The sequence below is a fragment of the Silene latifolia genome, chromosome Y (genome assembly GCF_048544455.1).
Source record: "Silene latifolia isolate original U9 population chromosome Y, ASM4854445v1, whole genome shotgun sequence".
NCBI classification, from domain to species: Eukaryota; Viridiplantae; Streptophyta; class Magnoliopsida; order Caryophyllales; family Caryophyllaceae; genus Silene; species Silene latifolia.
The window spans coordinates 177,395,745-177,467,833 of record NC_133538.1 but is presented as its reverse complement, the minus strand read 5'-3'; the positions used below and the strand labels follow the sequence as shown (position 1 = coordinate 177,467,833).

The window sequence follows — 72,089 nt, the reverse complement described above, 5'->3', positions numbered from 1 at the left end:
TCATGGGGATGGCCTCCACCCACTTGGACACATAATCAACCGCCAAGAGGATGTAGAGATATACATAGGAATTAGGGAAGGGTCCCATGAAGTCTATTCCCCGCACGTCGAAAACCTCGAAATAAAGCATTGGTTGTTGGGGCATTTCATTTCGTCACGATATGTTGCCAAACCTTTGGCATCTATCATAAGTGTTGACGAAGATGTGAGCATCCTTGAACAACTTGGGCCAATAGAAACCGCACTCTAGAATTTTCCGTGCCGTTCTTTGAGGCCAAAAGTGACCCCCACAAGCATACTCGTGGCAATGCTTAAGGATGGATGGTATCTCCACATCTGGCACACAACGCCGAATGACTTGATCTTGGCACATCTTCCATAGGTATGAGTCATCTCATATGTAGAATCTAGCATCGGCCTTGATCTTATTTCTTTGACTTGATGAGAAAGAGGTTGGAAACTTCTTAGTTACCATGTATTTTACCAAATTGGCATACCATGGCTCCATCATCCTCAAACTATAAACAGACTCGTGAGGCAAACTCCCATCAACTACTCTCATTCGTTGCATTTGTTGATCATTAAGTTGAAGTCGGCTTAGGTGATCGGCCACCACATTTGCCAATCCCTTTCTCTCTCTTATCTCTATGTAAAACTCACTTAGGAGGAGAACCCACCTCATTAGTCTTGGTTTGGTATCCTTCTTTCTCACAAGTTGAGTGATGGACTTGTGATCGGTATAGACAATTACCTTGACTTCTAGCAAGTATGATCGAAATTTCTCTAGAGCATATACTACCGCCAAGAATTCCTTCTCGGTGGTAGTGTAATTTATTTGGGCATCATTGAGGAGGGGTGAGGCATATTGATTGACATATCAAGCTTTATCATCCTTTTGTCCCAATAGGTCTCCAATGGCAAAATCGCTTGCATCGGTCATGATGTCAAAAGGTCGATCCCACTTGGGTGCTTGAATGATTGGGGCCGAAACAAGTCTCACTTTCAATAAGTCAAATGCTTCCCTACAATGAGCATCAAACATAAACTCCACATCCTTGTGCAAAAGTTTGCACAAGAGGTTAGCGATTTTGGAGAAATCCTTAATAAATCTTCGATAAAAACCCGCGTGTCCCAAGAATGACCTCATGTCTCAAGTATTAGATGGATACGACAAGGTTTTTATCACGTCCACCTTAGCCGTATCCACCTCAATCCCTCGTCGCGACACTATATGTCCTAACACAATCCCGCTACTCACCATTAAGTGACACCTTTCAGAATTTAAAATGAGGTGAGAGTCTATGCACCGTGATAGGACCATAGCGAGGTGGTCTAAACACGAGTTAAATGAATCCCCATGGATGGTGAAGTCATCCATGAAGACTTCCAAAATACGCTCCACATAATCCGAAAAGATACTCATCATGCACCGTTGGAATGTGACGGGGGCATTGCACAATCCAAAGGGCATGCGGCGGTAAGCATAAGTACCAAATGCGCAAGTAAATATTGTTTTGGATTGATCCTCCGGGTGTATGGGGATTTGAAAATACCCGGAGTACCCATCCAAAAAACAATAGTACTCTTTCCCTCGTAACCTTTATAGCATTTGATCTAGAAAGGGTAGGGGGAAATGGTCCTTCAAAGTGACTTGGTTAAGGCGGCGATAATCGATATACACCGTCACCCCTCCTTTTTTAGGCACGACTTGAGTGGGACTTACCCATTGGGAATCACCAATGGGGTAGATGATTCCCATTTGAAGGAGCTTGATAACTTCTTCTTTGAACACCTCCATCATAGGTGGATTGAGTCGCCTTTGCGGTTGTTTTACGGGCTTGGCCTCCTTCTTCAACCGGATCTTGTGCATGCAAGTGCTTGGACTTATTCCCTTAATATCAGCAATGCAAAGGCTTCCTTATGCTTTTTCAACATGGTAACTAACCTCTCCTCTTGCTCTTCTTTGAGTTGGTTTGAAATGATTAATGGAAGGGTATTGTTTTCCCCCACGAAAATGTATTTGAGATGATTTGGAAGGGGTTTTGGTTCATGTTTGGGGGTTTTAAGATAGAGGGGAGTGGTCTTTCAAGGTTAGCTTCTAAGGGGAGAAACGGTGAAAGGGATTTATGTTCTTGAGATGCCAACATTTCAGCCGCAACCAGAGAAGAACGCAGGCTGTGTGCAGGGACGCATGCTGCATTGTGCGATGCATGCTGCGTTGTATAACGCAGGCTGCGTTTCAGGCTGCCTCGTGGACTTCCTTTTGCTCTTTTGACAATGATTCCCCATCTTCGAGCTCTTCTTCTTTGTCCAAGTCTTCCGAATATTCCTGCACATCATTAGACAACACTACCCGCAAACCTTCTTGCTCCAAATCGTTAGTGAGGGCAACCTCAAGAGGGTCCCTTTAACATAAATTATACACTTGTAAAATAATTGGTTCAATGATATCCAAGAAATAACATGAATGTGAATCGCTAGGTTATTTCATGGCATCATATATGTTGTAGGTGAGTTTCTTCCCATTAAATTCCATAGTGAGGTTTCCGTTAGACACATCAATCTTGGTTTTAGAGGTCTTCATAAAAGGCCTCCCTAAAAGGATCGGGATGGCCCTCGAGTCGGCTTTCATGTCAAGAACATAGAAGTCGGCTGGGAAGGTTAAGTGATCTACCTCTACCAACACATCCTCCACCATTCCCTTTGGGTATATGCTTGAGCGATCTGCAAGTTGGATCACTACATCGGTTTTATTCAATGGTTGAAGTCCTAAGGTCTCATATAAAGCATAGGGCATAACATTGATTGATGCACTAAGGTCCAACATAGCATGAGTGAAGCTCTTGTTCCCAATAGAGCATGGTATTGTGAACATTCCCGGGTCGCCACACTTTTTGGGAAGTGATTTTTTAAATATGGCGGAGACATGTTCACTTACTCGTACTCTTTGGGTTCCTCTCCTTGGGTTTCTCCTAGGTGTACAAAGTTCCTTGAGAAACTTTGCATACCTCGGAACACCTTTCAAAAGATTTAGCAAAGGGATGTTTACTTCACACTTTCTAAAAGTTTCATAGAGATCCTCATCTCTTTCGACCCTCTTAGAATGTGTGAGAGCATTAGGAAAAGGTACCTCCACAACATATTCTCTTTCGATCTCCTTAATTTGATCCTTAGTGTTGTTGCTTCCATTCTTTTCTTTGTCATTGCTAAATGGACTCCTCACTTCTTCATTAGCCTTTGAGGGTGTCTCTTTCTCTTTTTCAACCACAAGCTCTTCTTCAATTTGTTCTTCAATGTGAATGACCCTCTCATGTTACTTGGCCTTTCTCTTCTTCTTTGGGGGAGATTCTAGGGTTCTCCCTTTTCTCAATGTCATTGCACTTGCATTTTCTTTCGGAGGAAATGTTGTAGATGGAATGGAATTGAAGTTTCTTTGATTGTTCTTGGCCATTTCTTGTGCAATTTCGCCAAGTTGGATCTCAAGGTTCTTCACCCTAGCATCACTTGCAATCTTGTCCACATCCATCTTGTCAAACCTCTTGGTATTTTCGGCTTGCCCTTTCATGATCATCTTAAACATCTCATTTGTAGATAAATCTTCATTTCCTTGAGTGTAGGAACCTCCCCCTTGAAAATTTTTGTGGTTGCCTTGGTTACCTTGGTTACCAAATTGGAAAGATCCTCCTTTTCCTTGTTGATAGTTTTGATTTCTTTGGTAGTTGGAGTTGGAACCTTGTGCATTTTGATTCCTCAATTGGTTGAATTGCCCATTTTGAAAGCTCTTGGAAGTATCCCCTCCCCAACTAAGTTTTGGATTGTCCCTTGACCCAATGTTGTAAGTATTTGTGCTCGGATCATACTTATAATACCCTCCCCCATTGGGGTTCCTAGAGTTATATTGACCTTGCATTATGGCACTCACATTCTCCTTGCTTATTCCTTGCTCTTCCATGATGGGGCAAGTCTCCATTGGGTGGGGTCCTTGACAATAGTTGTACTCCAAGTTAGACCCTTGTGCTCCTCCTTGATTGCTTTCCACTAGTTGAGATACCATTGTTGTAAGCTCATCCACGGTTTTCTCAAGCTTGTTGTTGGAAAAGGAAGGTGTCTCAATGGAGTTAATGGTCCTGGACCCCCGGGTTCTTCCATAGTTCCTTGTGCTAGCGGCCAACCTTTCTATGATTTCATTTGCCTCCGCCACGGAATAGTTGTCAACCCCACCACCCGTAACGGCATTCACCATGATTTGATATTGTTGGGTAAGACCATCACAAAAGTTGACCAAAAGGTCATCACCACTAAGACCATGGTAGGGACATTGAGCAACCAATTTCTTGAATCTCTCTCAATACTCATATAGGCTCTCACTTGGATCTTGGTCCGGAGAAGTGAGGGCTTTCTTTGCATGGTTATGTCTTGATTCTGGGTAGTATTTCTCAAGAAAAGCCGCTTTCATGTCCTTCCAAGTACGGATTGTACCCGGTTGGAGGTAAAACAACCAATCTTTTGCCGCATCTTGTAGTGAAAATGGGAAGGCTCTCAACTTAAATTGATCCTCCGTCACACCATTGGGAATGGCCCCTTCACACATCATATGAAATTCGGAAACATGGCGATTTAGATCATCTCCCGCATGCCCATGGAACTTTGAAAGGTTGTGAATGAAATAGCCTTTTAATTCAAAGTTGGCATTAGCCCGGAGCTCCCTAATAGTTCTAGTATCATTCGTCATTGGAGGATATTCTACTTCAATGGGGTCTACCGAAAGTGGTTCAACGGGTTCTTATTCAACTTGAGGTTCCCGTTGACGTCTTCGATACCACGGGTTTGTAAACAACAAAGAGTATGCCCCGAATGAGTCTTCTTCAACGGGAGTGAATTCACCACCTTGTGGGGAACTACTCATAAACTTTGACACTACACAAAACAAATTAGAACTTCCAGTTTCCTCTAACAACAAAAAGAAGATAAAAGCAACTAAACATGTATATCACAACTCAAGCTTTTAGCTATGTTGCCCCTTCCCCGGCAACGGTGCCAAAAATTTGATTAGACAAATACTAGGTCGCTAAATACTAGAATTAAACTATCAAATTAACAATTTATAAAGCCAAACTATACTCTAGATTACTCTAATGGATAAAGCAATATAGTGCAAGTAAGGGTCGATCCCAAGAGAAGGTATTTTAAACTAAATACTTGAATTGTAAACTATTGAATACTAAGCAAGACTCTACTACTAATTTAGGCTCTAATGACATGTTTATAAACACATAATGGTTATTAACAATGACAAACAATAGATGAACATAGACCAAAAGGGGGGGGTTTTGAGTTGATTGGTAACATAAACACAAAGTAAATTTGCAATCTTTTTCTAACAAGCAATATAACAAACACTTGGTGAGCAAGAAAATTCAATATTAAAGAGGACTTGATGTAATCCTTCCTTAGTAACCAACAATGATAAAGTTTGACTCTTTTGTAACTCTCTTCTTATTATCCACCCAATACTCTCAAATCAAGATGTTAACATACACAAATTAAACAATCCATTTATATCCTTCAAGTTTAACCAACAATTCATTAAACCATGAGTGCAAATCAAACATGAGCATTAAGAGTTGTGCCAAGATAAGTGGCTAGGATCAATTCTCACAAGATTAAACCATACAAATGAGAAAAGACATGAAATTTCCTACTTATTGCATGAATCCTTTAAACCAAATCAACATGCAACAAGCTTGCTCCAATTAATTCTAGATAGATTAAACCATTTCTCTAGAATTTGCAATAGTTGGGTAAACAAGATGCAAGAGTGATCAATTCATACATTCATCTACTCAACATAAGAAATAAACACAAGGAAAGATCAATAGATAATTAACGAGAGATTAAAAGAGTCTTACAATACCAAAGTTGGAAACTTTGGATGAATTACCCAAGCAAAGAAGTATTTAGCCTTCCATAATCTTGTTACAACCCACAAAATGAAGAAAGATTAACATCCAATGTCAAAGATTACACCTTTCTTCCTAAAATATCAAGTTTTCTTAACACACAAGCTTTTTGAGATTATTACCTAACAAGATGATATTTAGGTCTCCAAATTATGAACTATATATAGGGCTGCACCCCCATCTAGGTTAAACACGGATTTTGCTTCTACCAAAATTATTAAGCACGGTAAATCAACTTCACAAAGCTGAGGGAGACGCAGGCTGCGTCATTGCCTCTCGCTCCAATTCTTCACTTCCTTTTGCGATTTATTCAATACTTAGCCTTCATGTTTCCTATCAAGGAATTTCGACACCGAAGTTGGTCAATTCAAGGCTGTCTCCGCGTGATTACTTTTCTACGAGTGTGGCTAGAGGCTCGCTCTTCGGATTTCGGGTTCTCCTCTCATACAAAGCTCCACACATGAGTCAAAATGCATTAGTCATGACAATCATTGGGATGGGAAGATTAACTCATTATTCCGACTGACAAGACCCTATATTCAAACAAACTTGGCCTAAGAAGGCCCTAGTGACTCGACACTTTTGACTCTATCAGTGAGTATCGAATAGAACGTAAAGGAGGGACGGTTAGAGATGCAATATTTGTGTGGGTTATGCTCGAAGTAGGGTTGATGGATGAGTATGTGCAAAAAACACCCTTGATTTCTTTGTGTCACCGTCCTGTAAAGGCAAAAAATAAACAAATACTTCTATTATTGAACAAATTAGAAGATGATGCAAGTTGTTCACGAAAAATGTGGTTATTTAACATTAAAGAAATAGAACTTGATCATAAACAATGCTTTGGAAAGCTCTAATCGATGCATAAACTTTCAGTAATCACATGAACTTAACAATCCTCTTTATTAAACCAACAACCACATAGCTGAATTGTCAGCCTGTGGTTGAAAGTTGACTATTCAAAGGACAATTTCTCTTTGCTAAATTTGAGGGCACACGTTTCTTACTTGATGTAATTACAAATCTACAATCTACAATACAAATTATATCAGTTTTTTTTTAAAGTTCATTGTTCAATTGCATACAAATTACATTAGCGTGACTATAATTACAAATTCAAGGTCTGTACGTAAACAAGATTTAATTTACATAAAATAAAATTGTTAGAGAATAATATAATTACAACATTACATTAAATTGTTACAAAATAATATAAAAATAATATACAATATTGATCTCAATCTCAATTACATAATATATTGTCCATATCGATGTCTTAACTGCATGTAAATCTAAATAAACATTAAATATATACATTAAATATTCATTTAGACTTTTTTAATATATTCAAAAAATAAATAATAACGAATATATTTAGATATTAATTTCCAATTTAAAAAAGGATTTCAAAAAGGATAAATAGTGAAATAAATACAAATACAGTCGGTCTTGAAATTGTAAAGTACTAACATAATATAATGCAAATGATTAATGTAGTTAACCATAATTTTTTTTTTTAAGAATACATTTCAGAAAATACATGCTAATCAAACTATGATAAACTATTATTTTAGTATGAAATATAAATTTCCTATATTAATTTCCAATATACATATACAATATACAATATACAATATACAATATAATATATAATATATAATAATATAATAACATAATAATAAAATAAATATCCCCTCAGATCTGGACGGAGAGCCAATCATCATCGAGGCACTACTTGGAGCAAAAAATACGGCAACAACTACAAGCTGACGACACACTATCAGATTGCAGCGATGATTGGCTACCAGATATTCTCTACTAATACGACAAGTACAACTTTATGGCCCGGAAGCAATATAATCAGTTTAAATAAATTTAGGCCCAATTCCATACCTGCAAAATATTCTAAGTTCATTTCAGGTTGGACTCAATCATCATAAATTAATTTAGTCCAAAAAACCAAATCTGCAAATTATTTTAAGTCCAATTCAGATTGGACTCACTGAACCCTAATTCCAAACCTCAATCACGTTTTAGGCAGTTATTATGGGAACACCACTCTCACATAACTGCTTCTATTAACTACCCGCCACCACTTTCTCTTTAACCAATTCTCTTCAACCAACATAAACATAAACAAAACATTTCATCTGGCAGAAACAACACAAAAACTGTAAACTTTGCAAAATAAAACTACAGAAGTAGCATGGCAACAATTATGGAACCAACAAATGTGAAGAAAATTGTAGCATATAAAAAGAACTATGAAATCACGGTTCGTGTTCTTAGAAAATGGATTAGGGAGTCCGATGAAAAGGATGCTAAAAAAAAGAATAATTTACGGAATGAAGTTCATTTTGATCGACAAGGAGGTAAATTTCAATATCATCAACAATATTTTCTTATTACAAAATAGAATTTTACTACCATAACAAAAGCTAACAAATTTATCTTTGTTTAGGGTGAGTTAATTTAAGCTACTGTAACAAGGACACTTGTGCGGATTTTCAATCAATTTATGCACGAAGGAAATATCTACAAAATTTCAAAGTTTGTGACGGAACAAAATCTAGGAAACGATTGAGCAACATTTCACAAATGCAGGATTGCAATGCAATTTACAACAAGAGTGTAAGAAGTTCATGGCCAAGAAATACCATCTCAAGCATTTTGATTCGTGAGCATCGAAGACATAATTCATGTGAATGTCGAAAACGTATACTACATAGGTGAATAAACTCACTACTTATTAATTTATGTCATCAAAAAATTAATCTACCAAGGATAACAAATGTTTATTTGCATGTGAAGATGTTATTGGTGTTATAACCCAAGTTCACGAGTTTGATGAAACGAAGGGATACAAGAAAATGTGGATCGACCTAATGGACGAACAGTAAGTTTTTTAGCACACTCTTATTATTATTGTTGTTGTTGTTGTTGTTGTTGTTGTTGTTGTTGTTGTTGTTGTTGTTGTTGTTGTTGTTGTTGTTGTTGTTGTTGTTGTTGTTGCTAATATTATTATAACCACCCCACCAATACTCAACATTACCAGAGCTACACCGCTGCAACTCCGACAAGTGACCCATCTCCGACCACTTCTTCGATGTCCACCACCACCATCCCCTTATCGGACCATCACCACCTACCCTATACCTAACATCTTCCTCTTAAATGACAAATCATGCACCAAATAATCCTGGAAAATCAAAATCCTAAACTCTAAAAATTCCCCTGAAATCCCCAATTCTTTTCGTCATTTTGAGCTACCATGGGTCCGCTCAGAAGCCCAGACGGAAACCTGATTTCTGAGCTTCTCAAACCACACGCACCACCTACTTTGACAGCCCAAAAACCCGACAACAGAGCTCAACAATTGCGTCTAATTTGAGTTGCTCACTAGCAGCCCTACTCTACTCCTTGCCTTTGACACGTCGTCCCAGCATCGACATGTCGCATACCCAGGCTTTGGTCCGACAAAACCCAATATCATACGATGTAACCCATGGTCTCATGGAAGAGCATAGAAACAAATCAATAAATTAATCAAATAATGAAATCACCTCAAGACTTGCACCACCCTCTTGTTGTAGCTGGTGATATGGTAGACGAAGGGAGACGAAGCAGAGGGAAGTGGGTAATGGGAATGGTGGAGAGAGTTAGATGGTCAAGGGTGGATAAGTGGTAGTCGAGGATTAGGGAAGGAATGAAGGATGAGTGAAGATAGTTGTTAGTGGTGGCTGATTGTAGAGGCACTACAAGAAAAAGGGACTTTAGAGAGCTCGCTAATGTGACTCATATTTGCGCACATTTAGTCCCCTACTTGAACCTATTTTGCATATTATTATAGCGTCTCATAGCTATTTTACCCGTCAAATGCTTCCTATTTTGCTTTTCTATTGCTTTGTGTTTGATTTGTAGGAAAGGAGACAATTAGGCGGAAAATTCCTGCCTCTTGAGCCTATTCGGAAGGACATTGACGATCTTGGTTGAACGGGTATTGAAGGAAGAGCAAGAACTAAAGACCAACATTGCAAAAATAAGAAGTGTGCGAAGGGAAGGTTTCTGAAGAGGAATCTGCAAGAAGCTAAGACGCTCGTTCAAGGAGCCCTGCATTCGAGCGTCCCAACCCCTTAGCCGTGCGTCCCTCCATGCAACAATCCAAGCGTCCTACCTCTTGGACGAGCGGATCGTGGCGTCCTAAGTAAAGATGCCCATCTCTCCGAAATACTTGCGATTCCCTGCTTAGAACTTAGAATTGTTAATTACTAGTTTAGCCTTAGTTAACCTAATGAGGCACTACTATAAATACCCCATTTTGATGATAATCAAAGGGGGCTTCCACATTAGAAAATCCTCTTAGAATAGATTAGAAGTAGATTAGATTAGACTACTCTTTAATCTTTCCACAAATCACATATTAATCTCTCCTTAATTATTGTTCAAGATTATTACTTTTGGGTAATTGAAGATTATTGGGTTATTATTGGAGGATTGACAATCCTTCATCAATCAATCAAGTTCTCTTCTTTTATTCTTTGCTTTATTATTTGGATCATCTTAAGTTTGGTATAATTTCTCTACTCTTTACTCTTTATTGTTTATTTCCTCATTCTCTTATCATGTTTATACTTGCTGTGATGATTGACACCATTAATGACATGTTTACCATGATAATAAATGAGTAGTTTCTTTAGCTAGGATTAGTGGGTAATTAAGGAAAACCAACATGGGATTTATCATGCTTAATTTAATATGTTTTCATAATTTATTTGCTTGCTTGTTGTGATCTCAACTTATGCACATGTTATGTTTGATGAAATGCTAAGCCTATGAATCCTTGTATTTATAACCATCTCTTATCTATTCAACTTAACTTGTAATATATAAACCAACTCGAGTCTTGTTAGACCATGCATAGAAGTGATTAGGGGGAAAGTAAGTCGACTTGTAGGTGTTGTACAATCTAATTGATTCGGCTCCGGGACCCAACCCTTCCTAAGAACCGTAAGACATAAACCAACTCGGTTCCTTTATAACATTAATTGCTTGCAACTTTGTGAACATGTTTGTATGGTCAACTCTCATGAATCCCCTATGACCCCATGATATCCTAGTACTTTTAATCATTTGTTTACATCCTTCCTTTTTTTGCTTGTTTTATTTTATTGCTTGCATTAGTCTAGAACACAACTACAAACCCAAATCAATTGTGACACTAGCATAAATTGAGATAGATAGACTTAGAACCCAAAGCACACCGTCCCATGGATCGACCTCGACCTACCACTAACTAGTTGTTTGTTGAGTAATATAAATGTGTTTGATTAGGAGACCCGGCGAAATCTACCCATCAAAATGGCGCCGTTGCCGGGGACGGTGCTATGTGATTAAGTTCTTACTTGTTTGTCTATTTTAATTTTGCTTTCACCTTGAGTAACTTGTTCCTCAAGGATTGTTCTTACCGTTTTTGTGTAGTTTCCTTGGTTGTAGTTGTTTCCTTGTCTTAGCTATGATGACTCAAGACTTTACATATGGAGTATGTGGTGGATATTTTGGGTATGATTATGGGTATGGGGAGTTTGAGGAGCAAGTCAACACAAACCTACCTTACTATTCATACAATGAAAACCTAACTACTACTCCAAATTTTCCCACCAAAATCACCACATCCAATATCTACAACAACCACCCACTCAATACCCACTTCATAATGACTTTCAATTGCCGCAATACAACCACTTTCACAACCACCCACAACAAGAAGATGAACTCATTCAAAATATGATTCTCCAAATGATGGGATATCAACAAAACTTCTTCAAACAAATGATAGAGGAGAGCCAAAAGAGGGACAATGTTCTTCAAGGCATTATTACCCAAGGTGAGGAATTGGAGATTCAAATTGCCCAAATAAAAGAATCCCAAGCAATCACTTTGCACCGCTCTTTGGACATTGATCATGAATGTGAATTTGAAGTAGTAACCTTTGACATGGAAAATGAGAAGAGGGAAGAGCCAATCTCCTTGAGCTCTTGTGAGTATGAAAGTGTGATATTTGATGAAGAAGACATGAGGTTGAGTAAGCCAAATACTCTTAGCCTTTGTGAGTATGAGGGTGTGTCTTTTGATGTGAACCTTGGGATGTTGGCGAAAGAGTTGAATGAAGCCCCCACTTATGATTCATATGAAGATAGCGATGATGACAAGACCATAAAAGAGGCTTATGAAGAATACGTATCTTACAAGGACCTTTGGAATAGGGGAGAGGAATGGACTTGTGATATCACCTTTCTTGAGGAGCCTGTCCTTGAGATATTTGAGATATCCTATCATGAAGATGAATGTCCCTTCCCTATTTCCCATGAAGACTACTTGGCACCTACCATGGAGCCAATGATTGTTGGAGATGATATGGTGGACCTTCTTCAAAAGGTCAAAGCATCATACAAAGGGTACTTGGTGGAAAAGCTCAAATAGAAACTTGCACATGAAGCTACTTGAAATTTGGCACCCACAATGTCAACTTCTAAGGAACTCGGTCACTAAATTAGTCGCTAATCTGCGACCAACTTAAGTAGTTGCTAATTAGCGACCAACTTAAAATAGTCGCTCATTAGAAACCACTTCATTTGGTTGCAATTTAGCAACTAATTATGCATTCAGTTGCAAAATTGGTTGCAAACCGTATTTTCAGTTTTAAAAAAAAAAATACGACCTCTCTACCCAAATTAGGTAGAAAGGTAAATCATAATTAACCATCCTTCATAATTAGCTCAAAGATTAGATTAGAAGACATATAATTAAGTTTACTTCATACAATAAATCATTATTATTCATTGTATGCAAATATTACAACTTATATTCTTGCCTAGAAAGGCAGAAATTTTGATCTAGAAAATAAGGAAATTAAAAAAAATCTTGGAATCAAAGTGCCCTCTCCAAGTCCTCAACACATACCTGCAATTCAAAAACACTCATTAGAGTCAACAATAAAACAAGAACAACCAAAAAAACAAGAACACATTGAATCAGTTAAATCAAGATCTACTAAGGTGAGTACAAAATTAGATTCATAAAAATTTAAGTACCCAGAAAATTAAAATCTGAAAAATAATGGAACCACATCATAAAAATTGACTAAGATCTCATATTCATTTAGCCAACAATAAAAAAAAAAACTATGAATCACAACATAAGAAATTTCAACAAGAACAAGACAAAGATACTAGATCTTACCCACTACATGAATTGGAACACCAAATCGAAACACTATATATATCATATATACGAGTATAACAAATTTAGGATGATAAAATTCAACACAAACAATGGATCTGGGAAATTACTAGCAAAATCAACAACAAAGTTTACTTACCCAAGAAAAAAAATCAAGATTTAAAAAATGTTGTTGGAACCATACAAATTGACTAAGATTTGAGATTTTAATTCCCCAACAACAATTTCATCTTACCATTTCAATGAAAAAAATAAATCTGCATATTAGAAAACACATACAAAAGGTTAAGGAAATTAGATCTTACCATTTCATTGAAAAAGAACAAATGGGGCGAGCTCTCTAAAGGTCGAGATGGTTTTATGAGAGATAAAAGAGACACGGTTGCAGGGGCTAGAAGGTTGAATATCAAAATAATTGTTGTAGAGATTTTTAATGAGTAAGGAGACGTGAGAGGAGAGTTTAGGTTGGTTAATGAAAGTGAAGTAAATTTGGGGAGAAAGACAGTTTTAAGAAATTGAGAGGAGGCAGATGAATGTTAAGAGAGTGAAAAACAAAAGCCTAATTCCTTTCTTTATAAAGTCGTGTGGAAGGAAATATTAGTTGGTCGCTAGTCGTATGTTTCTAGATGCTAAATTGCAACTCGGATAAATTCGGTTGCAAGTGTGCAACTAATATTAAATCGGTTGCTAATTTGCGTCTAATTCCTGCGACCAATTTCAAATTAGTTGCTAATTTGCAACCAATTGCTTTTTAGTTGCTTATTTGCAACCATTTTACTGTCGGTTTCTAACGTTGGTCGCAAAGTGGCCATTTTACTGTCGGTTGATACGTACTTAATGTAATGTTACCCCAACATTTCGTAATTTTCAAGTGTCCATAATTTGAAAGCAGCTAAATAACTGTATTCTGATGGTGTATATACTCCTAAGGGTGTGTTTGGATTGGAAAAGTGAAGATAAAGGGAGGGGAGGGGGAATGAGGGAAGACAAAGGGAGGGAAGGGAAGGGGAGGACAAATGAGGTGTGAGTGTTTGATACAATTTCCTTCCAAATCTTACCTATTGTGGAGAGATTTTGATTTGCCTTGAAGAACGGAAAATGGATCCCTCCAAATCCGCCCCTCCATTTCTGTACACCCTTATTTGCTATCCAAATAAGGGATTTTAAATCCCTTAATCTCTCTCTCTCTCTCTCTCTCTCCCTCCCTCCCTCCCTCCCTCCCTCCCCCTCTCTCTCTCTCTCTCTCTCTCTCTCTCTCTCTCTCTTTTTTCTCTCAAAATCTTTCAATTCAAACACACCATAAATGTTCAGGAATGGGGACAAAAAGAAGTACATATTGGATAATGACAAATTCTAAATAAAACAAAGGCAAAAAAAATTAAATGAACAACATCATCAAGAATCGTCATCATCATATTAAATGCAAGGATTGCTGAAGATTTGAGGGAGAAGCAAGAGAGAAACATGAGAGAGAAAGTTTCTCTCAAAAACCAGAAAATTTAGGGATATGAAAATCTCTTTTCTTATCTCCTTTCTAAGCTCTTCTTCGTTCTTTTCTTCAATCATGATTTCTCATGATCATCCTCTAGCTTCTTCGTGATTAGGTAGATCTTTAGTCTTATCTTTAATTCTTTAACAGAAAATTTTTCAGTCGTATTTCTTGATTTTCTCCTTCCTCCTAGTAGTCCTGCTAAATGGTGATTCAACCTAGATTCTCACATCTTGGAACCAAGCCAATTTTGGAGCAGCTTTGTGATAATGAAATCAACTAGCAAAGAACATTAATGCTGCAAAGACTAATGCACCAATTGCAGTACAATAAAGTTGTAGTTCACTAGTTATTTCGGATGCTCACCAAATCTGAAAAAACCCGGAGGTTATTTGTACTCCTCGGAAACCTCCGCCTACATCACCGTTCAATATTTCTTGGCCTATAATTGGCCAAACTACTTGGGCACTAGGTCCAATGTGATAATGACTAGACTTTAAATTGCTCTCCATTTTAGCCTAGGATAGCCTTTTCAGTCTTATGTATTAATTAAGGGAGGTTTACATCAAGGAATTAATAGCAATTTTTCAACAAAAATTTTTATAAATTGACAAAAGCATTTTTGATTTCTTCATATCAGAAATGTATTTTATGATGAATGTATATGGATGTTCGAAATCCTTTGGATTTCTTCTCAACAGGTTGGATCTTCTGTTCTCCTTGACTTTTGTGTAGAATTTGTAAGATTATTTCTAAGTTTATTTATTATTTAATGAGTTTATTTTTTAATTCTTTTATGGGATATTAAAGTGACATCCCTTTCCGAGGAGCGTCTCTTCTTTGTATCCTTGTATCTTTATGATTCCTTCCTGATAAATTGAAATTTTTCGAACTTTGTTTACCGTTCTTATCCTTGCGGATGTTATAGGTTGATTTATAATCATCCTAATTTCCTTACTTTATCAAAAAAAAAAAAAAAAAATAATACATGCAAGTATACAAGGACAACAACAAATATTTGTTGTGGAACTTTGTCATGTTGCAAGTTTATCATCGACTTGTTTTAAAATGTGCCACATGAAATAGATGTAAGTTAGTTTAGTTGATAAAGTTATGAAGATAAAACTCATAACTTTAGTTTAAACCCATTAATATTATATTCGCCCTTATGGCTCTCTTTACACATACACACAAAAAAAAAATAGTGTTGCGGAAAGATGAGCTTAATGACTAGAGTATAAAAATAGTGTTGCGGAAAGATAAGCTTAATGACTCGAGTTTTATGATTAAGTTTACTTGTATAAATAACATATATTTTCCCATACTTGGTGCTAAATATTCAACATTATAAAAAAGGGGTGAATGAGATTTGAACCTGACCGTAACCAAAGATAAGTTTTTCTGATGGTTGGAGTATCATAAATCACATATAAATAAAAGGGTTAATTGATGGAAATAATCCAAATTATAATCTTCTTTCTTAAAATAATCCAAATTATGATTTATTCCATAATAAACCCAACTTAAAGATACCATATTCTCAAAGTAGTCTAGGTGACTTACTATTGGTATATCAAGTCATTTTTTTTTTTTACTTTGTAAATAAAAGACCAAACACATATGATATATCTCCTCCACCATAATCATTCACTAATCACCAATCCAACTACCACTTCCCCACCGGATCTCAATCAACACAATACCTTCACCACCGACAAATACTCCAAAAATTGGCTCAATTGTATTACCGTACAGTAGAACCTCTACAATCAGCCACCACTAACAACTATCTTCACTCATCCTTCATTCCTTCCCTAATCCTCGACCACCACTTATCCACCCTTGACCATCTAACTCTCTCCACCGTTCCCACAACCCACTTCCCTCTGCTTTGTCTCCCTTCGTCTACCATATCACTAGCTACAACAAGAGGGAGGTACAAGTCTTGAGGTGATTTCATTATTTGATTAATTTATTAATTTGTTTCTATGATCTTCTATAAGATCATGCACTATGCCAAAAATATATATATATATATATATATATATATATATATATATATATATATATATATATATATATATTTAGGATCCGGTGAGAACGATCACTCGGTGAGAATGGTGGGAACGGATATATACCCCAAGTCTAACTAATTGACCCCGCTAAAAACTCCCTTATACAGTAGGTACCCACGCTTAACTGACTACTCCTTCCCCCAACTTTTCTCATCATCATTATCTCACATCCCACTCTTACTAGTACTGCGGTAGATGAATTCCGGCAACGCCGCCCAACAATACCACTGACCTGCATAAGCGACGACAGTCAAATACGCCGGAGAATTAGTCCATATCACTGACACCTCGTCTCCCCTTATCCTTTCTCTCTTATCGTCTTCAACCCCGTGCACGCATCGACGTACCACCAGCGAAAAGACAAGACATCAAATTGGATGTCATCATCACCCACGTCGAAAACTTGTCGGAGTCATATGGTAAGGTGGTTTGTAATAGACTAATAGTAGCGCGCAAATCTGAGGCAGTCTAATAAAAGAGTAGTATCTTTACATTTAGCGTTACCCAATTCATACACTCACACTTGAATATTTGATAACTCATGTACTATCTTTTAGTTACTTTTAATTTTTGATTCATTTATCTTTTTTGATTTTTGATTTTGTTCTGAATCAAATCAATATTGCAAGAGAGTGTACCTAGGAATCTAGGATAGGAAAAAATGTATTTAAATGGTTAAAAAGTGTACCTAGGATATGATAAAGATGTATCTAACACATATTTTTACCCTTTTAGTAGTTTTAAGTATATAAAAAAATGAAAAAAATACATCTATATATATTTCGACACAAATTCTCATTAGTGACGGACAAAATCCGTCATAAGTTTCTAAGGTGAGACAAAAGGGCAAATGGGAGGGGCAAATAAGAGATGATTGTAAGAGGTTACAAGATTTTGACCGTCACAAGCAAGACGAACTGATAATTCAATTGTAGATAAATTTTATAACAATGCAAATACATTTTTTTCTATATTAGGTGCACTTTTTTCTCAATTACCATTAATGTATTTGATAGTATAATTAGTGCATCTAATAATATTTTTAGTGTTTCTGCGAGCAAATACATCCCTAATTGCATAATTAATCACTCTATAACTCCTAATCATATTACCAAATACCAACCCGTTTTGTCTTGCGCCCTCCACGCATCCTCCCATTGACAAGAACAATACCATCATTTATTTGGAAATCTAATGTATATAGAACGGTAGCAACAAGCATACCATCAGCTTAGTTCTCTCCCACTCTTCATTCTTTTCCAAACAAATCATTTCAAGAAGGATAATTTTATTTATAATCCTATTGAAGTTTAATAATTGACCCACTTGAATTACAAGCTATTCTGCAACTTCATAATTAACCCAATTAAAATGTATTGCCGACGTAATGCGGGAAAAAATGGAAGAAAGATGCAAGTCGATTAAATTTCTAATCGTCGCCGGCAAAGTTGGTAACGGGCGGGGGCGTCGTCGGTGGTGACGACGACAACTGGGTGGTTGATTGGGGTTGTCTAGCGTGCCTCGTGATATCGTCATCGTCGTTCGAGGTGGTCTGTGGCGTTGACAGTGACTTTTGGGCTGGATGGTGATGTCGCCGACGTTGGTCGCGATGGTTGCCGGCGGCCTTTGGCTGTTGTCGTGGTTGCAGGCAGTGTTAGTTATGATTTTTTTTTTTTTTTTTTTTTGGTGAAGTGTTAGTTTTGATTGTGAGGAAGGAGATGAGATTTATGGGGTGAGTTGTGGGGGTGATCTCAGCAGTTTATTTTATTCTCATCCAATGGAGTAGGGTTGTTCTCACCGTTCTCACCGAATGATCGTTCTCACCGGATCTTGACTCTCTCTCTCTCTCTCTCTCTCTCTCTCTCTCTCTATATATATATATATATATATATATATATATATATATATATATATATATATATATATATATATATATATATATATATATATATATATATATATATATATATATATATATATATATATATATAGATTTAGGATCCAGGTGAGAAAGACCATTCGGTGCAAAAAGTGAGAACGATCATTATAGACTAAGATTAGAAGTAAAAGCCCAATGACAAAATTAAAAACAAAGCCCGATATCTTTGCCTCTTCATCCCTCAAACTAACAGTACCCACAAATTTCAACTCCAACATCCTCATCCACAACCTCAACCCGCCGTTTCCGGAGCATATCACCACCTCGCCGGAGCTCAACCCATCTCGCAGAAGAACACACACCGTTCCTCGACGGTCGAAATTAGTTTATGTTTAACATCGTCTCAATTCATTCAATCACTTCGTGACCGTCCACCACCCCGAACCTTGTGCAGCCACCGCCTTTTTCTTCGCCGACCATCAAGACGACGACGACGACCATGGATGGCGCTGATTAAGGCGGGGCGTCGAGCGATTGGTGTCTCAATTTGATTGCTTGGCTGATTTTATGATTTGTTCAATTAGGAAAGGTTGCTCGCCGGAGTTGTGCAAGCATCTGGCCCGGTCGTTATTTATGCGCTGGTGACGCACTGACGCCTGAAAGAACTTGAATTTGGCGTCTATCTGGTTTCTGTCGCTTTTCCTTATCTTTATAATTTAATCCAATACAAAGTTTGCGGGAATCACAACTAGTGTATATGGTTACTAAATTGATGTATCTAGTAGCTAATTTTGTGTATCTACTAACTAATTTTGTGTATCAACTGTAAGATACATTAAAATAATAGTTAGATACGTCAAATATTAGTGTAGATACATTAAAATAGTGGTTAGTTTCTTCAAATATTATACATTAAAATAGATGTGAAATCAACGAATATGAGGATTTCGGGTAGAGGCGGTGTGCCTGACTCGCCACCGGTGATGGAGTTCGAAAGTCACCATAGGAGTTTGTCAAATTTTAATCGGTGTTTGGCAAAGGAAATGGCAGTGAGAGTACACAATGAAATGGTTATGTCGTGAGGGTCCAAGGTATCGCCGGTGACATAGCCAGTTCGCCGGTGATGCCGGCGGGGTCAAGGTGGTGCCACCGGAAGTCAGTATGTCGGTCGCCGGTGTAATACTCCGTATTTATAGTCTTGGGGGTACTCTATCGAGTAGCCCTTACTCTGTCGAGTAAGGGTATGTTGCAGAATAAAATAGTTTCTGACTTGTTGGGCACTCGATCGAGTAGCTGGGGCACTCGATCGAGTAGGGGGGGTACTCGATCGAGTACCTTGGGTACTCGATCGAGTGTCCGGTTTACGGGGAGTTTTTCGCGGGTTTTGTTAATTATGCGATTAGGGTATTTAAACATAATCGTCGTTGTTTTAATTCACTTTTACCAAAACCTAAAACTTGTTTAAGAGAGAAAGCGATCGATCATCTTCCTAATCGCATCCTTAACAATTCCCGGAGTTCGGACGGTCGGTTCGTATCGTAGTTCGTGTCGTTGGATTCCTTGCGTCGAGGGTAAGCTTTTAATATAATTTATATAATGTTTTGCTAGGTTTGGTCAAACCCTAATTTAGGATTTGGGGTTTTGTGAATAGTAAGTAATTGGTAGTCTTTATGTGTTATATGTTAGGAGGAGAATTCGTAGAAGAGGCGTTTTGAGACAGTTGTAGATACCGTCTGCGTGTTGTGCTTTCCGGGTAGGATTTCCTACTCAGTATTAGTCCCATAATGGGATATTGGTGATGTCTTTGTAGTTAGTTGTTTGATATGATGATTGTGATTGTGATTGTAATTGTGATTGTGGTTGTGTTTGTTGATGGTTCTCGAGATGCGTTCTACCGAGTGGGGTCACTTGCGGGAGTGATCTCACGCCCTAGTTTCGCCCTTCGTGGAACCCGCCACGAAAGGGGATGTGCACATTAATGGACGGGGTTATCGCTCGTACGATGAGCGGGGCTTAGGTGGGAACGGCCGCGGTCCCCCATCGGTGGGTCCAGTGGACGGTCAAGTATTGAGATGATGGGAGTTGGTGGTGTGTGTGTGTGTGGCGGCAAAATTTGTTTGTTTGTCTTATTGTTGTTATCTATATTGATTGTGTGATTAGTCGACCCGGTGTTGTTTTGTAAAACTGCGGTGATCCATTCGGGGATGATGAGCGAGATATTGAACAGTATAGAGATGATATCTTTGGGATAGTGGGATGGCCACGACATGACGATAGAGTCTTCATTTGTAGTTTAGCATTTATTTACATTTCAGTTGAGAACAGATAGTTTGGAATAATGTATTGTACTTTCAATTTGGTTTCGAGGATTGTACTTATTCATTCAACTACTTATAATAAATGTTGTTTCTGTTTTGTCTATCTGATTATCATACCTCGGGCAACCGAGATGGTGATGTCTTCATACCTGAGTGGTCCTGGTAAGGCACTCGGAGTATGGGGGTGTTACAAATGGTATCGAGCGACGATCCCAAAACCCGTAACCAATGAACTTAATAAACATAGGGAGTCAATTAAAATGAACCCGGGGTAAAAGTTGTAGGAGCTAGTGCAAAGGCTTGGGAGACGTCCTAAAGTCGCGGGGTTCGCCCTACAACTTTGAACCGGTCACATGGGGGGGAATGTGTGTTGAGTCATGTGTGTGCTTAGTAACTTGCGTAATAATGTGATGGAGTGTGTGATTGTTGGATGTTGAAGGAGAAGTAGAGAATGTGAAAGAAAAGTAATATATATGTAGACGTGATGATGGAATAACATGTTGGATGTTTACAATGTGGCTTTAATGGCATGATGAATTGATCTTGTTGATAGTAGAGTAGATGCGTAGCATATTTAATTATAATATCATATGATTTTATAAAGTTAGCAATGTTAGTATGTGACGTAATATGCGGGTAGCTCTTACGTATTAGTGGTACTTGATCGAGTGAGGCTGACTCGATCGGGTAGGTTTTTGGCGATTTTGAGTCCAGAATCGAGTTTTGGGGCACTCGATCGAGTAACTAGGGGTACTCGATCGAGTAGAAATCACTCGATCGAGTAGCCTAGATACTCGATCGAGTGGGTTAGAGATCAGAAGGTCTGTTTGGTTCTGGAGTTTGGGTACTCGATCGAGTACATGGAGGCACTCGATCGAGTAGCCCGTTACTCGATCGAGTGGGTTTGGATACTCGATCGAGTAGGTCCTATGCAGCGCGTTTTCGTGTTTTGAGGTTTAGTACGCGTGTTTATGTTTATCCCTTTCTTATATAGCTTCAAGATGCCGCCAAAGAGAAATGCTTTGTATGCAAGAGCTGAGCTTATGACTACGGACGACATCGTCAAGATGTTAGAGCACCAGGACGCTCTTACTGAGACCCTGAAGAGAGTGAATGAGGACAAGGATAAGAGTAAGGAGAAGGAGGTTGACCATGCTAAAGTCACCCTCTATATTGCGAGGTTTAACCCGAAGGAGTACAAGGGAGTTGAGGAGCCTAACCATCTTGATAGTTGGCCGAGGGAGATGGAGAACATACCAGATTTAGTTCATTTTGTCCGATGAGATGAGAGTGGATCAGCCGCATTCTATCCGAGGGAGGCGGTGGCAAATGGTGGGATTCGGTGAAAGTGAGTGCCAAGGAGATATATACCAACCAGGGGTTACCTGCTATACCTTGGGAGGAGTTTCGTAGGTCGTGAGGAAGGAGTTCGTACCAGAACATGTGAGGAGTAAGTTGAGGGAGGAGTTCGATAAGTTTAAGATGACCGCCGAGATGTCCGTGGTCGAGTACTACGAGCGGTTCAATGAGAAATCCAGATATCGAGGATATGGGTTTGAGTGAGGAGAATCGGCTTTGAGGTTTGAGAGAGGGCTAACCACGAAAATTATGGATAAGTTACCCGTGGAAGTCCTTGCGATGTAAAGGAAGCATATGAGAGGGGCTGGGAGAGCCGAGAGACTAGTGGAGATGGCTCGGGAGAGGTCGGGTGGAGAGAAGAGGAAGTCGGAGAGCGAGGGTGGTGGCCAATCTAATTTCAAGAAAGGCAACCACAATCAATCTAAGGGATTTTCTTCCGGGTCCTGGGTTTAGTCTTTGGAACTTCCTTTGGGCGAGGTCGTGGGAGTGTGAGCAACATGGGAGTGACTGCTTTGGTTGTGGTGGCGTAGGCCACAAGAGACATGAGTGCACGAGCGCACGGGATCTTTTCGCAGACTCGCATGAGCTTTTGCGAGCAAATGCACCACGGTGGATCATGGCCAAACCGGGAGGTCGAGCTGCAGTGGAGGCAACGCAACGGCGGTAACTCTTATCGAAGACACCGATGAACAACAACAACAATCAAGGGTCGGGTGCTAAGCCGACCGCATCGCCTAGTCTTGTCCAGGAGGTGGGCGGGAAGACCGGTGGCAAGTTGTTCATGATGGACAAGAAGGAAGGAGGAGGATGCGCACGTTATCACCGGTACATTCCTTGTTAATGGTATTCCTACGTTTGTTTTATTTGATTCGGGGGCTTCTCAGTCGTTTGTGTCTTCGAGTCATGTAAAACAGTTGGATTTGAGAGTATATGAGTCTGTTAGGGAGCAAGTTTTCATACCTTCAGGTGAGTCTGTATCGTGTGGGAGGTTGTTTAGAGATGTATCTTTGATAGTTGGGCAAGTCGATTTCCCGGTAGACTTGCTAGAGTTTCCTTTTAATGGTTTTGAGATGATAGTTGGGATGGATTGGTTAGGAAAGTATAAGGCTAAGATAGACTGTCATCAAAAGAAAGTGTCCTTAAGAGGTCCAAAGGGTGTTAGTGTGTCTTACCGTGGGTTTCTAGTCAAACCCAAAGTTAAGTTGATTGCAGCTGTCACCTTGAAGTCGTATCTGAGGAAGGGATGTCCTTTGATCCTGTGCCATGTGAGAGATGACCGGATAGAGATTCCAGCGATTGATGAGATACCGGTGGTGGGAGAGTTTGCGAGATGTTTTTCCGGAGGAGATTAGGGGTTGCCACAGAAGAGGGAGATAGATTTCACCGTTGAGTTGAAGCCAGGGACGGGGCCAATCTCTAAGGCACCGTACCGTATGGGTCCTAAAGAGATGGAGGAGCTAAGAAAGCAGTTGGATGATTTGATAGAGAAGGGATACATTAGACCAAGTGTATCGCCTTGGGGAGCACCAGTTCTTTTCGTGAAGAAGAAGGATGGAACTTTGAGGTTGTGCATAGATTACAGGGGAGTCGAACCGTGTGACGATAAAGAACAAGTATCCTTTGCCAAGGATAGATGACCTGTTTGATCAGTTGAGTGGTGCAACAGTCTTTTCTAAGATTGATTTGAGGTCGAGGTACCATCAGGTGAAGATTAGAGATGTGGACATACCGAGGACAGCTTTCACGTCAAGGTATGGCCATTATGAGTATGTGGTGATGCCATTTGGGTTGTCTAATGCACCGGCAGTGTTTATGGATTTGATGAATAGGATCTTCAGACAGTTCTTGGATCAGTTTGTAGTAGTGTTTATCGATGACATCTTAGTCTACTCTAAGACTAAGGAGGAGCATGAGGAGCATCTGAGGATCGTGTTGCAGACTTTGAGAGATCATGAGTTATATGCTAAGCTGTCCAAGTATGAGTTCGGTTGGAGAAAGTTGCTTTTTCTGGGGCATGTAATCTCTAAAGATGGGGTAGTTGTGGATCCGACGAAGATTGAGGCGTGATGACAAAGTGGGAAGCACCAAAGAATGTTTTGAGGTGAGGAGTTTCTTGGGTTTAGCTGGATACTACGGACGGTTCGTGAAAGATTTCTCCAAGATAGCTAGACCGATGACAAAGATTGATGAGGAAAGAGAACAGGTTTCATTGGGATGAGAGTTGTGAGACGGCGTTCCAAACCTTAAAGGAGCGTTTGACCACAACTCCTGTCTTGGCATTGCCTGAAGGGAGCGAGAATTTCGAGGTCTATACAGATGCCTCGAAGAATGGGTTGGGATGTGTGTTGATGCAGAATGGTAAAGTAATTGCCTATGCTTCTAGGCAGTTGAAGCCTTATGAGGAGAACTACCCTACTCATGACCTGGAGTTGGGTGCAGTGGTGTTTGCTCTCAAGATTTGGAGGCACTACCTTTATGGAGCAATCTTTAAGGTATTTTCGGATCACAAGAGTCTCAAGTACATCTTCACGCAGAAGGAGTTGAACATGAGACAGAGGAGGTGGATGGAGCTGATTGGCGACTACGACATGGAAATCATCTACCATGAGGGGAAGGCCAATGTTGTTGTTGATGCTTTGAGTAGAAAGAGTGTACATTCCTTGTGTACGGCTCTATCTTTGATGAGGCCGAGGATGAGGTAGCGAGCTTTGGGATTCATATGATGCGAGAAAGGAGATGCTATGGGTGATATGACAAGACACATGAAGTTTTATGATGATATTCAAGGTAATGAGGCTTTGGATCCTAAGATAGTGGAGTGGAGAGTCGGAGTAGAGAAAGGGACAAAGTGTCCGGTTTTTATTCATACTGAGATGGTAGTTTGAGGTTTGATGGTAGGTGGTGTGTTCCTAATGATGAGGAGTTGAAAAAGACGATCATGACAGAGGCTCATTGCACACCATATTCAGTTCATCCAGGTGGAGACAAGCTTTACAAGGATTTGAAGAAAACGTTTTGGTGGCCTGGGATGAAGAAAGAGACAGCTGAGTTTGTGTCCCGTTGTTTGACATGCCAGAGAGTTAAAGGGGAACAAAGAAGACCACAAGGTAAGGTTCAGTCTTTGGAGGTGCCGGAGTGGAAGTGGGAATCCATTTCCATGGATTTCATTGTGGGTTTGCCGAAGAGTCAACAAGGTAACAATATGATTTGGGTGATAGTGGATCGTCGACCAAGTCACTCACTTTGTTCCAATGAAAGATACATGGACTAAGGCACAATGGGCTATGGCCTATCGAAAGAACGTACTTAAGTTACATGGAGTCCCTAAGGACATAGTGTCCGACAGAGATGCGAGGTTTATATCAAGGTTTTGGAAGGAGTTGCAGGAATCGTTGGGAACGGCTTTGAAGATGAGTACAAAGATTTCATCCCGCGACGGGCAGACCGAGAGAACAATCAAGACTCTTGAGGATATGTTGCGCGCTTGTGTGATGGATTTTGGTGGTAGCCGGGAGCGAGAGGTTGGACTTGATAGAGTTTTCTTACAACAACGGCTATCACACCGATTGGTATGGCACCGTTTGAGGCTTTGTATGGGAGGAGATGTAGGAGTCCGATCTGTTGGGGGACGACAAAGGATCTTGAGGCAAATGGTTTTAGGACCGGAGATGGTACACGAGATGGTGGAACAGATTAAGATGATCGTGGAACGGATGAGAGCGGCTCGGGATCGACGGAAAGAGTTATGCGGATCTACATCGTCGGGACATAGAGTTTCGGGTTGGGGACAAGGTTCTTCTGAAAGTGTCTCCTATGCGTGGGGTTATGAGATTTGGGAAGAAAGGCAAGCTAAGCCAGAAGTTTATAGGGCCTTATGAGATCTTAGAGCGAGTTGGGGAAGTGGCTTATCGTTTGGCTTTACCGGCTGCGTTGGAGAGAGTGCATAATGTGTTTCATGTATCGCAGCTGCGGAAGTATGTGAGTGACCCGTCACATGTGTTGGAGGCAGAGAGCTTAGAGCTGGATGAGTCTTTATCATATCTGGAGGTACCTAAGCAGATCCTAGACCGAAAGGTTAGAAAGACTAGGGGTGGTGAGACAGTTCTGCTTAAGATCCTTTGGTCTAACCACGAGTCTGAGGAAGCTACATGGGAGGCAGAGGATATCATGAAAGAGCGTTACCCCTTCCTTTTTGATCAGGTATGTGTGGTTACGGGGACGTAACCTTGTTTCTTTTAGGGGGGTAGGAGATGATCGCGAGAGTTTTTAAGAGTTCTATATACACCTTTTTATATGTTGTGTCGATAGGTTGTCGGGATGAGTTGGGTAAGTAGCGTGCTTTAGATTGAGTTTGTTTTGGTTGTTGAGTCGGGAATGTTTTGGAGTACCTTTGTTTTGGTAGTGGTTTGAACTTCGGGCACGAAGTTCCTTTTAAGGAGGGAAGACTGTAATACTCCGTATTTATAGTCTTGGGGGTACTCTATCGAGTAGCCCTTACTCTGTCGAGTAAGGGTATGTTGCAGAATAAAATAGTTTCGACTGTTGGGCACTCGATCGAGTAGTGGGGCACTCGATCGAGTAGAAGGGTACTCGATCGAGTACCTTGGGTACTCGATCGAGTGTCCGGTTTACGGGGAGTTTTTCGCGGGTTTTGTTAATTATGCGATTAGGGTATTTAAACATAATCGTCGTTGTTTTAATTCACTTTTACCAATGACGGTCAGTTCGTATCGTAGTTCGTGTCGTTGGATTCCTTGCGTCGAGGGTAAGCTTTTAATATAATTTATATAATGTTTTGCTAGGTTTGGTCAAACCCTAATTTAGGATTTGGGGGTTTTATGAATAGTAAGTAATTGGTAGCCTTTATGTGTTATATGTTAGGAGGAGAATTCGTAGAAGAGGCGTTTTGAGACATTTTGTAGATACCGTCTGCGTGTTGTGCTTTCCAGGTAGGATTTCCTACTCAGTATTAGTCCCATAATGGGATATTGGTGATGTGCTGTAGTTAGTTGTTTGATATGATGATTGTGATTGTGATTGTAATTGTGATTGTGGTTGTATTTGTTGATGGTTCTCGAGATGCGTTCTCGGCTGAGTGGGGTCACTTGCGGGAGTGATCTCACGCCCTAGTTTCGCCCTTCGTGGAACCCGCCACGAAAGGGGATGTGCACATTAATGGACAGGGTTATCGCTCGTACGATGAGCGGGGCTTAGGTGGGAACGGCTGCGGTCCCCCACTGGCAGGGCTGGTCCAGTGGACAGTCAGTATTGAGATGATGGGAGTTGGTGGTGTGTGTGTGTGGCAGTTCAGCTGTTTGTTTGTCTTATTGTTGTTATCTATATTGATTGTGTGATTAGTACTGACCCCGGTGTTGCTTTGTAAAACCTGCGGTGATCCATTCGGGGATGGTGAGCAGATATTGAACAGGTATAGAGATGATACTGGGATAGCTGGGATGGCCACGACATGACGATAGAGTCTTCCGCTGTAGTTTAGCATTTATTTACATTTCAGTTGAGAACAGATAGTTTGGAATAATGTATTGTACTTTCAGTTTGGTTTCGAGGATTGTACTTATTCATTCAACTACTTATAATAAATGTTGTTTCTGTTTTGTCTATTTGATTATCATACCTCGGGCAACCGAGATGGTGATGTCTTCATACCTGAGTGGTCCTGGTAAGGCACTCGGAGTATGGGGGTGTTACAGCCGGTGACAACCAGAGTATGTCGGTCGCCGGCAATGCAAACCCCTAAAATTCCCCATTGAACCCAGACCTGCATCAATATATCTGGTTTCTATAATAAGGTATCTCAAACCAGTTTTAGCGTACCTGATAATTAAATTTGTGTATTAGGCGGCGAGCCTGACGGAGTTACCAACATTTTCACAAGGCTGAGGACTAATTTCGGGGAAGGTAAGCCTATTATATTCCGACGACGATACAATGAGGTCGCTAGCTTTTTGCGAATATAGAATCAAATGTCAGGTTTTTTTCCGGCGAGGCATATCGGCAGGATGGAGGGAGTCGGATAATCGGGATATGGATTTTACGAATCTGAAATTTAGAGCTCGTGGTGTTTAATGGTTGCGCCGGCGTCTGGATATTCGTCAGTGTTCTGTCGGTGTTGATGGTGATCGGTGATGGCGTTGACAATTGATGGGGAAGATAAGATGGGATTGCAGAGGGGTGTGAAAATTGAATGTTAAAAGGAGATAGAGAAAAATAGCAGGAAGTTATATAGAAACTGTTAAATCAGTTTGTTCTCACTTTTTGCACCGAATGGTCGTTTGCACCGGATCTTGACTCTATAGGGGCGGGATCAGGTGCAACTAATGTACGGTGCGAACCGTACGAACTAACCAATTGAAGTCATTGTCAGGCGGGCTTTCTTATTTCTCTACCCAATATAAAACAATTCAACATAAACCCACCACAAACACTCTACCTCTATCGCCTCTCACACTTCCACCATCGGCGCCACTTCCACCGCCGGCCGATACCTCCACCATCGGCCGCCATTTCCACCGCCGCTTCTACCACCCACCCCAAGAACGGATTTCACTCTATACTGCTTTGACAATGGACAAGAAACAACAATAAAAATCCCAATAGCAAGCATGCTTCACAAAGTAACTTTTACTACTGGTAAGCGTATGATTGATGTTATGATACCCTGATTTTGCTATAACAACTTGCTTAATAGAGTGTTTCTCATCTCAAAAACAATTTTAATTCTTAACCGGGTTTATCGTAATTTATTGTTAATTTGTTTTCATTTGACACTACAGGGGTGATTTGTTGTTTGATCTGTGAAAATGAAGGGCTGTAAATTGGGATTTTGATTGTTGTTTCTTGTCCATTTGGATGTGATAAAGGCAGAGGTCTACATAGTGATACTTGAGGGGGAGCCTGTGGTAAGCTACCGAGATGGGGTTAATGGTTTCGAGGCCACTGCATCCGAGTTGACGAGAAGATTGATGTTACCAGGTGAGACTGCTTATTTTACTATTGGTAAGTGTATCTTAGTAACATTGTGATGATGAGTTAACTTTAACTCGGTGAATTAGTATAGGTTTGTTATGTTTCTCATGATGCCGAAAAAATGAACATTTGTCAAGCAATGGCGGAACAGGGGCGTCTTAACAATCGAACCCGGTGCGAAAAGAAAAATGAGGCCCTAAAATTTACACTCAAACTTTCTAGATATGAACATATTGTCAATTTTTCGTTTGCTTAACAAATAAAATTACATCATAAACTAAACCAAATTTTACTAACATTTTGTAGAGAAAACATCTTTACATACAACTATACAAGTATACAACACCACAGTACATTCAATCGACGGAAAAACAAAATTCCAACCACACAACATCATTAAAGGTAAAATTTTTATTCAAGTTTACGCCTAAATCTTCTTCTAAAACAAAAGGGTATTGTATAATTACACAAATCATTCATAAAAATACACAAAAACTTACAAAAATTTATCAGGATAGATACCAAAAGGTAATTACAACATTAAATTAATTAAAATCTCAAAAGAAATCAACACCTTGCTGCTAGGATATGGTAACCATACGCGACTCTTTTGACGAAGGAAGAAAGAGAGCAATTTCTACCTTGTATTCAGTTTATATATCCTTCTAAATTTTCCGATTTGAAATTGATGAATTGGGTTGCTTTCTTGAAAAAAGTATCAGTTAGATCTTTTCTTAGGCGGGTTGAAGTGATTGTAAATTTGTATGAAAAATCAAAGATATAAACCTGAGATTGGATGAACATTTAATTATTTTGGGAGTTTGGGTGTGGAAAATCTCAAAGGCCATATTGGAAAGGAGAAAATTAAGGAGTGATTACTGAACAATGAACATCGTCTTGTAAGTTGTAGCTTTAGATTTTTTTTTTTTTTTTTTTTTTTTACAATGAAGGATTATGAACTTGGGCCTAAATTTTGGAGGCCCGGTGCGGGCGCCCTGGGCTGCCCTGGGCCTTAGACGCCCCTGGCGGGAACGGGGCTGGTAAGTTGTGGGGTTAATTCAGGGATGGTGGTGCTAGCGGTAGGTGTGGTGGTGTTGGTCAGGTGGGTGGTCGTAGTTGATCTTTAGATCATGGATACACAAAATAGCAGTCCAGAAACATATGGTATTACTACTACATACACAATCGATTTGTGTATCTAGTAATAATAGCATGTGTATCTGGTAGTAATACCATGTGTATTTGTTGTATCTGACCCTTTTTAATACGACTTCAATGATTTATTTATAGTTGTGTGAATCAAGAGAAGATGTACACCGATGAAAGGATTACGAAGAACGTAATATTAATGTCTATGGTACTTTGTTTACAGGAACTCTTATAAATAGGGTAAATAATCCATATATACTATCCTAGAGCTTCCTATATAGGTGCTTTCTAAAATAATTCTTAATGATGCTGATGAATGGTGTGACTTTTTTGTTGCCACCATCACAATGGAATGATTATTGATATTTGAACTACACTGATGTCAAAGATTCGGAGTGCTCAAAAGAGGATCCTCCGGAATAAATCAGTGTCAAATAAGCATCTAGATCTTTTGAGGCAGTTATGTTTCCGAGTTGGATATCATCTTTGGTCACCGGAGTATTCAAGTGGTGGTGGATAGAGATTTATGATTTTGCAGTCGAATGTTGGTGCTGTTGCGGTGGTCTGAGACACTGCCTCTGACGCTGGGCTGCTCGACAATGGTCGAAGGAGTGTACGGGAGGTGCCGACTAGAGGAGTGCAGGGATGTGAGCTTGGAGATGGGGGGTATGCTGCTGCTGGTTCATTCTTGTTTTATTTGTTAATTATCTAATTATCTAATTTCTGATGTTACTAGCTCGGAAAATTGAAAAGAATGGTCGATATTTAGATGTAACTCAATTGTTGAACATGCACTCGTTGAATGTTTTATTGTCGCCATAGATTTCAGCTAGTATGTAAACCATTTTAGTAAGATACCGAAAATCATTTTCCTTGTGATACGTGATAAATGGTTGTGAATTTCTAATCGAGATGCCTGAACTTATTCATGTTTAACTTCTGATCTTTGAGAAAAATACTTGGTTATGTTTTTTAAATGGTTGTGAATTCCTATTCTAGATAAATTATACTAGAGTAAATACAAATTGTTGATTCTAGTGCAGAATCTTGGAGAGTATAGTAGAGGAAGTTGAAGATTTTGCAGTGGTACCAAGGCTGTTGAGATTGCATCAACTGCAAATCTAACAATCTGTGCATTAAACTGCCTAGACTAGCTGGTTTATGGACGCACAGGAAGAAGTTATGTATTATTCTCCGGACATCTCAAATTTCACGGAGTACACTATCTTAGATGTTTCACATCTTACAAAGATTGACCCTATAATTTCGCCAAATAGGGCGTGTCTTCTCAGTTGAGGGAGCTGCGGGAATTCTACAGTTAAAGTTGAAATAAGAAATGTATGTGTTTTTTTATTCAGTCTCTCTTGGAAATTCATCTATTCATGCATGATACAGAAAAAACAAGTAGCCCTTACATTTATTTATCGTATATTCTGAAGTTGAGGAAGACCACTTGGCTTCTAAATCTTCTCATGCAAGCTAAGAATAGTTGATCAACTTTACAATATTAAATTTATATTTCCTAACCATGTCCTTATTTGCATGTTAATAGATCAAGCTACAAAATGTGACAAGGTTATGCCAGACAAAGAGCATCGTTACAGTTAACGGCCAGTTTCCAGGACCTCGTATTGTAGCACGAGAGGGTAACCGACTGTTAATCAAAGTTGTCAATCATGTTCAAAACCATATCGGTATCCATTGGTATTGACTGCAACCTTCAAGTCTACAGCTAAAAAACTTCATATATTTTCTATGGAGTAATATCTATATTGAGTTCGAAATTTATATCATTCATAAATTAGCCAAAGTAGAATCGAGAAACAGGTTAAATACTGATTTATATAACGGAAAATTAAAGTGCACTCGAACTTTCATTTTTTCAAGACTAACTTTTTAAGTTTGTGCACGTGATATCCTTGAGATTTGATTTTCAAGCACAACGTGCCCTTTTTATCGTTCATAAATTTTTCAATTGGGCATAAATCATAAACCAGAAATCGGAATTGACTAATTTTTTTTTCAAATTAATGACCTCTTCGAGATCTACAGATTGATAAAACGAAAATGGTCATTCGAAAATTTAAAATCGAAGATATGGTTGATTTGAGATTTTCTATAAGAAAAAACCGTATAAAATGTCAGTCGACAATTATTTTTTCTCAAATCGTATATTATGGCGAAATATCATTTTAGAAAAAAAGATTTTGCCGAATCTGAATTCCGGTCTAGGAGTTATGCTCATTTGAATTTTTTTATAGCAACAAAAAGGGCATGTTGTGCATAAAAATCAAACATTGGGAGTATTATGTACACAAACTTAAAATATTGGGTACCATGTGCAAAATGGTAAAGTTTAGGGGTACCATGTGAATTTTCCGTTTATATAATTACATGAACATGCATGGTATCAGACAGCTTCGAAGTGGGTGGGCAGATGGACCGACATACATAACACAGTGCCCCATACAAACTGGAACAAGCCGAATCATCGTTCTAGTGACATGTAAAATGTCGTTAGTATTAGGAGTTTATGTTGCATTTTTCTCAAGAGGGTATGTATCTAGCAAGCTACGGATATTTATCTAGTATCTTAAAGGAATGTATCTAGTTAGATAAAGGTATGTATCTAGTAACTTAAAAGAGTGTATCTTACAAATAAAAGTGTATCTAACAAACAAAAGGTATTTATCTGTAAGACTGTAACTTAAAGGGGTGTATCTAGCTAAATAAAAATATGTATCTTGTAATTTAAGGAATGTATCTAGCAAGCTAAAAGATTGTATCTAACAACATAAATGAGTGTATCTAGCTAACTAAAGATATTTATTTAACAATTTAAAAGTGTGTATCTAGCTAAATCAATATCTATCTATTTATATTAATAAAGGAAGCTTTTTTCGAGCGATTATAGAGAGTCCAACTTTAGCGAATGACTTTCGAGCAATTTTTTTTAAATAGAATAGAAGTGATAATATTTGATTGTCTATACACGTTTGATATTCCATATAGGAATTTTGATAGAAGACAACTAAGCCATATATTTAAGATAAAAATATACATATTAAGATAAAAATTGGACTACCTATAATAATATGGAATGAACTCATACTTTTTGTATTTGATGACTATAAAAATTCTACCGGGAAAGAACTTCTATGCCATCTATATATACTCATTGAGAAAACAAGTTGTATTGGTATTTCTTTTTCCGTTCATAATCAATAATCAAAAAATACACATACTTTTTTTTTTCTTTTACGTTAATAGTTTCTTTTTAATAGTAGTAAATGATCCTACTTTGTATCTCATATTCATGTGTTATTTGTTATTAATGATAGTGATATTTAAATTGTTTTTGTTTGCGTTACAAATTAGTGTTGATTACCCTTTTTCCGTTACTTATGCTTAACTAACTAATATGCTAATATCACAAAGTATAATGGCTTTCTGTTTTTTTTTCTTGATGTTCAGGAGTAAAAGATATCAAATTATCAATTGATCGTAGCCGTATCTTATCATCCGATACTACTCATATGTTTCCATTCAATAATAAGGTACTAATAGGGTTACGAACAATTTACATCTACTATACCGTCTATACAGTTTACACACATATTAGATACTCTTTTGCCTCATTTATTTATTTATCGTTTATATTTATTTTTTATCAAGGTTATTTTAATTAAAGGTAAACGAATGATTGAAATGAAAGGAGAATAAAGTAGTATACTCCGTACTTTTGTTTTGATTCATGTTTCGAATAAGACAAATTTTGATTAAATTTTATTCTTCCTTGATTGTAGATGTTTGGTAGATCAACCGCTCAAACTCTTGGTATTCCATTGTTACACGGATTTCAACTCGAGTCGAGTGTGAGTCGGGTTGTGGAATTATATGAGGACATAACAGGTATTTCGGGTGGTGCAATTAATTTTAGAGGTGGGAGAGTAAAGTATTTTGAATAATATGTGATATTCTGATTTCTGAATAATGTTTTACTGTATGAAGATTAATATTAGTAAAGTAGGGTTTTGTTTTTTGTAGATTTTTTTTTTTTTTGTTAGGAGATAATTAGAGTTGAAAACTGTGAAAGTAAATTAGGTTTATAGCTTTTTTCGAGCGATTACAGAGTCTCCAACTTTTACGAAATACTAAAGCTATTTAATATAGTAAACATATACTACCTCCACTTTTTTATATATGACGTTTTGCATTTACGAGGTAAGCCTTTGATTTTAATATTTACAAAAATTTATTTGTTCAAAAAATATAAAAATTGTACCATTAAACTCCTTACGAAAAACTCTTTCATATGAGTATACATATCATAATATTTAGTCTTATATATTTAGTCTTATATTTTAAGAGATATTGAAGAGAGAAGGGAGTGTCTCGAAATGTGAGAAAGTCATATATAAAAAAATAGAGGGAGTATTAATTTAGATAAAGATCTATCTTTTTTGCCCAATTAGATAGAGTATTTGACTAGCAATCAGGTAGAGTATTTGATTAGCAATGAGAGACAAACCTAATAAGATATTTGTTAGCCTATAAATACAAAGGGAGTTCAAATAATTTGCTCAAATGCTATATATACAATATTTCAATGCACTTGGTTTGCCATTCAATTACCCTTTCATCGTTTCCACGTACTATATTGTTCTCTATGTTGCTTTTTTTTTTCCTCTGCACAATTACATACTATATTGTTCTTTTCTCATGCTTTATCTCATTGTTATCATATCTCCCTTATATTGTGCTTTTGTTTATTGCAACCTTTGTAAGATATTTAGAATTTCTATTGACAAAGTTTTTTTCTTTTTTCTTATTACAGGCCTTCGAGATCGACAATTATTCTTTGCTTAGCAATCAAAGTATCAACCGTCAATAACAAAGGAAATAGTTCTATGTAACAACAAATTCTTGTGCCCCAAAGTTGATAATCTCTAGACACATCCTTAAGAAACATTTGTTGCGGTTTAGTTTTTCAGGTGAAAGCTTGACGCCTAAGGTATTAGCAATCTTATTAGTGTGAAAAACGGGATTTATTATAAGCAATGCCGCTTTTGTGCATGGATTGCTTATTCGGACAACACGTATTTTTAAAGTTGTACTCCGTCTATCTCATTTTTATTGCCCTACTTTTCTTATTTGGGAAGGATTTAATAGATAAAACTACTACTCTACTTCTCTAATTAAGAACAATAGAGACGGCAATACAATTTTTTTTTTTTTGAGAAATAGAGACAATACAATTTTGATAGGGTGAATGGTAGTTAGAAATTTAGGGGTAATATTGGTAGCTTACTAATTTATCATATTAAATTACGAAAGGGGACAAATAAATATGGGATAAATTTTGGAGAAAAGAGACAATAAAAATGAAATGAAGGGAGTATAATATATAAATGTTAGTCGATTACAATCTCATATTTCTACAATGTGAATAAAAAAAAAAAGAACGCGAGTTAGCAGTAACTACTATAGAACGCGAGTTAGCATTAACTACTACAATCGTTTGATGACTCCATAGCAAATTGAGAAATAAACCAAGTCTATTAGAGGATGTTGAAAAATATAGATGTCTATTTGTATAAGAAATCCAGGACTCCCTTGCGGCCATCCCATTGAAATTGCTGATTGCATATTTGCATGACAATCACTCATTAACAAGTTGCATCCTTCCTAATTACTCGATCCAACTCTATAACCTTTTGTATATAAGTCCTGAATTTCATAGCCGTTTTCCAACATTTGTGTTTGTTTGCTTGTACTTCCAATTTATTTGATCAATTATTGTTAATTCTGCTTCTTTTCGGTTAGTTTATTATGAGTATTTTTTTTGTTTACGATCACAATTTTTCTTCAGCCCAAGTTAATCAGTTTCATATTATGTACAAATGCTGGCTAAGTTGCTTTTACTAATTAATTCCATTATTATATTAATAGGATTTAAGATGTTAATAATAACAAGTTAACGATTTTCAAATACTTGACCAATAAAATTATACATGAAATGTGGCTTTCATATCCATGTATCCTACTTAATCCATTCACACCTATTCTATTACATCTCTCACCTTTACCAATGATTTAATTGACGAAAAGTACTTTTCTTTTTGTTGGAGTACAAGAATCCTAATTAGTAAACTTTAGTAAGAACTTTGGAATTTATTTAACACAAACTTTAGTGTGTTAGTGATAACTTCAGTCAATTTAGAATTAAGTAATGTATATTTAACACAAACTTTAGTGTGTAGGTGATAATTTTAGTTTTGTTTTGAAGGAAATTTTTGTTCCGTCTAAGTTGATACTTCCCAGCCATATTTTGTGTGGGTAAAAAAAATCGTAAGAGTGGATGTTGAAGTATGTAGTTTGTACAAATCAAACGCTAATAGGATTGTATTTCATATTTTGAACATACAAAGGAACCAAGTTTTCGTGTAAGCCTGACTTTTGTTTAGTATATGTTTCCTACAAAAAGAACTAATAAGATGGATCTAAGGCTTTTGTGATGTCAATTCAATTCTACTAATTGAGTTATTTGTATACGTAAATCGTAATCCTATTCAAGGCTTCAAGCCAAGAAAATTAAACGGAATAGGTTAGTAATAAGACTACACATTGCATTTAAAAGCTTAAGTTGTTACTATCCTATTATATAACACGTACCTTGGTACTATTCCTTTATCATTTAACAAATAACTTTAGTGAAAAATAATTGTGTCCTTCGAGAGAACGGTACTCCTTATACTCAAAAGCAATTCACAAAATGGAATCAATATCAATACATATATATAAAGCATAAACTTTTCAAGCGATATTAAAGAGTCCAACTTTTTTAGAATTCCTAACCAGAGTAGATTTCGAAACTTTTCAAGCGATATTAGAGAGTCCAACTTTTTTAGAATTTCTAACAAGAGTAAATTTCGAAACAAATTTAATAAAATTATCCTAATAAAAGTAGATTTTCTAATATTTTAATAAAGCCAGCATCCTAATATAAGTAGATTAAATTTATTTTAATCAGTTTATTCTAATATAAGTAGGTGATACTCAAAATACACAATGTAACTAATTATATGGTATACTAATTATAATATAAACATTATTCATATACTATATCGAGTTAATTAGATTTTACTCCCTTTTGAAATTTACATTTTTAAAATTACTCCCTTTTGAAATTTTTTGCTAAAATTACTTCCAAGTTTCATTTTTTCTTAAAATTACTTCAAAACTCCAATTTAAGTGACCTATTTCCTCTATTTTTGAACTTATTCCGTTTATACCTTAGTCAATTTATACTTTGAAAGGTATAACTATGTAGACAAATGGAGGGAGAGTTAAAAAACAGACAAAATAAGTCACTTAAATTGAAGTTTTGAAACAATTTTAGGAAAAATGCAACATAAGTGAGTAATTTTGGCAAAAAAAATCAAAAGGGGGTAATTTTTAAAATGTGGATTTCAAAAGGTAGTAAAATATAATTAACTCTACTATATCTTAAATTTCATTTGTCATACTAACTGAAACCTAAAAATGTAGATTAAAAGGTAACTGAAAATTAAGAGGTAATAATTTAATTGGTTAAGCCAAAAAAATGTTTGGCAAACTAACTGAAATTTAGCTGTTTTTTTTGGTAAAATGATATAAAACGATATAATAAGTTCTCTATATTTCATATTATAAATTGAATGAATAAAAAAAACAGGTAACTAATTTCTTTGAAATAAAACCTAAATATGAGATTTTTCATGATCTCCCGGCCTTCCTCGTATCTAATTAATTACTTGTTGATGTTTTTTTTTTTTGCCAATATTTACTTATTTTTAACCCTATTATTAGTAGTTGATCTTAAGTTTCATTTTTAATTTTATAATCTCCATCTAGGTAGCACGGACACTTCTCCTAATCAGCCGTCCCGTGTCCGACACCGTGTCGTGTTCGTGTCGACCCACTTACATAAATGAGTCGCTAAATGTCAACCCAAACCCGTTAATTTCATGTCGGATTCTTGTCGTGTTTTTGTGTCGTTTCTTTGTTTGCCAGCTCTAATGTTGCGCCATAACAATAAACAAGAGTTAGGGACAGTTACTAAATCATGTTGAAATTTACCTGCCGAAACTTTTATGCTAAAAGCACCTAATAATTCATCGGTTATCATCTATACCAATCACGATTTTTTTTTCATCAATGACAACTTAGTAGGACTTTTTTATCAAATGAAGAATATATTTTTACAAATAATCCTAATGGAAGCCCCGTGCATCGCACGGGCTTTCCAACTAGTATTTTAATAGCTTGAGTGTAAGGAGTACCGTCCTCCCGGAGGATATAAGAATTTTTCTAACTTTATTTTTTAAGATTGCTTTAGTACAAGACATTTTATTCATTAAATAAAAATATAAAATGCATCGCATCGGTGATTGATCAAACAATTCTTAATGGATCAGTTTTATTTATCTTAACTAACTTCGAATATAGCTACTCCGTATATAGTTTTTGGTTATCGTAAATAAGTCATTGTCAGAGTTTAGCTAATAGACATCATTTTAGTACAATTAAAGTATTAAACATACATTATGAAAAAGCTCTACCAAACGGCCCGTGCATCGCATGAGCATTAAATCTAGTATATATATAAAAGAGGCTTTTTTCAGGCAATTCTAGAGACTCCAACTTTTTAAAAACACGATTTTTATTTTTAATAATAAATTCAGCTGAAGATAATTATTTTGAGCTAAGAAAATAAGAGATATAGTAAATTATAAAAAAGATTGAGTTTTATTTTTGAATGAGGCTTTTTTCAGGTAATTCTAGAGACTCCAACTTTTTAAAAACACGATTTTTATTTTTAATAATAAATTCAGCTGAAGATAATTATTTTGAGCTAAGAAAATAAGAGATATAGTAAATTATAAAAAAGATTGAGTTTTATTTTGGGTTATTTGTAAAATACCACCTAATATGTTCAAAATTTTACAAATAACCACCTAATATGTTATTTTTTACAAATAACCACTATAGTTTCAACTTAACTAACAAAATCAACACCTAAATTTAGTTACGTTGGCGATTTTACTTAAACCCGACCATTTCACGACTTTACGAATTAAACTTAAGTAAAACTTCCTAAACTACCCTTCATTATTAATCACACCCAACTCACACATACTTCCTTCACTTCACTCCCTCAACTCAAAATTCAATTAAAACATAAAATCCCCAAATTCAAGTGAAAAAGAACCCTAATTTATCCTCAAATCAATTAAAGCCACTCATACTTCTTCAATCACTACTTCTTCCCTGCTGCATTCACGCATACTCCTTTAGCCCCTTCTAGTTTTTCATTGCAAATCTTGTGGATAAATTAGGGTTTTATGTTTTTTTTTATTGGATCTAACATTTTTCTTCTTGAACATGCTCAAGTATCTCTCTCCAAATCTTGGTTTGCCCAGTTTGGAAAGACGAAATACAGTAACTAATTTGGAAGTAGCTGCCAATAACCCCTCTAATGATCAACGATGCTTCCAATTTCATTCATAATCCACAAATACATACAGTTGAGAACAAATAATAGACTAACAGGCATAAACCAACGCAAGCTTATAGGAACCAAATCAAGCTTTTGTTAAAAGTAAGTTGTAGTGTTGTACAAAATGAAATTGTTGAAAATCTATACTCAACGAAGAGATTTATAACAATGACTAATTATCCTACTTCACCTAAAATTTAGACCTAACTGCATGCAAAACACAATTACACGCATACTCCTTCAGTCACTTCTAGTTCATCTAGTTCTTCATTGCCAATATTTACCCTTCAATTAATTGGATTGAATCAAAATTAGGGTTCCATCTCACTTGAATTTGGGGGTTTTATGTTTAATTAAATTTTGAGTGAAGTGAAGTGTGTTTGAGTTGGGTGTGGATAATAATGAAGGGTAGTTTAGGAAATTTTATGTAAGTTTAAGTCGTAGAGTCGTAAAATGGTCGGGTTTAAGTAAAATCGTCAACGTAATTAAACTTAGGTGTTGATTTTGTTAGTTAAGTTGAAACTATGGTGGTTATTTGTAAAAAACAACATATTAGGTGGTTATTTGTAAAATTTTGAACATATTAGGTGGTATTTTACAAATAAACCTTTTATTTTTGAATTCTATAAGAGATATAGTAAATTTCCAAAAACGATTGAGTTTTATTTTTGAATCCTACTAAGTTAAATCTCCAAAGAGTCATATAACACATCGACAACTATAACTATAAAAGAATACAACTTTTACTAGCTCCCTCTTATCTACTGTGTCCGTGTGTATTGCGTCGTTTATTTGATCTGGTATTCTTCTTCAACTATTCTTTTTTTTTTATTCGTTTTCCATAATTTTATTCCCATTAATTCTTTGCCTTATTCTGCAAAATTGGAATGTAAGTTTAATTCATTGATCAAGGTAATAATTTGTTGGGTTTTAACTAATGAATGCCATGATCAGATAGATTTGATTATCATGATTAGATCAATTGATTTGTGTTGTTAATTGAGTGATGAGTACCATATTGAGTAAATTGAATTGGTTTTTTTTTTTCTGATTGGTGAATTATTGTTTACTAATTTAATTACAGCCCAGATTTTAATTCGAATGAAATAGTGTAGAATTAGTGTAGAACTGGTAGCAACAACAATGATGGTTCAACAAAAGAGTCAAACTCTTCATCGTCTTCATCATTATACTCGGAGATGCTTAATGACAATGGGATCGATAGAATGGTCTCACCGAACATTTCTGAAGATGATTGGTGGAATAATGGGAATTCTTCAACACCATCGGATTCATCAAACAACTATTCCATGGTGGTGGGCGATGTAGGGTTTGAATTGTAAAGAGTGGATCTGGGAAGTTCTTGCTAAATAGACCAGATTTAATTGTAAAGAAATGTTAACTGAGATTATATTTCAAAATATCTAGGTTAATCAACGATTAAATCTCATGTCTTACACAAAAAAATACTCGGTAGTGTGGTTTTGATGTTCAGGGTGGTAGCAAATGCCAATGCTAAGCTAAAGGCGACTTCGTTTCCAGTAGGATCATAAGCATTCGATCTATCAGGCCGGTAAAGTAAGAAATAATCCGTATCTATGCCCAGACAAGAGACCGGTGCCGAGGAAGTCCCATCAAGCGTTAATTTTCTTCTTTTTTGAGACAAAAAGCGTGAACTTATTGAGCTTATTACTAATGTTTTTCAACCATAAATTTTAAATAAATTAATTACGAACTCATTGTTTTCTTCCAATAGAGCACCAGAAATTAATACTTTGTAAATTGCCTTACTTTACTTTTTTAACTACCTAATAAAATTTTAAATTATAAATTAAAATTATGCAAATTCTATCCGATGGAGGTGATAAAGTTATTTGTAGAACTATCACCAAAACTTATGGAAATTTTATCCGATCAAGATGATAGAGTTATATTAGTATTATATATAAAAACTTTAAAAGTAAAAAGCTAAAATGATAAGAATTTTTAAAACAATTGTAGACCACTCAAACGAGTTGGATGGGTCGGCTGGTGAGGCGGTTCATACATGTTAAACTCGAATACGGGTCAGACTAAATATAGGTGGGCTTATACGGGTCACGGGTTGAGGTAGAATCAGAATACATGTCAAAATATAGATTGGTATGGTATATTTTATTTGTCAAAAGCAATCATATTCAATAATAATAATATTATAATTAATATTACTTACCATACTTATACTAAAGAATTTATAAAAATTATATTAATTTAATAAAATATATAAATTTGAATTTTCAATTATTTTTGTAATTTAAAATATTTAAAATAATAATTTCTAATTATTCTTCAAATATAACATATAACATACCCCGTATAATATATAAGTATTAATATTGTATTAGTCAATGCCTTCCTTTAACTCATTAATTATTTATTCTATGAAGAAAAACTTACATTTTCCAGATGCAAAAAAAAACTACATTTGTACAAGCTCATTTACAAACAAAACACTATTTAGTTACTCGTGCATGGCGATTATAACTTTTATATACACAAATCATAAAAAAAAATGTTAATTTATTTGTATATACTCATATTCTAAAAAAAATATTTCAATGTATTTGTATATACTGACATTCTCACGAGAAAACTAATGTTAAGAAAGTAAACATAACTTCTCAATTGCGAAGATACAATTAAAGACGAATCAATATTATAACCCGTACAACGTACGGGCACAAAATCTAGTAAAACTATATATCTAACAATTTAAAGGAGTATATCTAGCTAGCTAAAGGGTTGTATCTAGATAATTAATGAGATAAAACAAGGGTGACGACCAACAATTATGTTTAGGATGCTGTAAAACGTTAACCTTATGTTGTTCTTCTCCCATTTTAAAAATAAGAGCATAACATACTCTATACAATACATTATAGCTCTTATTTTAAAAAAAATAAAACAATAAAATGAAAGTGATTAATTTCACTTTGATATCTCTTATTTTAAAAAAATAAAACAATGACGCAAGTATATGTACCACACAATACATTATAGCTCTCTATTATTATATCCGTGATTAAACATATTGCATAGAACTAAAAATCGTACTACGACAAATTACTGGTATAGTCGTCTATCGATACTACATCCACAAAATTGAGAGTAGATACACAAAATCGAGTGCTAGATACAGAACTTCACCGTAGCAGATACACGAGTTTTGTATCCGGGGTACTTGACTACTCACTGCTCGTATATGTCCCTGGGCTCCTTACTTGTGTATCCAGCAATCAAAAGATCAACTACCACCACCCACCATCACCATCAGAGGCGTAGCTACCTAGTAGCATGGGATAGCAGCCGCTACCCCAAACCCCGTAAATTTGACTAAGAAGATGAAATTTTACTACTCCATATATCGTTGATATTTGTCAAAGGATAAATAAATAATACGTTTCTAAGGTAGCATTAGGATGTACATGGTCTAGTGGTAAAGTACAAGTAAATCCATCAAGAAATGCGGGTTCGACTCCTACAATAAGCAATTTTTTTCACTTGTTGAGTTGTATATTGCTTGTATATGGTACCCACATTATCTTTCAACCTAAATAATATGTCTGTTAATATCCTATTCTCTAATCCCCAACTCCATTCCCCTAAAAAAAAATTCTCAAATCATTAGATTATATAAATTTTTACGTATTAGTCTATTACATATTGTATCATTTTTTTTATTAGTTATGTTTGATGGTCATACGAATTATTCTCGCAAAACAAATGCTTGATGAAAGATCTTAACTACCTAGGCTTTTTGAGCCACCATCATTCCGTCAACAACAACCACGTCAATTATCGCAAAAACTTTTTTTTCTTTTTTTTTAAAATTGAAAGTGTAGTTCTTATTGACAATTAAAAAACGAATTGTTTATAAAAAAATTCTATGTTGTTATTGTGTTCACGGGTTCACGCTACTTTCGCTACCCCAAATTTTCAATCCTGACTCCGCCCCTGATCACCATTACCCCTGAACTAACCCCACAACCAAGCCCCATTTTACAATCAGCCCGACAGCCACTTGAACCAACATCAGAGACATCATCGGTAATATAACCAGTCACTTCAGACCGCGACGGGAACATCACCTGTCACCAACTCACCACCATACACCGCGACAAACATCTCCACGGCTATGACCACGCTGTCCGACACACCGCAAAACCACTCTGGCTTCCACCTCGGACTACCGCTACCATTAGTAACTCCAATCTCCGTGCATGGGTGATATTCATTGCTTTTGTTGTAGCAATTTGGTGACCTTGAACCCAATCTTGTTTTCACTTCGCCATGCATATTTTATTTAGAGTTCATTTAGTTAATTATCCCAGATGCACAAATTAATATCCCAGATACACATGGTTTTATTACCGGATACACATGTATCCGGTAGTAATAATGAAAATGAAAACCTGGAGATAGAGTCAATCACTTCTTCCTTCGTTGAGGTTTCGAGCACATGTACTTCAAAAGAATTAATCTCCACAACCATTCTTTTTGTTCCAAACATAAGTTTCACAGTCCTTCCTATCGCCAACAAGGATCACAGCTAAACCAAGAACGACACCAATGGCATCTTTCATTTTTGTAATCTCCAAGGCTATCTCCTCCCTAATCTGTTTTGCCACTGATTTACCGTTTATTACTTTGGTGATACTATTTGCTGCCAATTTAGCTGCAACAAAAACTTGTTACATTCATCAAATGAAGTTTTTCAGTAGTAACCAATGCCACGAGATTAGTACACAAGCAAGCATTCTTCAGAATAGTTATTATCAAATATATGAAACATAAACAAACAACCCAAATTTTGTAATATCAAAATCTCATACATTCAGAGATGGAGCTGGGGTAGCGAGGGCGTTCACCTCCGAACAATGGAAAATTTGAGACTTTTAGTCGAAATTATCGATTTTTATTTTAATTTTTATTCCACCGGTAAATTATTCCTCTAAAAATTTCTGCACCCTAACAACAAATCCTGGTTCCGATATTACACACATCAGAAGTCAAATTACAAGTACCATCTCATTCACCATTTTGGCAAAACCTAGAACAACTTTTATCAGATTAGGATACATATATGCAATATACTGAAGAGCTTCATATGAGTCATATACAATCAAATTAGGATTCAACTAAAAATTCATACTAAATCGTGTCATTATATAATTCAAGTTTAAAACCTTATAACAAAAACGGTCAAATACCTGATACATGCAGAGTTACCACATGCATCATCCTATACATGTTGATAGTTAACCGAGTGTATCTAGTAAGGTAAAAGAGCCTACTTGTCCATGGCATTAGCAATGTAAATCGTCCACAACTATATGATTGTTTTTTCGAAATTAATTGCACTTGCAGTGTAAATCGTACAAACTACCAAGATACCCCATATTGTTACCTAGGATACACATAGTATTACCACCGGATACACACGATATTACTACCACATACACAAATCGTTTGTGTGTCCGGTAGTAATAATATGTGTATCCGAGTTTCGTAGTTTGTGTATCCAACCCTCAACCATAAACCATGATAGTATCAAATATGGCGTGTCTAGTATGATAATTTTAGGTTGTTTATTCAAGTGTTGGGGCCAAGTTATGCGTTAATCTCGGGCATACCGGCTTACTCTATTTCTTTGTAGTTTGGGTCACAAAGGACTTAGTCTTGGATTGATCACCTTTTGAGGCAAAGGAAGCAACCATATCAAAGAGTCAAGGTGAAGATTTCATGTACTTTCAACCAAGATAAGAAGTCCGTCTCAAGCAAGCAATGACGAGTGAAGTTTGGAAAGTAAAGAAGCAAGCAAAACTTGGAAATTCATAGGGGAGTCCCGAGCTGGGGCGCAGCCTGCGCATCCTGCGCCACTTTCAGAGTGTCCTGCGCCAGTCTATTTTAAACACGGGCTTAGTTAAGTAAACCATGTTTTGGGATGATTTTTGGAGGATTTAACCTAGAAAGGAGTGCACCCCTATATATACTCCTCATTTTGAAGACCTAGTTATCATCTAATTATTTAATAATCTTTAGAGACTTTTAGTAGCAAGAACACTTTAATTTGGGTAAAAGTTGTAATCTTTTAGCTTTGGATGTTAATCTTTCCTCATTTCTTGGGTTTTTCTAAGAAGATGGAAGGCTAATCTTTCCTTTGCTTGATGTAATTTGATCAAAGTATCCAACTTTGGTATTGTAAGACTCTTAAACCTCTCTTAATTTATCTAATGCTCTTTTCTTGTGCTTAATTTCTTATGTTGAGTAATTGAATGTTCGGTTTGATCATCCTTGCATGTTATTTACTTGACTAGTGAAAATCCTAAAGAAATGGTTTAATTTAGTTGTGATTGTTGAAGCAAGTTTGTTGTTTGTTGATTTGGTTTAAAGGATTCATACAACAAATAGGAAAGTCTATGTCTTTTTCTCATTTGTATGGTTTAATCTTATGAGGAATTGATCCTAACTTCATCTTTTGGTTAAATTCTTAATGCTCATGCTTAGTCTCTTTTCATGGTTTAATGATTTGTTGCTTAAGTTTGAAGGGTATATGTAGATGGTTTAATTTACATGTATCAACATCTTGAGGTGATAGTATTGGGTAGATATTTGTAAGTGAGTAAAGAGAGTCAAACTTTATCATTGTTGGGTCACTAAGAGAGAATTACATCAAGTTTTTCCTTTTATATTGAATCTGGCATACTAGTTGTTTGTGGAATTGTCTCAATAGGAAGATCTCCAATCTTTACTCATATTTCCATGTTTGTTTCCCAAAACCAATCCTTTTTCATCTATGTTTCCTACTAGTTGACCTTTGTTAATACCCATTGTTTATGATTAGTGCCTTTTGTTAAGTTTAAATTGTCATTAGGATCTTAATTAGTAGTAGAGACCTACTTAGTAGCCAATAGTTTACAATTCAAGTTTTTAGTTGTTAACCCTTCTCTTGGGTTCGACCCCTTTACTTCCACTTTACTATTGTTTTAGTTTAAAGTTAGTAGAGTCAAAGTCTAGGGTATAAATTGTTAATTTGATAGGTTAATTCTAGTATTTTACGACACCTAGTTTTACCAAGTCAAATTTTGGCGCCGTTGCCGGGGACGGGCAACATAGCTAAATGCTTGATTGTTAATTGCATGTTAGTTATTTTTCTTCTCTTTGTTTTTGAAAGTAAGTGGAAGTTCTAACTTGTGTGTGTAGTGAAAAGGTTTATGTTTAGTCCTCTACAAAGCGGTGAATCAACCCCCGTTGAAGAGGACTCTTTTGGAGCATATTCGTGGTTATTTACCAATCCTTTGTACCAAAGAGCACAAAGGGAACATCGAGTAGAAGAAGCACCTTCGAAAGATACTATTGAAGTAAATCCGATTGAAGTAGAGTATCCCCCTATGGCGAATGACACGAGAACCATCCGGGAGATAAGAGCAAGGAATTATGATGAGCAACCTTTGTGCATCACCTACCCCCCTTTAGGAGCCAATGCAAATTTCGAACTCAAAGGCTTCTTTATTCATAACTTGCCCAAGTTTCACGGCCATGCGGGAAATGATCCAAACCGTCACCTATCGGAATTTCACATGATGTGTGAAGGAGCTATTCCGAATGGAGTGACGGAGGACCAATTCAAACTACAGGCCTTCCCATTTTCCTTGTTGGACGCGGCTAAAGATTGGCTTTTCTACCTTACTCCGGGGTCCATAAGAACTTGGAAGGAAATGAAAGCGGCCTTCCTTGAAAGTTTTTACCCCGATTCACGCCACAACCGTGCAAATAAGGCCATTACCACCATAGAACAAGACCCCAATGGTGAAACCATGTATGAGTATTGGGAGAGATTTAAGAAGTTGGTGGCTCAATGCCCATACCATGGGTTGAGTGATGATGATCTTCTTGTGAACTTTTATGAAGGTTTAGGTCAAGATGATCAAAGGATGGTCAACTCCGCTACCGGAGGAGGTTTGGAGAATTTTTCCATAGTGGATGCCAAGGAAATCATTGAGAGACTTGCCTCAACTACAAGGAATTATGGTAGAAGCCAAAGGGGAACAAGAAATACATCTTCAATGGGAACCTCTTCCTCATCTACTCAAAATCTTGAGCAAAGTGTGAATGACTTAACTCACCTAGTGAAGAATATGATGGTGAACAATCCAAATAAAGATGGAGGTCAAATGAATCAAGTGGAATGCAACTATTGCCAAGGTCCTCACTTGGAGGAAGCTTGCCCCATTATGATTGAAGAAGGAATTGGGGTGGAAAATGTAAGTGCAATGGGTTATGGGAATTACAATGTTAGGAATCCTTCCGGGGGAGGATATTACAACTATGATCCTAGTGGCAACACTTACAATGTTGGGAGTAGAGACAACCATCGACTTGGTTGAGGTGGTGACACCTCAAAGAGCTTTGTGAATGGCCAATTCAACCACTTGAGGGACCAAAATTCCCGACAAGGTCAAGGCTCAAATTCTCAAAGAAATAGGAATGGGAATTTCAACAACCAAGGTAGAAACCAAAACCAAGGTCAATCATCCCAATTTGGCAATCAAGGTAACAACACCAATTCTCAAAAGGAACCAAGTGTTCAAGACTTGCCTAAAAACATTTTGCAAGAGCAAATCAAAACAAACAAGAGGTTTGACAAGATTGATGCCGACAAAAGTGTTAGTGATGCCAAGGTTGCCAACCTTGAAGTTCAACTTAGCTAAATTGCCCAAGAACTTGCCAAGCAAAATCAAAGGAATTCAACTTCTATTCCCTCCACTACATTCCCTCCTAGAGAAAATGCTAGTGCTATGATATTGAGGAAGGGGAGAACCTTAGAATCCCCTCCCAAGAAGAAGAGAAGGGGCAAGTTACACGAAAGGGTTATTGAAATTGAAGAGCAAATTGAAGAAGAGCTTGTGGTTGAACAAGAGAAAGGGACATCTTCAAAAGCTAATGAGGAAGAAGAAAAGAGCCCTTTGAGCATTGACAAAGAAAAGGAAGGAAGCACCAACACAAAGGATCAACTTGAAGAGATTGAAAAAGAATATGAACCAGAGGTACCATTCCCAAGTGCCGTCACAAATCCCAAGAAGTTCGATAAAGACTCCGATCTTTATGAAACTTTTAGGAAATGTGAGGTCAACATCCCTCTTTTTACTATCATCAAAACCGTTCCTAGGTATGCAAAGTTTCTCAAGGAACTTTGCACCCCTAAACGGAAGCCAAGGAAAGGAGTTGAAAGAGTCACGGTTAGTAGGCATGTCTCGGCAATTTTCAAACAAAATCTTCCCAAAAAGTGCGATGATTCGGGCATGCTAACTATACCGTGCTCAATTGGAGGCAAAGCTTTTGCTAGAGCTATGCTAGACTTGGGGTACTCTATTAATGTCATGCCTTACTCAATTTATGAGACCCTATAATTACCTCCCTTGTCTAAGACCAATGTTGTGATCTAATTGGCGGATCGCTCTACAATTCACCCCAAAGGTCCTGTAGAAGATGTGTTGGTAGAGGTTGATAAATTCATGTTTCCGGCCGATTTTTACGTTTTAGACATGGAACCGGATTCCAAGGCTACACCCCTTTTGCTAGGGAGGCCTTTCATGAGAACCTCCAAAACCAAACTTGACATGTATGATGAAAATTTGACCATGGAATTTGAAGGGAAAGTTTTGAAGTATAATGTGTATGAAACTATGAAAAAGACCGATGATTTGAGCTTTTGCTACTTTCTTGATAAAATTGAACCTTTGGCAAATCGAGTTTACCAATTAAATCATAGGGACCCACTTGAAGTGACCCTCACTAACAATGTCGAGAAAGAAGGGTTGCGGTTTTTGTTGTCTCATGATGTGCAGGAAAGTATAGAGGAATTGGAGAAGGAAGAACCCTTAGAAGAATCTAAGGGGGAGGAAGAAATGAGGGAAATTGAGAAGGAAATCCTGAGCCAGAGCGCAGCCTGCGCACCACAGCGCAGTCTGCGCAGCATGGCGCAGCTCACCAGTGCAGCCTGCGCAGTCCCCAGCTCCACCAAAGCTTGTTTTTCTTCTTCCTCTTATGATTATCAAGCTAAATTCCTTCCTCTAGAGGCCTCCCTTGAAAGACCACTCCCATCCATTATAAAACCACCCATCCCCAATTTAAAACCACTTCCCGACCATTTGAAGTACATTTTTCTTGGGGAAAACAACACTCTACCCCTCATAATGTCCAACCAACTTGAGAGTGACCAAGAAAAGAAATTGGTGGGTGTATTGCACAAATACAAATAAGCTTTTGGGTGGAGCATTACGGATCTCAAGGGGATAAGCCCAAGCATTTGCATGCACAAGATCCGGTTGGAGGGAGAGGCAAAACCGGTGAGGCAACCACAAAGAAGATTGAACCCACCAATGATGGAGGTCGTGAAGGAAGAGATCATCAAATTGCTTCAAATGGGAATCATCTACCCCATTAGCGATTCTCAATGGGTAAGTCCCACTCAATGTGTACCTAAAAAGGGTGGTGTGACGGTAATCGAGGGCAAAGAAGGAGCTTTAATCCCCACCCGGATTCAAACCGGGTGGCGAGTTTGCATCGATTATCGCCGCCTAAATGCCGTGACATTCGAAGACCATTTCCCTTTACCCTTTCTAGACCAAGTGCTAGAGAGGCTAGGGGGGAAAGAATTCTATTGTTTCTTGGACGGATATTCCGGATACTTTCAAATTCGCATACATCCGGAGGATCAATCCAAGACAACATTCACATGCCCTTTCGAAACATATGCATACCGAAGGATGCCCTTCGGTTTGTGTAATGCTCCGGGTATATTTCAACGTTGCATGGTGAGTCTTTTCTCGGATCTAGTAGAAAGAGTCTTAGAGGTCTTCATGGACGACTTCACCGTCCATGGAGACAATTTTGAAGCTTGCTTGGACCACCTAACTATGGTCCTATCACGATGCACGGAGACACCTTGTGTTGAATTCCGAAAAATGTCACTTTATGGTTAAAAGCGACATCGTGTTAGGTCACATAGTCTCAAAGAGAGTGATTGAGGTGGATGTGGCTAAGGTTGAAGGAATAAAAACCTTGCCATATCCCACTAATACTCGGGAGATAAGGTCGTTCCTAGGACACGCGGGCTTCTACCGTCGATTTATTAGGGATTTTTCCAAGATTGCTTACCCCTTGTGCAAGCTTTTGCACAAGGATGTGGAGTTTGTTATTGATGATGCTTGTAGGTTGGCATTCGATTCTTTGAAGGAAAATCTTGTGACGGCCCCGATAATTCAAGCTCCAAAATGGGACCTCCCGTTTGAAATCATGACCGATGCTAGTGATTATGCCCTTGGCGCGGTTTTAGGCCAAAGGGAAGGGAAGGTTGCTCATGTGATATAATATGCTTCTTCACTTTTGAATGATGCTCAACGGAACTACACCACCACGGAAAAGGAATTCTTGGCGGTGGTGTATGCCATTGAAAAGTTCCGGCCATCATTTATACAGACCACAACTCTATAAGACAACTTGTAGACAAGAAAGACACCAAAGCAAGGCTAATGAGATGGGTTCTTTTGTTGAGCGAGTTTGACATCGAGATCAAGGACAAGCAAGGGAGTGCTAATGTGGTAGCCGACCATTTGAGTAGGCTTCACATCAATGAGGATCTAGTCAAGACCATGGGAGTAGTGGACGGTAGCTTACCACATGAATCTCTATATTCCATGAAGGCCGTTGAGCCTTGTTATGCTAACCTTGTAAACTACATGGTAACAAAGAAGTTTCCCACCTCACTCTCATCAAGTCAAAGAAATAAGATAAAGGCCGATTCTAGATTCTACATATGGGATGACCCATATCTATGGAAAATGTGTCAAGATCAAGTCATTCGACGTTGTGTACCGGATGTAGAAATCCCATCTATCCTCAAACATTACCACGAGTACGCTTGTGGGGGTCACTTTGGGCCTCATAGAACGGCGCGTAAGATCCTTGAGTGCGGGTTCTATTGGCCCAAGTTGTTCAAGGATGCTCACATTTTCGTCAGTACTTGTGATCGATGCCAACGGGTTGACAACATCTCACGACGAAACGAAATGCCCCAACAACCGATGCTTTATTTGGAGGTTTTCGATGTGTGGGGGATAGACTTCATGGGTCCATTCCCCAAGTCGGATGGGTATCTCTATATCCTATTAGCGGTAGACTATGTTTCAAAATGGGTCGAGGCTATACCAACTAGGAATGATGACGCAAGGACGGTCTCAAGCTTTGTTCACAACAATATCTTCTCAAGGTTTGGCTATCCTAGGGCATTAATAAGCGATCGGGGGACTCATTTTTGTAATCGTATTTTGGAAGGGTTGTTAAAGAAGTACGGGGTCGTGCACAAAGTCTCCACCGCCTAACACCCACAAACCAATGGGCAAGCGGAAGTATCAAATCGGGAGATCAAGAATATCTTACAAAAAACAGTGAACCCCGATAGGAAAGATTGGAGTCAAAGGTTAAATGACGCTCTTTGGGCATACCGCACCGCTTACAAGACACCAATTGGTATGTCCCTGTACCGACTCATTTATGGAAAGGCATGTCATCTTCCTTTGGAAGTGGAGCATAGAGCCTATTGGGCCATCAAATCCTTCAACCAAAGCATAGATGATGCGGGCCTCCATCGGAAGCTTCAACTCCAAGAAATTGAAGAAATCCATCTTGACTCTTATGATAATGCCGCCATATACAAAGAGAAAGCTAGAATATGGCATGATCAAATGATAAGTCGGCGGGTTTTCAAGGAAGGCACCAAGGTTCTTGTTTTTCAAAACCGGTTAAAGTTGTTCTCCGGAAAGCTAAGATTAAGGTGGGTTGGGCCGTTCATTGTGATAAAAGTCCACTCTCATGGAGCGGTCGAAGTTGAGAACCAAAGCACGGGAAAGACAATTAAGGTGAATGGACAACGACTTAAAGAGTATCATGAAGGCATGGAAGCACAAATCGTTGAACAAGTCAATTTGGAAGACCCCATCGACCAAGCATGATCATGAGAAGCACTAAGTCGAGCCATCGACGTTAAACATACGACAACCTTTGTAAATATTCTCTCTTTGTAGCATAGAATTTACCGCTTTCTTGTTAATTTATTTACTTTTAACATGTTTTAGAAGCATCAATATTGGAATCCTTTGATAGTTTGTTGAGGTGTTTGAAGGGAGTCGGATGAAATTCCTTGGGAAGCGTGCAAAAGTCGAAATGAAAGTTGAAATGACTCGGGACACCATCTACACGAGACAAATGAAGGGAAAGCACAAAAAGAAGGCTAAAAATCCCAGCAAGGAAGAAGTTGAAAAATTGCATTTTACACGACATCCAGCAGAAAGCGCAGCCTGCGCACTGAAATTGCGCAGCCTGCACAGTTAGCAGCTACGGGGTTGAAAAAGGCCTGTTTACAAAGGAAAATTCACTTCCCCTTTTACTTTATTTGACACCTTCAGCATTCAACTTCCCCCAAACCATCCCAAACCCCATCACACTACATTAAAACCTTCAACAAACTCCTTTTCCATCATCAATTTCATCTCTCAACCCAACATAACACTTTCAAACACTCACTTCACCCTTCAAAAATCTGATTTTCCCAAATTTCGTCCCAAACCCTAACTTTCCAAGCTTTGGATTCAAGTTCTTTTCAAGAGATTTCTGGGCCCATTGGAGCATTCTTGGAAGGGTTTTTGCATTATACTTCAATCACCTAGCAATTTAAGTGGATTCGGGGAGGTATAACAAATTTTTCAATCTTTTTCTTCACTTATTTAGCTTTAATCCGAAATTTGGTGTTTATACATTGAACTTTTGGATATTATTGCTTGATTGTAGTCTTTAATTGCTGGGATAAACTTATTTTCTGAGTGAGGGGAAAGGATTTCAACAAACATCATCAAATCCTACCTTCTTGAGTTAGTGCATAGAAGGTGTTTGTTGAATTGCCTCAAAGAGAGCAAAACTGTTTTTAGTGTTTTTGTTGGTATATTTGTACTCTTGCTTGCTAGGTACCATGGTTTTTGGAAAGAAGAAAACTCAACAAGGGGAGGGAAGTAACCCCAAAGTGTTTAATGGGAATGAGGGACTCAATGCCGAACAAAGGAAATTTTTTTCAAAACTTGAAAAATAAAACCCCGTCCCCATCACAAAATTCCTCCACCGTGACACCCTTCAAAATCTAGGAATAGAGGAACTCACCTTTCAACTCATGAGTCGGGTGGGGTTAGAGCAATATTTGGACCTTCATGATGACACTTACCGATCCTTCACATATGAATTCTTGTCCACCATTTCAAAAACGGGGGAGGGAGCTAATGAGAGAGTGAATTTCCGTCTTCATAAAGTGTGGCACTCTATTTCTTTTGATGAGGTGAGAGAGATTTTACGAATCACAAAAATGCCTTCCCCGGTTAACCCACCCAAGGGTAAGCTAAATGAGGTGTGGTGTCATCTCACGGGGAGACAAGCACAAGATCATAATGACAAACTTTCCGCCATCACCAATCCCGTGATCCGTATTTTGACAAGAAGTTTGGCTTGTTGGTTCTTCTCCATGGGAGAGCCAACAAAAGTTAGTGATGCGGTGAGGGAGTGCATTTGGACCATGCTCCCGGAAGGGGATGGTGTGCCGGATTGGGCAAGACTTTTTGTTGATTCTTGTTTGAAGCATAGGAAGAGGAGGGGAGGTAACATCAATAGTGGGGGTTTAATCACCCTTTTTGTGGAAAAGTTTGTGGGCTCGACTTCGGATGACCAACTCCCCGTTTGGGGAAATCATTTTTACAATGCCCAAGGACTTGAGGAAACACACATGATCAAAGTCGTAGATGCCATCAATTTTCGATGCAATTGGTTGGGAGTGGGGAAAGCTCCTTACATGATTCTACCAAAGGATGGCCCGATTCCTCATGGTACCCATACCATTCACTTTTATTGCCCGACCGACATGCCGGAGCAAAGAGGGGTATAAAGGAGAAGGAGATAGGGAACATAGAGTGTGACCCACCCATCCATGACACACCGATGTTTGAGGCAGGGGGAATCTCTAATCCACCAATCGCCCCATGGCAACAACAAATGTTTTGAAAATGGGTTGAAAATTTGAAAACGGTTAAATTTGTTTTCAAACGATTTGAAATTGGAGAATTTGAAAACGGTTAAATTTGTTTTCAATCGATTTGAATATGGGTTGAAAATTTGAAAACGGTAAAATTTGTTTTCAAAAGATTTGAATTTGAAAACGGTTAAGTTTTTTTTCAAAGATTTTGAAAATGAGTTGAAAATTTGAAAACGGTTAAATTTGTTTTCAAAAGATTTGTATTTGAAAATGGTTAAGTTTTTTTCAAAGATTTTGAAAATGGGTTGAAAATTTGAAAACGGTTAAATTTGTTTTCAAATGATATGAAATCTGAAAACGGTTAAATTTGTTTTCAAAGATTTGATTTTGAATTGAAATTTGAAAACGGTTAAATTTGTTTTCAAATGATTTGAAATTTGATTTGAAATCTAAAAACGATTAAATTTGTTTTCAAAGATTTGATTTTGAATTGAAATTTGAAAACAGTTAAATTTATTTTCAAATGATTTGATTTTGAATTGAAATCTGAAAACGGTTAAATTTGTTTTCAAGATTTGATTTTGAATTGAAATCCGAAAACGGTTAAATTTGTTTTCAAAGATTTGATTTTGAATTGAAATTTGAAAACGGTTAAATTTGTTTTCAAAAGATTGAGTTTTGATTGGTAATTTGGAAACAGTTTAAAATGTTTTGAATGATTTCAAATTGGAAATTGTGAGGATTGAATTCGTCATTACGACGAGTTTGAAAAATGTTTTAACCTTTTAAAGACGGTATGCAAATAAAAAATTTGTGAGAATTGAAATCGTCATTACGACAGCTTGAAAAGCCAAATTTGATTTCGAAAACGAGATTTGAAATTTGGAAAGTTGTACGGGTTGAAATCGTCATTACGACGGTTTGAAAAACGTTTTTGTTTGAAAATTGATTTCGAATTTTGATAATTCGAGGGTAGAATTCGTCATTACGACGACGTAAAAGGGCGCTTTGAGATTGCAACGGTCGGTGAGAGACTAAGGTTTAAAACTGCCATTACGACGGCGTAAAAGGGTATTTTGAAATGTTTTATGAAAACCAAGGTTTGAAATTGTCATTACAACGACATGAAAAGGTGCATTTGAAATAGTTATAAAAACCGGGTTTTGAAATGGCCATTATAACGGCATAAAAAGGTGCTTTTGAAATGGTTACAAAAACCAGGTTTTGAAATGGCCATTATAACAACATGAAAAGGTGCATTTGAAATGGTTATAAAACCCGGGTTTTGAAATGGCCATTACGACGGCCTAAAAGGCGTGCTTTTTGAAATGCAAAGGTCAGCGAAAGCCCGAGGTTTGAAATGACCATTATAACGGCGCAAAAAGGTGTTTTGAAAGTTTGGAAATGACATGGAAGGACTTATGATCACATAGCACATAAGCACTCACAGTTCATAATATTATGCATAATGCTGACACGCTTTTTGGCTTAATAAGGGTGGTTACACACCAAGCAATAAATCCCCGATTTTCAAGAGGGATACCAATCCAAACAAAATGTGTAAGGAGGGTTCCCTAGCCTCGTGTACGAAGGAAGTGAAAGCTCTTTGACGAAACAGAAATGTGTAACGTCAATGGTATGCTTGACGCAATCGGGATTCAAAACACGGGGATGAGAAAACTCACGCCCACGGGATGAGCCAATTGGTCGATAAAGGTTAGGTTGTGGGCCCGGACAAGGAACTCGACTTATAACCATAATATTAATTAATACATTTTAACCACGACCTCGTTCGAGTTTCACCTCTAAGGATAACAAAGATACAAGTGTCCTAGTTTTCCCCAGCGGAGTCGCCAAACTGTGGAAATGGGCCACCTGCACGCCAAGCCAATCTGTGGACATGCAACGGTTTAAAAGCCATGCTCGGTGGCATAAAAATGCTTTCGACCGGATCGTTTTAGATCGGTCGGTTTCGTCTCGGCAAAGGTCTCGAAACGATGTAGAGATATTCGGAGTCGCCAACAAGCAATTATGGGATGCTTGGAAACTGTTCGAATCCACTTTATACCTCGGTCAATCAAGGCAAAAAGCGGTGCTTGACATAGGTACTAAAGATAAGGACTCATCCCCCTTGAGCATCCTATTGCGAAAATGACTATCGTACACCCTGGATAAGGCTATCCAGTATCCAAAGGTTCTAAGTAAGGGGTGACGGTATGTATTGGGAAGCCCTTTAATCGGTCACCCAATCCCGCCTGCGTTAGCGGCCTCTACTGATCGATCGTGGTTGTTTAAGTGCTAGAGTTGATAAAACAGTTTAAATGCATGAATGCGCATCCAAAACCTTAACCTAACATGTGAGAATTTGCTAAATCGGTTGTTTATGCATGTACCAAGAAATTGGTGTCAAAGTTGGATTTAGATGGGTTTGCATGTGAAAACGAAAGTTTAACATCCATTTACCAAATTCTGGTTATGATGCTTAACACAATCCATTTATTTGGAAAAGAAGTGCGTTTAAATGACAAACTGTAAAAACGTAAACTTGTCAATCTGATCCATGTAGATTTGGGTTAGCCGTAATCAGGATCGTCCTAGACAAATGCTGAAAAGGAAACAAGAGCAATACCAGCCATCCCCATTAGGGCGCGAGCCTATTGGCGAGGGAAAGGGCTCTGCCCAGGTTTTTAGAATATGAAAACAGACTGCCTCTTGGGGCGCGAGTCAGACGACGACCCAAGAGGCGTCTCCTGGTTTAAAAAGGTTGTTTAAAACCGCTTTTGTGATTAAATGATTTGCATGACTTGGAATAATTACTATTATCTTAGTTATATTCGTTGTCGGATTTGGAAGTTTGAAAAGTATAGTTTACAAATAAAAATGTAAAATGTTTGATATGAACTAATATGTTAAGTTAATTTCTTTGTAATTAGTTAAGTTTGTCATCGTACTCGGATTAAACCGACATGGTATAAGGAACAAAGGATGATTATGAATTATGATTAATATGTTTGCAAGTGTAAATAAATGAGAAAAATGGTAAATAAAAGAAAGGAGTGTTATAATACCCTTTAAAATGTAATTAACCAAATAATATCACCGAGTCACGGATAAAACCGTCATGGTATAAGTAACCAAGGGTGATTACGATTTATGGTTAAAAAGTTTGTCATATAAATGAATTAAAACGGTAAAAGCCGTAAAACAAAATAAAAGGAAAATGTTGCGGAAAGATGAACAAAAACACGGCTAGATTAAGGCCTGAGAGGGCATAGAGGCGCGAGCTCCCCTGCTACGCAAGTAGCCTCTGTCTCAGGCCAAAATCCGGTTTTGGCTCATTTCTCCTATTTTTGGATCGTGTTATGGATTGTTCATGCTTATTAAATCATAAAACAGTAAAGACATGAAATAAATGAGTTGTTTACACCCTCAAACTTACGTGTATTGATTTTTGCGAGGTAGACGACTTTAGAGACGGTTTTCTCGTTGTGACTACTCATGATCAAAGAAGTTTAAAAGAGTGCCTTAAAATGGATTTTGTTTTGAAAATGAGTTGAAAATTTATTGTTGAAAAACATGTTGATTAATGTTGAGTTGGTTGAATGGGTCGCTCGAATGCACGGCGATGGTACCAAATGTGTAAGGCTTGTGTTTTCGATCGATAGGTCGAAAACACGTGTCGATTTTTTGACTTAAGAAGTCGAGTCAAGAAGTTTAAGGGAGATGTGAGGGGGCGGACGCTTGCGTGAATATTATGGTGTGTGAAGGTGGGTATTTATAGAGAAATATAGGGTGGTAAGTCGGTTGAGTTTGCTTGGAGGCTAAGGAGGACGCCTAAAGAGGCGCGAGCCACCTAGTGATACAAAGGGGTGTACTGTCCTTTTTAATTTGGACGTGGCCTTTACTTTATCCATTGTTTGGTTGGTTTGATTTATGGTATTCAAATAAGATGTCGTGTAACAATATAAGCATCTAATAAGATGATAATTGGGTGTTATTTGGGGTAGGCATTTTGTGCTTGACTCGGATTTGATCCGTGTTGAGTCGGGATTTGAATTTTGAGTCAGTTTTTGGCCCGGTGTCGGTTTTGACTCTAATTAGTGTCATTTTAATGAAAATGGCAAGATAAAACCATTTATGGCATTATTTTTGTCATTCGAGACTCGGGTTGATTCAGGTTGACTTAGATTGACTTGGGTTGCGGGCATTCTGAGTCGGTTTTGGGTCCGAAGACGGTTTTAAGTCTAAATAGTGTTGTTTTAATGCAAATGAAGTTAGAAAACCATTTTTGAAATCATTTTTCATATTCGAGTAATGCATTAAACCGTCTCATGTATAGTCAATCCACACACGCATATCAAAAACACGTTGTAGTCCGATCATCATCGGGTGGTTTTTGGAAGGTGCAGATACTGGGTATCTACATGCGCTTGTAACACATCATCCGTATAATAATTTTTTTCTTCCCAGCATCATGATCCTCGTATCTTGCCTGGAGTTTTCTCGCTTGACGAAAACAGTCCAGCTTCTTCCCAAAACTTTCAAACTCGATCATTGTGTAACCAAGAAAACCACGAACTTTAGTCCAAGCTGGGTGGACCTTTTTTACGTTCGTATAACCACATTGACGAAGCATATCTCTCATCCAAGTAAAACTTCTCGAAAAAGCCTTACCATTGTCATCATATTTGATTGGAAGGTTGTGTATAATACAGGTAATAGGATGGACATAGCGGGTATTTGATTGTGATTCGGCGGCTGTAGAAGACGACGACGACATGGTGATCGAAGTGTAATATTTTTAATTAAATTATAGGCTATGATTAATTGAACTTTGAATTGGTAGACAAGGTTAATTGATCATATTATAAGTGATATTTATAGGAAAATATGTATGCATGTGTGAATATAATAATGGACGGATAGTAATAATGGTCAAACAAAACAATGCATGCAATGGTTCCTTATTTATCATACATGCATTGGTTGAATATTAAACATTTAAAAAAAGTTTACAATTTTTAACCCATAAATGATAAATAACAACGGGTACATAGGAACCGTTCTTTCATAATAGAAAATGATAACGGTTACAACAAACCCGTAGCTATAACATAACAACGGGTACCAAAAACTGTTGCTGGTGTTAATTTAGTAACGTTTTTTGAAATACCGTTTTCTTAAACTGGTAACGGTTGTCTAACAACCGTTGATAAGGGTGATTCTATAACGAGTTTTTGGAAACCGCTAAACGTTTTTGATAACGGTTTGTTAAACAACTGTTGTCACATTATAATAACAACAGTTTTCGAGGGAACCCGTTATTCTTAATAGCACGGTCTAGGTTTCCGCTAATATTTGGAAAACGGTAATCTAAGTGTCGTTATTATGTGCATTAAACCGTTGTGATACGCTTGTTATTGATGGCCAGATTTGGCGAAGTGATGGGTTACATCGTCTGATATTGGGTTTGTCGGAACAAAGCCTGGGTATGCGACATGTCGATGTTGGGAAGACGTGACAAAGGCAAGGAGTAGAGTAGGGCCGGAAGTGGGCAACTCAAATTAGACGCAATTGTCGAGCTCTATTGTCGGGTTTTCGGGCTGTCGAACCAGGTGGTGCGTGTGGTTTGAGAAGCTCAGAAATCAGGTTTCCGTCTGGGCTTATGAGCGGACCCATGGTGGATCAAAATGACGAAGATAATTGGGGATTTTAGGGGAATTTTTAGGGTTTAAGATTTTGATTTTCCAGGTTTATTTGGTGCATGATTTATGACAGGCTAGTCGTGTACCTACCAAAAATAACCAACTGGCACTAACTAATATAGTTAGGGAAGTCGGGTCGATCTCCACAGGGAGGCAAGATATCTGTTAAGGTCCGTCTATTTGGTCACAAATAGGGGGTTTGAATTTTGGTTTATAAACTAATAAAGGCTTAAAGGTAAGGAAAGAGCAATAAAAGATAGAAATAATAATAGAGATGATCAAATGAGAGAGAACATGTCAGGATTTCGGTTCATCATGGTAGTCCAGCGACTCAACTGCAAATAGCCTAGATAATCTACTGTGAGACGGATACAGGAAAGGTCCTTTCGGTCCACTTTCTATCCTAAATTTCCACTAACTTAACTTCCGTCCTCTTCAGGGTAGCCTACTGTTCATAGCAGGTCTATTTAGTCCAATCTTCCGATCTAGGAGTAAATTTAACCAGATTAAAAGTTACTTAGAAGTATGCACTCAACTAAGTCGGTATTATAATTAAATTGCCATGGGTACAGATTCTCACAAATAAATCATCTAGCCTATTCGCTACATCGTCACAATCCTACCATGGATTCCCTAATCCTAACATGAAAGGATTTAGCTACTCATATTACTAATGTTGTCAATAATAATAATAGTAAATGAACTAATTGAAGGCATGATAAGAAAACAATAATATTGCATAAACAAGATTAGGGCAGAAATTAATCAAGAGAGAAACAAGGAATTAAAGCAATAAATAACAAGATTAAGATTAAAAGGAGAAGAGAGATTACAATCTCAAGAGATTCCGGCGTAAAGATCAAATCCACTAAGCAAAAGATTAAGGGAAGAAAGTTACAGTTGAAAGTTTAAGGTAAAGATTAAGAGAGTTCTTAGAGATGAATCAAGCGTAAGTAGCGTAAAACAGCGTACTTAATAACCTAATTATTCAATGCTTAAATAGGAAAACTAAGTCCATCACGAAATAACATAACACGGGTTAATTAAGCCCGTTTAAAATCCAAAATCTCTCGATCGAGTGATATAAAACCACTCGATCAAGGTCTTCAGGAGATAATCCTCTCGATCGAACCAAAATATCTCTCGATCGAGGAAACCCACTAAACAGCATTTCGATCAAGCACAACAAACCACTCGATCGAACTCTTCAGCTTCCCAAACCACTCGATCGAACAAATAAATCCATCGACCGAGTGTTCTTCCTCCAAGTCAGCTTCTAAATTGTCTTTGACTGCTCCGTTGACATTCTTTTCACGCAAATCAAGGCATAATCTCGCTCTAACATTCCCGTCTCCTCAAAATGCATGCAAAATAGGACGAAAAGAGTACGGTTTCACCACTTTCAGGTTCATTTCTGCAATTCAGACAAAACAAACCAAAGTAGCCAATTCGGGGCATTTTGCAATACAAAACGGTAGAAAAAGGCTTAGAAATACGTGCAAAATAAGACTAAAAAGGCTATATAAAATGCACGTATCAAATCTCCCCAAACCGAACCTTTACTCGTCCTCGAGTAAACTAAATGCAAACTAATGGAACGGAAATGAAAACTCAGAGCTAGCTATAACTTGTCTACTTGAACCAATTTAATGCAACAGAAATCAACAGTCATAGCTACAACAGTCAATACGCAAACGAATTATAAGATGTCCATAAATAAAGCTGACCTATCGACCTTGCAAGACCAACAAAATCGGACTCTCATGTGGTCACTCTTCTCTCATGAAGCAAAAGGTGAATTATATATGTATGAGAGAGAAAGAGAAACAGTTACTCACCTAAACTGCAACCTACATAACATGCGTGCAACAACGATGATAGACGATTCAAGTATTATGCACACATTCCAACCAACAATGTCCGTGACAGCCGAGGGCTTACAAATAGTATAGGAATAGTGAGGTTCAGGTGAGAAAAGGCAAAATAAATTATGGAAATATGGAGGTAAAAGCGCCAAGCTAGTTGCTAAACAGGACCATATGAAACCATCCGAATCTCAACTGACTGAAAATAAAGCACAAGTGCCCTTCATTTGGCACACGGCTCACTAACCATAGACACTATCTCCTCAAAAATACATGAATAAGAACAGAGGAGCGAGACGGTCACAAAATTCCCTTTTTTTTAAAACGGTCTCAATTAATCAAACAACACAAATCAATTTTTTTCTAAGTTTTCTTTCTTTTTCTTCTTCTTCTTTCTCACGTGAATTTCAACTTTTTAAATTTTTTTCTTTTTCATTTTTTTTCTTTAATTCACGTTTTTCTTTTTTTTTCCTTTTCATGTTTCTTCCTTTCTCATTCCTCTACCAGCTCCAACAATACACACGGGCCAAACTCGCAAATGGATCAACATACCACAAAAGACACACTAAACTAGCTTGACTGGGCAGGCTTAGTTTGGATGTAGCTAATGGGTCAAAAAGGCTAAATTTGGCTTAAGTGGAACTAAATTGGTGAAAAATGTAAGAAAGGGAAATTTGCAAGAACCTCCCTGCATGTGACACCGACCACAAACCCGAATGCATGCAATTGACAAGAAATCAAATGTCATAAATGTGCAAAACGATAAACATGCTATGCAAGGAGTACTACTCTCAATTCCTATGTAAACCGGTTATCAATCCCTTGTTGGATCAAGAAGCTAACTTATCGTCAGACTTGCTTTTGACATAAGCTTCACAACCCCAAACACGAAGAAACGATAAGTTAGGGACTTTCCCTTTCCATATCTCATTTGGAGTTTTCTCGGCTTCTATAGTTGGGCTTCGATTTAGTGAGAATACTGCTGACAAAATAGCGAAATTCCAAAATGTTTTTAATCACAAAGATGAAACCATATGTGTCTAACACAGAAATGGAAATTATATTCTTGCTAAGAGTTGGTACATAATAACAGTTATATGAGTACAACCTTTAGCCTGATACTAAATTGATTACATATGTCCCTACAGAAACCGCAGCTACTCTAGCTCCATCTTCCATACGTAGATCAATGTCACGTTTTGCTAAACGTCATTTAATTAAATCTTGTAAATGATTACAAAGGTGAGAATCACAATCGGTATCAAATACCCATGTCGTGGTACTAGCATAGTTTATGTCTATCATATAAATATTAAAAGAAAAAGAATTTACAAACGTCATACGTCCAGCATTCTTATGTTTCGCTATGACTTTCCTTTTGTATCTCATCTTATCCTTAACATTTAAGGTCAAGACATCTTTCCTAAAACTCCTTCTAGCATTGACATTCATAAATTGCCGCTGTAAAATGGGCTTTGTCAAGACATTCTTAAATGTACACATCTTCTATTAGTGCTCTTCATAAGAGGACTCATCAAAAGACGGAGACTTAGTGGAAGGTTTGGGAAAACAGTTAGTCTTGCTGAAGACGGGTCGGAGCAAATGACGGGTAATGTCACTCACAAAACGGATAGGGGGGACAAGGTGGGGGAATCCCATGTGCTTCCCTCTCTCCTCTATTTGGGTCATTTGTGAGAGAAAATGGTATCCGTAACTCCAAAATGACGGATACGTGCCGTCTTCAATGAGATTTTGTGTTGGGAAAAACATAGTCAAAAGGTTGCAATTTGTCATTTACGTTAGCGGTTTTACGGAGATTTGTGTCCCAATCGATAAAAATATTGTTTTCATCCAAGGAAACTCTTTCCATGGATAAAGGTAGTTGCAAGTTTTGAAAAAGAGGAGCGGATTACTTGTTTGATGTCATTGCGCGATATATAACTACAAACGAAAAGAGGAAAAGATTAACATTTATCGTATATTGATTACTCGGAAAAATAATTTTAATGAGTTTAAAATAACATTTATATAATGATCTCTCACCTAAATTATATAAATGATTCTGAGATCCGTCTCTAAATAAATCTCGGCCCGGTGAAGCCCGACATACGAGAAATAAATTCGGTGAGTCAACTCCTTGACTGATTCTACCCCTAGAACTCTCGGTCGACGGATTTCAAATAAATCCGTCTCCTAGCTTCGGAACACAAGACTAGGACCGATGAAGCCTGACATACCAAACTTGTCATCCCGTCGAGTCCAACTATAACAATCTGATCCAGCACCGTCATAACACAACCCCAATAAGATGAGATGTGTACCTTTGGACCATTATTTGTCCTCACTTAGGCCCAAAAGTACAAGGCCTTGTTACTAAGTGGTGGGTGAAATCCTTTATAAACATATCTCAAGCCTCATATTTTCCCGATGTGGGACAACTTCATCTCAATCTCTTGAGGTGTTACACCAATCAACTTTTACTTGTAATAACATTTATTACCCTACTTACCCAACTTAAAAAGGGAACACCACGGGGAGCCGAATCTACCCCCTAATGAAGAAAGGATTCATAGGTGTTACTAATTGGAAGCGCTAATCTCAATATTAATAAAATGGGAGAGATCTTGTCAACTAGTTATCCATTCCCTATGAGTGAACTAAGTCGGCGAATTATAGATAACTTTGATTGACAATAGCGGAAAATAAAAATGCATGATTTAGGCAATTTGGCATGATTGACTAAATAAAACATGTAAAAACATTCATAAAATCCTAGTATGGCCATATATAACTAGTTAATCTAATTAACTATTCTATTACAAGTTCGAAAACCAACGCCGTGGTCCTTTGCCTTTTCATCGGAACTCCTACCGATTTGGCACCATCTTCAAGAAGCCACCGGTATTCATCGAAACTCCTTCCGACTGGCACCATCTCGGGAAACCATCGTTCTTCGTAATAAATTTTGACTAAAATGGCAGTTTGACATGATTTTTTTTGTCATTATTAAATAATTGTTATTTAATTTTTTTTGAAGGAATTTGATTCATTTGTACATTTATGTAATTTGTATCTAGTATGACCTAGTTTTTAGCCCGTATTACCCGTAATTTAGTCCCCACTAATTTTTTGAAAATTAACTAGCTTAACTTGGTTTTATTTGCTAATTATATTGGTTTTATCATAACAATTATGAAATAAAACAAAATAAATCACAATTCCTACGAAAAATTTTAAATAAAAAATTTGTATATTCTGGAACATTTCCAATAACTCAAAATAATTCAAATATTTTGCCTTAAAATTATTTTTTATCAAATACACAATTTAATTGTCTTTTTCACAACTTTTATGATTTAATTCTAAATTAATCATATCTATTATGAAAAATACAAAATGAAATTTTTTATCATTCTGGAACATTTTCCAGAACCTAAATATGGCATAAAAATTTCCAAAATTTTCGATTAAATAGTTTTGAGAAAAATAAACACGGTTTATCGGTTTTTATCGTATAAAAACCAATAAACACTCAAAATTAATCAAATTAATTTCAAAATTATATTTCTAACAAATATAACATGAATTTGGCCATATCAAATTTTCTAAAACCCAGAAAAAAATTGTTTTGTATTTTTAAGCAAATAATCACACTTTTATCGATTTTATCATATAAAAATCAATTAACATGCAAAAATTAACAAATTAATTTCTAAATTTTACTTACCCTAATTAAAACATGAATGTGTGACAATATCTAAATTTCATGGCTAGAATCAATATGAAACTATTTTTAGTTAACTTTTAACCAAAAACATACATATTGACTCGGTTTTTTAATCGAAAAAATATAATAATTAGCAATAAAATACCGTAAATAACCAAAATTGACCGTAAATATTTTAATATCAGTAGATATGCATGCATGTCAAATTTTTTGAATAAAACCATTTTATTAAAAAATTTCCGATTTTTATCAATCATCTTATAACCCGATTTTAATGTCTAAAAACAACATGCATGTAACAACTAAGGTTTGATACCACATGAAAGTTCTAGACCCCTAATTAGACTCTTCTAATTATTTACTAAATAACATTTTATTTAGTCTTTTAGGACCTAGTTATCATGCATGCAAATTATAAGATAATATAAAAGATGTAAGATGATTTTTTCCTTACATTGGGTTTGGCAATAAGAACAATAACTATTGTTGTCTTACGGAAAATGTTGGATTTAATGTTTGATTTAGTCAAATTATGTTACTGTTAAGTGTCCTATACTCTAGGAGTTGGTTAAGTGTGTTGGAGTAAAATAAGTTTATGCTTTCTTATTTGTAGGGGTCATAGAATATGCTGTTAGTGGTTCCTAATTTTATGGTTTAGTTGGTTATGTAATTGGCTATATAAGCCTTTGAATGTCAGTAATGCAAAGTAAGCTTTTCACAATAATTATCTCCTCTTCAATTCAATTCTTCTGTTTTATCAATAATCCAATATTTCATAACAGTGGTATCCGAGCATTGGTTATCCTGTGAGTGAAACCTGTGAGTGCAAACTTTGAGTGAAAAATTCATCCATAATTATTAATGGCGGCCGAAAACAATTTTGTGCAAGCAGCCATTCCTCGCTTTGATGGTCACTATGATCATTGGAGCATGCTGATGGAAAATTTCCTTCGCTCAAAAGAGTACTGGTCAGTTGTTGAGTCCGGTATTCAGGAACCGGTACAAGGCACGACATTATCAGATTCTCAGAAATCTGAACTAGAAGCCCGAAGGCTAAAAGATCTCAAAGCAAAAAACTATCTCTTTCAAGCAATTGAACGTCCAATCTTGGAGACTATTCTTTGCAAAGATACCTCCAAAGCTATTTGGGACTCGATGAAGAAGAAGTATCAAGGCTCCATGAGGGTGAAGCGTGCACAGCTTCAAGCCTTGAGGAAGGATTTTGAAACTCTTACCATGAAAGAAGGAGAATCTGTCACAAGTTACTTCTCAAGAACCATGGAGATTTGTAACAAGATGAGATTTCAAGGGGAAAAGATGACCGATGTTGCCATAGTGGAGAAGGTTTTGCGCTCCATGACACATGACTTCAATTATGTTGTGTGCTCCATTGAAGAGTCGAAAGACATAGATGCACTATCAATTGATGAACTACAAAGTTCTTTATTGGTGCATGAGCAGAAGATGAAGCGGAGTCCAGTAAGTGAAGAGCAGGCTCTTAAAGCTTCTACCAATACCCGTTCTAACAATTTTCGTGGAAGGGGTAGAGGTAGAGGCCGAGGTCGAGGAAGGGGAGATCATGGAAATAGAGATGGAGGCAGGAATGACCAAAATCACAGCAGTGAAAGGGAGCGAAACCATGACAAATCAAAGATAGAATGCTATCGATGTCATAAATTTGGTCATTATGCTTCTGAATGCCACTCCAAATTGCCTGCTAACCAAGAAAAAGGAGAAAGTTCAAGTGCAAACTATGTCGAGAAAGAGGAGGTAGAAACCTTGTTGATGACTGTTCAAGACGGAACAAAGACGGAGTCCGATATATGGTATGTCGACACTGGATGTAGCAATCATATGTGTGGAGTAAGTCTTCTTTTGCTTACTTAGATGAAACCTTTCACTCTACTGTGAATTTCGGAGACTCTTCTAGCATAAAAGTGATGGGTAAAGGTGATATTAAGATAAGAACGAAGAATGGTAATGTGGAAACGATTGCTAGTGTACTCTACGTTCCCGACCTAAAAACTAATTTATTAAGTGTCGGTCAATTACAAGAGAAAGGCTATACTGTCACCATACAAAAGGGCATTTGTGAAATACATGATCCTAAGAGAGGCCCTATTGCTGTAATTCCTATGAGTTCAAATAGATTATTTCCACTGAAGATTGAAAGCATTCAATCGTCTTTATTGGCCAAAGTGGAAAATCTCTCATGGCTTTGGCATTTCCGCTATGGTCATTTAAATTTTGGCGGGTTGAGGACTCTCCAACAAAAGAATATGGTGACCGGTCTTCCTGACATAACGTCTCCAACTCATGTTTGTGAAGAATGTGTGGTGAGCAAACAACATCGCACCCCATTTCCGAAAGGGAAATCGTGGAGAGCAAAAGAAGTTTTGGGGCTAGTACATTCGGATATATGCGGCCCTATAACACCGATTTCCAATGGAGGTAAGAGATACATTCTCACTTTTACGGATGATTTTTCAAGAAAATCTTGGGTTTATTTTTTACAAGAAAAGTCGGAAGCTTTTTCATCATTCCAAAGTTTCAAAGCCATGGTTGAGAATGAAACTGGAAAAACTATTAAGACTCTCAGAACCGACCGAGGAGGTGAATTCTGCTCAGATGAATTCGAAGCTTTTTGCATAAAGCACGGAATTAGGAGAGAACTTACTGCTGCATACACACCACAGCAGAATGGTGTTTCAGAGCGGAAGAATAGAACCATTCTCAACATGGTAAGAAGCTTACTTAAGAGCGGGAAAGTTTTGAAAGCATTCTGGCCGGAAGCGGTGAACTGGAGTATTCATATTTTGAACAGGAGCCCCACATTTTATGTGCAAAATATGACACCCGAAGAGGCTTGGAGTGGAAGACGGCCTGAAGTTGATCATTTCAGAATATTTGGTTGCATTGCATATGTACATATTCCAGATGTAAAAAGGAAGAAGCTAGACGATAAGGGTGAGAAATGCATATTTCTTGGTGTCAGCGGATCGTCGAAAGCATATAAGCTGTACAATCCTCTAACAAAGAAGATTGTAATCAGTAGAGATGTAATTTTTGATGAGGAGAGCACTTGGAATTGGATTGAAAATGAGTCTGATGCACTAGTCTTTGATTGTGAAGAGGAGCAAGAGCCTATAGTCCAGCAAAATCAGACAGAAATTTCACATACACTAGAGAGTAATGCTCAGGAAACCGTTGCTACACCAAGTAATGATGCAACCGAATCTTGGTCTCAACGTGTTCGTAAGAGGCCAGCATGGATGCAAGATTATGAGGTAAGTGGTATTAACCAAGTAGAAGATCCAGTAACTCATTTTGCATTATTTTCCGATTGTGATCCCACAAGTTTTGAAGATGCTGTAAAAGAAGAAAAGTGGCAGAAAGCCATGGATGATGAAATAGCAGCTATTGAAAGGAACAATACTTGGGAGCTTACTTCTCTTCCGACGGGGCAAAAAACTATTGGTGTGAAGTGGGTATACAAGACGAAGCTCAACGAGGATGGAAAAGTAGACAAATACAAAGCTCGTCTAGTAGCCAAAGGGTACACACAAGAGTATGGTGTCGATTATAAAGAAGTATTCGCTCCAGTTGCAAGGCACGACACTATAAGATTGATAGTCGCGTTGGCAGCTTGCAATTCATGGCCCATATACCAGCTGGATGTGAAGTCGGCTTTTTTACATGGCGATTTACAAGAAGAGGTATTTATCGATCAACCCCCTGGTTATATAAAATTAGGAAGTGAAGATAAAGTGTTTAAATTAAAAAAGGCTTTATATGGACTAAAACAAGCACCTAGAGCTTGGTATAGTCGTATAGATGCTTATTTTATAAAGGAAGGCTTTACTAGATGTCCATATGAGCATACTCTTTACATAAAAATTGAAGATGGTGGCAAAATGTTAATTGTATGCTTATATGTTGACGATTTGATTTATACGGGGAATGATATGGCCATGTTTGAGAAGTTTAAGATGTCGATGATGAATGAATTTGACATGTCTGATTTGGGAATGATGCATTATTTCTTGGGTATTGAAGTTATTCAATCGGCGAAAGGAATTTTTCTTTGTCAAAAGAAATATTTGCAGGACATTCTTAATAGGTTTGAGATGGCTAACTGTAACTCTGTTTATACTCCTGCGGAGAGGGGTCTGAAGTTAGTAAAACACTCTCCCGGAGAAGAAATTAACAGTACATTGTACAAGCAAATTGTGGGAAGTTTGATGTATTTAACAGCCACTCGGCCTGATATAATGCAAGGAGTAAGTATGATTAGTAGGTATATGGAATGTCCAAAACAGATGCATCTTCAGGCGGCAAAAAGAATTCTCCGTTACTTGCAAGGAACTAAAGATTATAGGTTATTCTATAAAATGGGTGAAAGTTCAGAATTGATCGGTTTCTGTGATAGTGATTATGCTGGGGACTTAGATGACAGGAAAAGTACTACTGGGTATGCTTTCATGCTTGGATCTGCAGCTATTTCATGGTGTTCTAAAAAGCAAATGGTAGTTACTTTGTCGACAACGGAAGCCGAGTTCGAGCGCAAGACATCTTGTGCAAGTCAAGCTGTTTGGGTCATGGAATATTCTTGGAGAACTACAATTTAAGCAACATTCTCCTACTCTTATATTTTGTGACAACAACTCTACAATCAAGCTATCAAGAAATCAAGTATTTCATGGGAGATGCAAGCATATAGATGTCAGGTTTCATTTCCTCCGAGATCTAGCTAAGGATGGAGTCATTGACCTTGTATTCTGTAGAAGCAATGATCAAGTCGCTGACATTTTTACCAAGGCTTCAGTCAAATTGGAGAGTTTCGAAAAATTTCGGAAGTTACTTGGAGTGTGCAGCATGAAGAATATAAACTGACCTGTTGGATTGTTCAGTTTAAGGGAGGGAATGTTGGATTTAATGTTTGATTTAGTCAAATTATGTTACTGTTAAGTGTCCTATACTCTAGGAGTTGGTTAAGTGTGTTGGAGTAAAATAAGTTTATGCTTTCTGATTTGTAGGGGTCATAGAATATGCTGTTAGTGGTTCCTAATTTTATGGTTTAGTTGGTTATGTAATTGGCTATATAAGCCTTTGAATGTCAGTAATGCAAAGTAAGCTTTTCACAATAATTATCTCCTCTTCAATTCAATTCTTCTGTTTTATCAATAATCCAATATTTCATAACAGAACTCAACAAGCTTGGATGATCCTCCGTCACCCTAACCTTCAAAGTAGAAGGTCTCCTTTAGGTTGCACCCAAGATTACACCCCAAATATTCTAGTAAATATTAGCTAGATAATTATTAGAATGATCCTAGAATATTATTATAAATATTACTCCACTACTTTAGTAATATAAGGTGTATATTATTATTTGTGATTTTATTTGAAGACTTGACGATCAATCTTTGATCAATTTTGATGAATAAATGAAGAACAAAAATAAGGCTCTTATTTCTCCATCAAAACTAGCCCAAGGGGTCTTTAAAGAGGATTTTTGATCTCTCAAAAACTAGTCATAAAATGATGACTTACAAGTGGTATTTATAGACACCAAATGTGAACAATTCATGAATAGTAGAAGATATAAGCACATGGTTTGGCAAGTTTAGTCAAAAAGTCTTTGACAAAATTGTCTTATAAAGTTTTGGTGGTCCACGTGACTTATG

At 37.3% G+C, this 72,089-nt stretch overlaps 2 protein-coding genes and 4 long non-coding RNA genes across 9 annotated transcripts; 5 read left to right on the top strand and 1 right to left on the bottom strand.

Moving 5' to 3' along the window:
• Window positions 1–12,731: 12,731 nt before the first annotated feature.
• On the bottom strand, window positions 12,732–13,630 carry LOC141634174 (uncharacterized). The gene is made up of 2 exons (XR_012538935.1): window positions 13,505–13,630; window positions 12,732–12,920 (listed from the first exon to the last, which is right to left on the bottom strand). It is a non-coding gene; the product is annotated as an uncharacterized LOC141634174 (long non-coding RNA).
• Window positions 13,466–13,734, top strand: LOC141634175 (uncharacterized). Its single transcript, XR_012538936.1, has 2 exons — window positions 13,466–13,554; window positions 13,626–13,734. It is a non-coding gene; the product is annotated as an uncharacterized LOC141634175 (long non-coding RNA).
• A 14,312-nt stretch (window positions 13,735–28,046) lies between these two features.
• Window positions 28,047–32,312, top strand: LOC141627188 (uncharacterized). Of its 4 annotated transcripts, none has more exons than XR_012536739.1 (5): window positions 28,047–28,970; window positions 29,114–29,312; window positions 30,844–31,121; window positions 31,499–31,793; window positions 32,008–32,312. It is a non-coding gene; the product is annotated as an uncharacterized LOC141627188 (long non-coding RNA). The 4 variants fall into 4 exon arrangements; XR_012536738.1 differs by having other exon boundaries at window positions 31,494–31,793; XR_012536740.1 differs by lacking the exon at window positions 30,844–31,121.
• Window positions 32,313–33,684: 1,372 nt separating this feature from the next.
• Window positions 33,685–35,590, top strand: LOC141633769 (uncharacterized). The gene is made up of 3 exons (XR_012538541.1): window positions 33,685–34,012; window positions 34,262–34,367; window positions 35,293–35,590. It is a non-coding gene; the product is annotated as an uncharacterized LOC141633769 (long non-coding RNA).
• Window positions 35,591–47,249: 11,659 nt separating this feature from the next.
• Window positions 47,250–48,422, top strand: LOC141629510 (uncharacterized). Its single transcript, XM_074442498.1, has one exon. It carries the CDS (start codon window positions 47,250–47,252, stop codon window positions 48,420–48,422), a length of 1,173 nt encoding a protein of 390 aa, XP_074298599.1.
• An 18,841-nt stretch (window positions 48,423–67,263) lies between these two features.
• Window positions 67,264–68,289, top strand: LOC141629508 (uncharacterized). Its single transcript, XM_074442497.1, has one exon. The coding sequence runs from the start codon at window positions 67,264–67,266 to the stop codon at window positions 68,287–68,289; it is 1,026 nt and encodes a 341-aa protein (XP_074298598.1).
• Window positions 68,290–72,089: the final 3,800 nt, after the last annotated feature.

Excerpts from the sequence above, each read along its gene's own strand:
- LOC141629510 (XM_074442498.1), top strand. The coding sequence starts at position 47,250 with ATGTTTAGTCCTCTACAAAGCGGTGAATCAACCCCCGTTGAAGAGGAC.
- LOC141629508 (XM_074442497.1), top strand. The coding sequence starts at position 67,264 with ATGGCGGCCGAAAACAATTTTGTGCAAGCAGCCATTCCTCGCTTTGAT.